Source organism: Oratosquilla oratoria, chromosome 16, assembly GCF_046742065.1.
Source record: "Oratosquilla oratoria isolate Oo_2021 chromosome 16, ASM4674206v1, whole genome shotgun sequence".
NCBI lineage: Eukaryota > Metazoa > Arthropoda > Malacostraca > Stomatopoda > Squillidae > Oratosquilla > Oratosquilla oratoria.
The window spans coordinates 36,818,028-36,890,116 of record NC_134792.1 but is presented as its reverse complement, the minus strand read 5'-3'; the positions used below and the strand labels follow the sequence as shown (position 1 = coordinate 36,890,116).

The 72,089-nt window shown below is 39.2% G+C and overlaps 4 protein-coding genes across 7 annotated transcripts in view; 2 read left to right on the top strand and 2 right to left on the bottom strand.

The window, feature by feature from the left end:
• The window catches only part of LOC143033910 (peroxisomal N(1)-acetyl-spermine/spermidine oxidase-like), a 21,054-nt gene extending 11,588 nt beyond the window's left edge, over nt 1–9,466 (top strand). Inside the window, exons 4-12 of the mRNA XM_076199548.1 lie at nt 318–434; nt 612–753; nt 1,586–1,655; nt 1,764–1,889; nt 2,288–2,542; nt 3,361–3,477; nt 4,760–4,947; nt 5,091–5,220; nt 8,664–9,466. Coding sequence (XP_076055663.1) covers nt 318–434; nt 612–753; nt 1,586–1,655; nt 1,764–1,889; nt 2,288–2,542; nt 3,361–3,477; nt 4,760–4,947; nt 5,091–5,220; nt 8,664–8,795 — 1,277 coding nt within the window. The 3' untranslated portion in view covers nt 8,796–9,466. The remainder of the gene's footprint in view (nt 1–317; nt 435–611; nt 754–1,585; nt 1,656–1,763; nt 1,890–2,287; nt 2,543–3,360; nt 3,478–4,759; nt 4,948–5,090; nt 5,221–8,663) is intronic.
• Nucleotides 9,467–9,597: 131 nt separating this feature from the next.
• On the bottom strand, nt 9,598–23,907 carry LOC143033909 (malate synthase-like). 2 transcript variants are annotated; one of them, XM_076199546.1, is made up of 11 exons: nt 23,752–23,907; nt 19,789–19,992; nt 19,282–19,359; nt 17,349–17,651; nt 17,051–17,237; nt 16,757–16,897; nt 14,421–14,574; nt 12,624–12,732; nt 12,318–12,408; nt 11,949–12,112; nt 9,598–10,426 (listed from the first exon to the last, which is right to left on the bottom strand). In XM_076199546.1, the coding sequence occupies exons 1-11, from the start codon at nt 23,848–23,850 to the stop codon at nt 10,175–10,177; spliced, it is 1,782 nt and encodes a 593-aa protein (XP_076055661.1). In that variant the 5' UTR covers nt 23,851–23,907; the 3' UTR covers nt 9,598–10,174. The 2 variants fall into 2 exon arrangements, with proteins under 2 accessions (XP_076055661.1, XP_076055662.1); XM_076199547.1 differs by having other exon boundaries at nt 23,778–23,899.
• Nucleotides 23,908–34,526: 10,619 nt separating this feature from the next.
• On the top strand, nt 34,527–39,909 carry LOC143033908 (uncharacterized). Its single transcript, XM_076199545.1, has 2 exons — nt 34,527–35,247; nt 35,750–39,909. The coding sequence occupies exon 1, from the start codon at nt 34,809–34,811 to the stop codon at nt 35,241–35,243; it is 435 nt and encodes a 144-aa protein (XP_076055660.1). The 5' UTR covers nt 34,527–34,808; the 3' UTR covers nt 35,244–35,247; nt 35,750–39,909.
• On the bottom strand, nt 39,891–66,958 carry RhoGDI (rho GDP-dissociation inhibitor). Of its 3 annotated transcripts, none has more exons than XM_076199543.1 (5): nt 66,836–66,958; nt 57,293–57,480; nt 54,961–55,085; nt 53,193–53,292; nt 39,891–44,179 (listed from the first exon to the last, which is right to left on the bottom strand). In XM_076199543.1, the coding sequence occupies exons 2-5, from the start codon at nt 57,474–57,476 to the stop codon at nt 43,983–43,985; spliced, it is 606 nt and encodes a 201-aa protein (XP_076055658.1). In that variant the 5' UTR covers nt 57,477–57,480; nt 66,836–66,958; the 3' UTR covers nt 39,891–43,982. The 3 variants fall into 3 exon arrangements, with proteins under 3 accessions (XP_076055658.1, XP_076055657.1, XP_076055659.1); XM_076199542.1 differs by lacking the exon at nt 66,836–66,958 and adding an exon at nt 66,533–66,591; XM_076199544.1 differs by lacking the exon at nt 66,836–66,958 and adding an exon at nt 66,386–66,495.
• Between the last annotated feature and the right edge of the window lie 5,131 nt (nt 66,959–72,089).

Genomic DNA, 72,089 nt, shown 5'->3' with positions numbered 1-72,089 from the left:
ATCTCCAACCTAGCTGATAGTAAACAATCAACATTAGCATATCCTATTCTAAGTTTCCTTGTAGTGCTTACTTTGCAATAGTGACTTGTTTTCTTGTGTGTGTGTATGTGTGTGGCACTACCCACAGACTGAGCTACATGAGCTATGGAGTTTTCATCCAGGAGAGAACTCTCGACCACGACACATAATCCAAGGTCATGGAACTTGGTCCCCAAAGCCTTTAAGATATTGACTGCATTAAACTTATGTAGTTCATGCTTAGGAAATAAGTATGTACAATTTGTGCATGATGTGATCTATAAGTCTGATCTCAATAGAGGGAGTAGTGGTCGAGGATGGTGCTGAATGGATTCATGGAGACAAGAGGAATCCTCTTTTCCGCCTAGCTTTGGATCTTGGATCAGTTGTGTCACCCATGTCATCTACCAAGTGGGGTAAGAATCTTTTAAGTGATATCACACTCATTGATACATTATAGTCTTTCTTGCCAATATTGTATTTACATGTCTTTGCTCACCTGTATCCAACAACTCCTTAAGGTACTCAAGGTTTTCAGCAATGTTCACTATCAGATGACAGGTGATAACTAAAGTAAAAATTGTGTTGTGCAGATGTTCGGTTCAGGAACATCACGGGGAAAAGGCTGGACATGAGTCGCTATGAAGACGTCTTCTCCCTTTGGTATGGCTTGGAGAACTTCAATGAACTTCTACCTTATTATGGAGATACCTATGGAAAATACTATCAGCATAGGTATGAAAAATCTTTTTATGAATGAATTTTGTTGATTTTACCATATACAAACATCCATATATGAAAAGGTCCTTTCCTCCATATAAGAGGGGTGACAAGGTCAAAGCATATACACACTCTTTACCCACACTCATCCAAAAAAAAATATTTGTTGTCCCTTCAATCTTAGCTCCTTGTGGATGGAGGGTCATCCCTATCACCCACCCACTGCTGAGGTCAGAGGCAATGCAGGAAGACACAGCACCTCCACAATAGGGCCCAATTCCTGAAGCTGGTTTACTCTCACTGCTTCATTGCATGATGACCCTCCTCCCTCATCTATTCAAGAATTTACAGAGAAGATAGAGAGAAATCACTTCAGGTCACTTCAGCTCCTCATCTATTCACAACCACTCACACATTCACCCCTGACTCCCCTGTGGGTGGATGGAATGTGGAAGAGAATGCTGCCTCTGTGATCCCATCCATGTCATAGAAGATGACTAAATGTGATGGAGTGAGGGGACTAGGGATCCTTGACTCTGTGTTTTTCTCCTACAAAAACTCCTGTTAATTCTACCATAGATTGCTTAATTATGTAAATATTCACAAGAATTTAGTTTGAACTGACACACTTTTGAAAACAGGCAAGTATTGTCTAAATGAAATGTGATGTAGTGAGGGAACTAGGGATCCTCAACTCTGTGTTTTTCTCCTACAAAAACTCCTGTCAATTCTACCATAGATTGCTTGATTATGTAAATATTCACAAGAATTTACTTTGAACTTACACACTTTTGAAAACAAGCAAGTATTATCTAAATGAAATGTACATTAATGGCAATTGATACAGTTTTCCAGCAGCTTGGGGTCCAGGTTACAACAGCACTGAGGCAAAATCATGGCTCCAAGCTCTGAAAAATGTAAGTCTGGAAATCTGATAATGTTCACCCGGCATTCCATATTGTCAGATATTAGACTTTTATATGAAATTATTATCAGCAATGGTTGATATCCCTTATATCTTGCAGCTCATCACAGTGGTGGAAGGAGTTCCCTGGACTGATGTTTCAGCCCGTGATGTTGATCAGTTCATAGATTTAGGCGAAGACTACCAGTGGTACAATGGCTTCGACACCTTGCTAACATACCTACAGGTGTGATTAATCAATGAGATAATGTGTTGGCATTCAAGCACCTGCAGACATGCTTAATTTAGTGTATGAAATGGACTTTCAGTTGTGTTAATTTCTCATTGTTTTTATTATCTACAAAGGATACTCATATGCCTGTAGGTTTGCTCAAATGATAACATAATTGGCTCTGTTTTATGCTATTGTGTCAATTTTAATTTTATATCATATCATGATGACCCAGACTCAAATCTACAAATACCAGTGATTACCTGCTCTGTTATTCTGAGCACATAGGAAAAAGATTATAGCTTTTGTCACACCTAAGCACTTCCTGGGATAGGCTCCTGTTTTTCCTTAACCCTTTCATATACTGTACATTCCTTTTAATGACAGACACAAAATGGATGCCATCTTTTCAGATGAATATCCCAAAAGATGCCATCCGCACTTCAACGCCTGTTTGCAAAATTTACTGGAATTTGATGCCGAATTCCAGTTCTACTGAAGAAGAGGAGGATGAAAACATTCCTGAGTCTACTCTTGTTGTCACAGCTGATGGGTCATCCTTCGTGACTAAAGTTGTTCTTGTAACCACTTCCATTGGGTACCTCAAGGAACATCACAATACACTCTTTCTACCACCGTTGCCCAAATGGAAACTGAACTCAATTGAAGTAATGCAACTAATATCAACCCTATAATCACTTTATAGATTCCATTCTGATAAAAACCATGTCATTTTATTCAAGTGAGCAGGGCCCTTAGGAATGGGACATATTGCTGTAGTATTTCAGTAATGCATTATATTTAACCTTTATCCTCAGATTCACATGAACCAAAGTAATGCTTTCTCTAACTTTTCCTTAGAGATTTATCACAAATTACTTCAAGTTTTGATACACACTTCATCACAAGATATTTTAGTTACCCAAATGCATATCTATCTATATACCAAGGGTTCCTTTCCCTTATAAGGAAAGTAGCCAATCAAGGCATGCACTCATTCCCACCCGTTCCACTCCCATCCACCACCCTTTGCCCTCTCATCTTAGCCCCTCATGGGTCATCCCTGCCTCCTGCCCACTGCCTGGGTCAGAAGCAATGCAGAAAGACACCCAAAAGTAGTAGTACTTAAACACTCAGTCATATATTTCCTAGGTGGACTTTCTGGTCCATGAGGTGGGGCAGTTCTCTATAGCAGCCAAGTCGGGCCACCTGTCATCTATACAAGCTAGCCCTACCACAGTTGTGTAAAACTATCACTCTATTTCTTTTTCAGAAAAATTATATTGGAATACTTTATAACAAGAGAAAGGGCACATTAGAATATCAAAATAGACCAGTGTAGTGTGGTTGAAATTTGTACTTTAAACATATCATACAATTTAATTTCTATGAAAAACTTCCTGTGGTGAAATTTGTACTTTAAACATATTATACAACTTTAATTTTATGAAAAACATAAATATTTTGTTTATAATTTCTAACCAAGGGCATGGGCTTAGGAGTGGCCAACAAGATTCATATCGGATGGACAAAACGATGGTGGGGACCAAAACCACTTGATGTCTACATTCTGTCGGCAAATGACACTCTACCCAAGGAAATGGTGAGTCATACATTGGTGCCATCTCACCTACACATTGAAGACAATGAAAGGTGTAAGGACCCTTTAATATTTTCACAGTATACAGTTGTCTCCTGGCCCATTGGGGTTCACCTTTCACTGTCCCGCCATATCGATTTTATTTTTTTATTTTTTATTTTTTTTACATTGAAATAAGCATTTTTTGTATCCTAATATATCAGTAAGAATACAATTTATTAATTACAAAACATATATGACGGGACGAGACGGGAAGAATATCCAGCTGCTTCAAAAATCTATTTTCAATGCCAATGGTCATCAAAAATATTAAATTTTTTGATAAGGTGGATATTCTGCCCATTTGATGAACATAGTAAGGTCTACTGTATTTCTATATAAGTTTCATGGGTGATCTGCACCATAGGCCTGTGTTGAGGGATGATGTATGTGCGAGAATGGTAGGATATATATGCAAGAGTGGTAGAATATCCTGGTGCTGTGGCTCTGCGAATGCTGCAGGGTAAGCTGTGCAACTCTGCCTTTCAGCACATCTGCTACCCAGTTTCCCCTCCTGCCACCTGTCATAGTTTATTATTTTGTTCAAAGCTCAAACTGTTGCTTCTGTTAATGTATCATGTACGTTCTCACCTTATTATTATGTGGATTTATGCTTGCTTTTACTTTTGCATAATCAGGAAAATGTCCTGCAGTGGCAATACAAGTGTTAGTCATAGTGAGCCCGTGGCTGGACCTTCAAGTGTTAGTACGACCAACAGAGAAAGTGATCAGCAAGCACTAACATTCAGTGGTGTTATTCCAGGTGATAGCAAGCCCAAGCCATACTGGGTTTAGATCTCAGAGTTGTTCCTGATGGACAGCACAAGAGGCCACGCACTGGGTTTTTGTGATTAAACATGTTTAGAATGTGTTTAAAAAGTGTGTTTAATTGGGCTTAAATTTGTGTAAAGAGTGTGGGAGGGTTATTTTAAGGTTTAAACTATGAAAAAAATAGTGGTCTCTCTATTGAGGATTATCACTTATTGGGGGGTGTTCTGGAACATAACCTTGCAATAAACAGAGGACGACTGTACTGTACTTTGAAACAATATAAAGGCTGATAAGTCATATGAAAAGGATGTGAAGTATTTGAACCATTTCACCCTTTAGACCACATCAGGACTTTCATATTCTGACTTTCATATTCTGACTTTCACAGACCAAAATATAGATTTCCTTTTCCTTGAAATAAGACTCTATAATCTAAGAACTCTGAAAATTTCTTTATTATACATTTTACCCTCAGAAATGGTTGTATGGTGTTACTAACTTCCAATCCATCCGTGGTAACAATGCAGTTCTGCAGTGTATAGTGGGAGGTGAAGATTCAGTGGAGATGGAGAAGCTTCCTGAAGACACTGTCAAGGAACATGTGATGTACCTTCTAGTTAAAATTATGCAGCAAAACATTTCTGAGCCCATTCTTTTCAGGAGGTAAACAGTTTTACATGTCTCTCATACATTACAAATTTATAACATCTCATTTGTTAAAAAGTTGTGGGTGAACCTTCTACAGTGCCATACTCGTAATAAGACCAAATTTTACCATAATGGTGTAAATTATAATTCTGTTACAGGACACAATGGTCAAAGAACATTTGGACCCGTGGGTCATATGGCTCCTATATCACAATAGAGGGAGATAAGAATGGTATCTGGGGGAGATATGACATAGGTGCTCCCCTGGCTGGCAACAGACATCAAATTGTAAGTTTTACATTGTAGGTAATTAGTAAGCTCCCAGTGCAGATCTGCTTTCCTCAATGTCTCTATCCATTGCTATCCATAAATTCCAGTAATTTGAACAGAGAGCTAAATATTTGCAGTTTTGTCTTTTCTCACTGGAAGTCAGCAACACACCAAGGCAAGAGAGGCAATGGAGTTTAGTAGCTGACTGTATACAGACTATGCATCACTAATGCATTATGCTTAGTGCACAATTATCCAAGTGACCTTTAGCCACTTCAGTGAAAAAATGGTGATGTTACTGATCACCTTTGTGGTATATCAATCAGGAAAAAACACAGAAGATAGGATTGAATAGAGGGAAATCATAAAGAAATGAAGGGATGACACAGCCTAAAGGGTGGCTTATCTCATGTTTTATGCACAAGTGGATGAGATGGGAGGTTACTGTGTATTGACAGAGTGGAGGTCAAACCAACTTCAGCTCTCAAGTCCTGCCATGGAACAGCTGTGCTTCCTGCATTACTCTTGATCCAAGTAGTGTGGGAGGGGATAGGGAGACCCTTCACCCGTGTGCTCAGATGGGTCAATTTGGCCCAAACTTGGCCTGGAGGGAGAAAGTCGTGCACTGTGAGGTACATGCAAGAAACCTGGACCAAAGGATGTCTACATGGGGCCCAGCCAAATTTCATGCTCTGGAAGAATTTTTACCTTTCCACCTCTGACACCTGCAACTTTGGCCTGAGGGGTGTCCAAGTGAAATCCATAGGAGCCCTCGTGGCCCTAGACCTGTAGGTGACATGGTGGTCAAATCTGAGCAAGTACTCAAAATTACTACAAAAATAAATAATTAGATTAAATAAAAAAACACTAGTCTCCATCACACTATGCATCAAATCATGGGGAACTCACCAGAGCAGTCCCCACAACACACTTAAATCGAAGCACACAGGGCACTTGACACATACCACCATCCTCCTAGCAGTGGTGGTTTAGTGATGTGCAACAGAAGACCCACCAAACTGCCTCACTCACTGGCATTGTGAGGATGGTATCCAACTAACAGAACTGTACAAAGGTAACATGTGCCTTTGGCAAGTGAGACAACACTTGTACAAAGGCAGAAATGCCAGGGATGAATTGAGTAGCACACGTCACTCACCCATAGCAATGGGTCACCATTTGAACATAGGGTAGTTCAAATTCACTCCCACACCAGACCACCATGACTTAAATGATACGTAGTGAGACGTGGCCTTTAGGAACTATGAATTTTGACCGAAATCTAAGGTCAGCCAATTTGGCCCAAATGTGCCCCAGAAACAGTTGTACACAGTGCACTGTGGGGTACATGTGAGGAACCTAGATCCAAAGGTGCAATAATGATAATGATAATTATTTAAATAATAATATGAAATAATATGAATCATAATAATCATAAACATAATAGTAACACTTATTATTATTATTATCATTATTATTATCATTATTACTATTATTATTACCATTATCATTATTATTATTATTATTATTATTATCATTGTCATTATTATTATTATACCCTGTCTGGGTTATTGGCTGCATGTTATTTTGGGGTTGAACGCTGCTCAGTAGCATGCAGCTGATACTTTAGGGTCTATATGGGGTGCCCCTATGGACCAGAGCTACACATCATTTTGTCTGTGGTAGAGGAAATCTCTATTCATAGAGAAATTATACTTTATAATAGTGCAACTGGTCCTCCATTATGCTGTCCCCCACTCTTGTAACTGTCTTGTGCCACTTCTCTGAATATTCATTTCTCACTTTGCTGAACCCTGTGGTGGGGGGAAAAGAATAATGCCACTAAGTATTTCCACTTGAGTCGTAAAAGGCGACAAAAACAGGATAAGGATAGGACTAGGCATCCTTCTCCCTGTAGCCCCAAAGGGGACATATCTAAAAAAAGTAAAGGCATAAGAAGGTCTGGGAGTTTTCCAACCAGAACCCTAAGGTTTGGGTCTTTTAATGTGTGGTTGTGGTTCGAGGTAAAGGTGGAACTTCGTCAAGGATGTGTTATGTCGCCCTGGCTGTTCAACTTATACATGGATGGGGTAGTGCGAGAGGTAAATGCAATGGTAGTGGGTCAGGGATTGGAGATGGTTAAAGAAAATGGAGAAAAGTGGGAGGTGAGCCAGCTGTTGTTTGCGGACGACACTGCACTTGTGGCAGGATCGGAGGAGGGATTGAGGAAGTTGGTGACAGAGTTTGGGAGAGTGTGTGATAGAAGAAAGCTGAAGATAAATGTGGGTAAAAGTAAGGTGATGAGATGTACAAGAGGTGAAAGTGGCAGTAGTCTGGAAGTGAGCATTAAGGGAGAGCATCTGGAGGAAGTGGATAGTTTTAGATACTTGGATGCAAATGTGGCAGGAAAGGTGGAGTGAAGGTGGAGGTAGAATGTAGATTGAGAGAAGCAAGTAAATGCCTTGGTGGATTAAAAAGTGTAATGAGGAATAGACATTTGGGAATGGATGCTAAGAGGAGACTATATGAAGGAGTGATTGTGCCAACAGCACTGTATGGGGCAGAAACATGGAACATAAGAGAGGAAGAGAGAAGGAGTTTGAATGTGTTTGAGATGAGGTGTCTGAGAAGTATGATGGGAGTTACTAGGCTGGATAGAGTGAGAAATGAGGAGGTGAGGAGGAGAACAGGGGTGGAAAGGGGGTTGGGAGATAGGGTTGATGAAAGAGTATTAGGATGGTTTGGACACATGGAAAGAATGAGTGAAGAAAGACTAGTAAAAGAGGTATGGAAGGCAGATGTGGAGGGAGTGAACATGAGGGGACGTCCTAGGATGAGGTGGATGGATGGGGTGAAGGGGGCTTTGGGGAAAAGGGGAATGTCTGTTGAGGAAGGACGGGAGAGGACAGAAGACAGGGGTGAATGGAGAATGGTTGTATATGGATGATGTTGTGATGCATGAGGTGGAATGGGTGGGTGGATGGGGGGTGAGGTAGTATGTGTGAGCAAATTTTGATGCAGCCCGAAGGGATTTCTCCCTGTCTTCTCCTTTTATGCATAGGGAGACGGAGAGGGGGGGTCGCCGATTTAATGAAGCAGCCTTGCTGTGGATGTGCTGTGTCTTGCGACACTGCTTCTGACCCAGGGCAGTGGACAAGGTGCAGGGATGACCCGTCATCCAGGAGGTGCTAAGATGTGAGGGAGGGTGGAGGGGTGTGGAGTGTATTCAGGGACGGAATGGGTGGGAATGATTTTATGCCTTTTCCTTTTTGGCTACCCCCCTTGTAAGGGTGAAAAAGCCTTGGTATATGTATGTATGTATGTATGGTTGTGGTACAGATGAGAGTAAAAGGGAAGAGATAGGCAGTATGTTTGTGAGAAGACAGATGTGTTTGCATTGAGTGAAACAAAGTTGAAAGGGAGGGGCAAGTTCTATATAACAGTTGCTTCTCATCTTACAGAATGTCCTGTTTGCGGGGGAGCACACACATCCCACACGCTTTGCCACCGTTGATGGTGCCATGGACTCAGGACTAAGAGGAGCAAATGATGCTATGATGGTACTATGTGGAGGACCATGTAATCATGTTTGAATGTACTTGGAGCTGACTTCAAGAAATTACAAGAAATTATAAATAGCTTGTTTTCTGTATCAATTTCTTATACTCTTATCCACCAACTGGTCATGTCCGAGCAATTTGCCCATTCTGAGGTACCGAAAACAAATGTTAAGCTGTACTACCCAAGTTACAAGAACTCTATAACATCTAAAAATTACAACAGCCTCTTCTCAAACCCACATATCTTTTTGGTCAAGCTTCCCTATCTTGTCCAGACAATAAGAAATAAAGACTAGAAGCTATAAACAAAATTGAGTTTTATTACAAGCATGATTGAGTGAACTTTTTCTATATATTCTACAAGTAATAACTCACTTAAATGTCTCTGGAAAATGGCATTTCTTATTCCTTTCATCACCCATGACCTGTGCAACAAAATGATGGCTGGTAAACTCCTCTCAAGGAGACACACATACAGGAAATATGCATCAGTCCCTTTCCACATCAAAGCTGAGACTCCATTATGGCCACCACACATAACTTTGTATATATCAATACAAGGTAGGCAACACACAATACCATGCATGCCAGGCTGGCATACATATATCACACACATCTTTACAGATTGCACCCCACTAACAAGACAAAGACATGAACACATTTCTATTTTAGAGGACCACTGGCAGGAGCCTGAAGTGATTAGTTTCCTTTGTAACTCTGGTGGTATAAGCCACAGATACCTGTCCCCTGCTGTGCTACTCAGATCACAGGCAAGGCAGCAGGTCTTGACATTGCTAGTTTACACCCACTGTCTAGGTTTTAATGATAATAAAAATATAATATGTTGATAACACTGTATTCATAAACCCAAATTTACACCATCAATATATAAGTATTATGTTCATAGTATTTCCTCTACCTCATCCATCCAATCAATGAATGATATAAAAAAAATTCATACATCTCATGAAGACTATTCTATATACTCTTAACAAAATAAACTCTCATATAAAAAATAATGTACATTGTAACAAATCTTCCCTTACAAACAAGACAACCAAAGGGAAAAGTACAAATGTAGGCACTTGATTTCTTGTGCAAGCCAATCAGCACACTACTACAAAAATAAAAAGATTAAATTCTAATCTATTTATTATTTCTTCATAACATTCGCCAGAATTCTATGAATTTACAACCAATCTCGCTCAGGGCAGTAGGCAAGATGCAGGTATGAGCCATCATCAAGGAGGAACCAAGAAATGAAGGAGGTAGGGAGGGGTGGTGAATGGGAACGGAGTGGGTGGGGATGAAATGGGTAGGAGTGGAATTATGCCTTTTGACTTTAGCTACCTCCCCTGTATGGGGGGAAAAGCCCTTGGTATATGTACAACCAATATAGAATGTAAAGCCTATCAAACTAATTCCCATTGCTTCTGATATATACGGAAAGCATTATCTTGATTTAAGTATGTGGTAATAAACTCTGGAAAGTCTCTTTTAGTAACTATTTTTTCCAACATGTCAGCTGCAACCCTGAGCTGTTCCTTCTTTGTTTCACTCTGGAAATGAGCAGAATTGGCCTTCATGAACTCCACTTCAAATTCCTCTATGAGACTTTGTATAAGTTTTCTTGTGATTGTTTGTCCATTTTCTTCAAGAGTTGCCTGTTGCAAAAAGAAAATTCAAATGCGTTAAACTTTGTTTTAATATGTTGTTGACAAGTATATAAATGTATATGTACAACAAAGGCCCTTTCCCTTTTGTAAGAAGGGTGGTCAAGTTTAACCACTTCACTACGGGCCAAAATCTCACGGGCAGCATTAGCTGCCAGACATACGATGTTTCATCATAATACTCGCATCATAAAAAATAGTCACCGCTTATATCGATCGTTCTCTCTTTCACCCGTGAATTTTGATAACCATAGAAAATGTGATGAAGACAGTTTAGAGAGTATGTCATTATGCAGGGGCAACTACAATAAATATAATCAAGACGCCAACATGGCAGCCTCACGTATCCACTTGCTCCTCATGCCGCCTACGTAGGCGGCACCATATGGAAGGGTTTAAATACTAATGTACACAAAAACCCAGCCAACCCTCTCATTTTAGCACCTCAGGAATGACAGGTTGTCCTGTCCCCCATCACACTGCTTGGGTCAAAAGCAATGAAGTGAGGCCAACACCAGGGACCAACAAATGATGTTGATTAGCTCCCACTGATTCACCACATGATGAGCTCCCCTCAAGTTATGAGGCACGTAAGAAGTACACCCCTTCAAGCATCTGTCATCCCATCATTCATTCACAATCTCACCTCCATTCACATGCACCACCCTAATCCATAGACACATTTCCCTCCCTTGGGCAAACATTCAATATCACCAGCCACTCCACCTCAACCTTTATACCCTTGGTCAAACCCTCAACACAACCATCCAACCCAGGAGCCCCTCCAACTTCCATCTCTCTTAATGCTACTTTAATCCCCTGCCCTACTATAACCCCACTCCCTCCCCTCCCACTCAAGTTACCCTCCTGACATCACCCTCTTGGCGTCACAAACCACCACGATCAAAGTCCCATATCTCCCAACACATTCAGCAACAGCTTCAATCACTCATTTCATCTTACTCTCATAGCCCTCACCCATATTTTCCAATCCAATTTCATCTTACAAACCTCCCTGTCTTTTCTTTTTCTGCATGAGGGGATGGAGAGGGGAGGTCACTAATTTAATGAAGCGGCCTTGCTGTGGATGTGCTGTGTCTTGTGACACTGCTTCTAACCCAGGGCAGTGGGAGAGATGCAGAGATGACCCATCATCCAGGAGGTGCCAAGATAAGAGGGAGGAGGGGAGGTGAATGGGAGTGGAGTATGTGGGGATGGAATGGGTGGGAGTGGATTTTATGCTGTGTAAGGGGGAAATAGCCTTTGGTATATGTACGTAATTTAATTTTCAATTATATGAAAAGGGTGATGGATGGGATTGGAGTGGGTGGGAGTGGGTGCATACCCTGACTAGCTACCTCCCTTATAAGAGGGATGACGCCTTTGGTATATATAGATATGAAAAGGATATACATATACTTTGTCCTTTACTTACAATTAAGATTTCATTTCAAAAGCAGTTAAAACTGGGCTAAAAATAATCAGCCATCTTGTTCCATAACTAAAGCCTTACCCTATGATGAATCCACTGCCAAAGTTGAGATCTTGAGATTTCTGCTGTGGCTGAGTCTTCCACCGACCCCTTGTAATTGAAGTGCCCTTTCCCCTCCAGCCAGGAATAAATGAACAGAGTCCCAACAGCGATGTTGTGTCTTAAACCATTCAAAGTAACACCTCCTGTAGCAGAAAAACATTGTATAAACTAATCTTGGACTCGTCAAAATACACATTCACAGTCTGCAGTTCTTGTCAATGATGATAGGAAAATTAGTTTCAATATCTAAATTACACTAAAACCATTTCTGAAAATTATGTATTATACAAATGCTACACACTTAAATCTGAACCTTAATTTTCTGTAAAATGTACAAAAACTATTTACCTGATGGCATTTCAAGAAGGTCAAAGGGACCCACTTTGACATCGTTTCGGAGACACGTTAACTGATTTGAAGTTGAAGACTTTCCTCCAACCTTTTGAATAGATAAAGCAACAAGTTTAACATCTTTGGTGAGAAAGTCATGATATCAAAACCTGTATCAACATTAGGAATACAAATTTGAAAAAATATTCAGGTGTAATTATTCTATATGATCTATGATCAATGGAGTACACTTGACAGCTCTTTTCTGCAGGTTTAAATTTGGCTCTTTTGTTCACACATTTTGAATAAACCTTATGAACTAACCTTAAGAAACACTGGGACAAGTCGTACATCATACACCATGAACCCATCAACACCCGCCTGCATCTCTGTTACCTTTCCCTGGACAATCTTAGTTGTTAGTTCTGGATCTCTGTAAAGATGACCAGACTAGCTGTTGTTATTTGAAAAAACTGATGGAGTTGTAATTAACCTCTTCAATACGAGTCAAATTCTCATGTGCAGCATCGGATCCCTGATGTTCAATGATACATCACAATACCTACATTATAAAATATAAAGTCACTGCATATTTACTTATTCTCTTTCACTCTGAGTAATAATAAACACAGAAAATGCAATTAAGCCAGTTCACAGAATTCATGAGTCACTCAGGTACAACTACAAAATAAATATAACCTGGACGCCAACACCAGCATCCTCATATACCCACTCATGCCTCATGACACTTATGTAGGCATCATCACATGGAAGCGATTAATCACTGATATGATCAATATATATACATATCAAAGGACTTTTGTTCTTCATAAGGGGGATGGTCAAGTCAATGCACACACACACATCATGCACAACTGTAACACATTTGGCACCTCCCACCTTAGCACCTGTCCCCTGCCACACTGCTAAATGAGACATAACACTTCCTGCATTGTTGCATTAACCTCATCCAATACCTGCATTATTCCTGATTCAGGCAGTGGACAGGAGGCACTAAGATGAAGGGAAAACAGTGGATGGTAGATGGGAGTGAGAGAGTGCCTTGGCTGGCTATCCCCCTTATAAGGGGAAAGAGGCCCTTGGTATATAGACAGACGGACTACCTAACAACTATATTCATCATTTCATTATGTCACTAATGCTCAAGCACCTATGCTCTTTCAAAATTTCTCCCTCTAGGTGAGGCTTGTTGCCTTGAATCTCAATGACTGGAAACCTGTCCTTGGGTCCTCTCACAGATCTTTGGGAAGAAACTTTGGACTGTTTATGTTGTATTAGTGTGGGACTGTTTCTTTAACCAGCTGAAAGTAGTAGAAGGGAAACAGTCACTGGTTTCCAGCTTTCCATATGTGAAAAAGTAAAGGAAATACAGTTGAAACCATACCTCCTGATGCAGATGAGGGGAGGGGGGCTTTGCAAATGGGCAGCTTCACTGTCCATCTCGCAGAACCACCACAAGCAGGTATCCATCATTGGTCCTGTAGCTTACAATGGCAATATTTACCATGTCATAACAAAACAAGTCAACGCAATATCTAGATACCATTGCATCATCAAGCATTCCACCATAAGCAACCAACTTATGTGAATGTTGTTACTCCCAGTGACTTCTCTCTACATCCAAGTCCGAGACATAAAATAAGCACCACACCATTATAACGTGAACAACAGTCACATAGTTGCAATGGTATCTAGATATTGTGTTGACTTATTTTGTTATGGTAAATATTGCCATTGTAAGCTACAGGACCCATGATGGATACCTGCTTGTGGTGGTTCTGTGAGATGGACAGTGAAGCTGCCCATTTGTACCAAAGGCTTCTTCCCCTTATAGTGGGCCCCCCACAGATCAATCTATTTGTTGGCCCTGGTCTCGCTTGCAGAAAACCCCTGAGCTCCAAGAAACTTGCAACAGCTTCCAGTTGGGATCATTAATCACTTACAGAAGTGATACTACATTGTTGTTTGTGTATTGTGTGTTGGGAATAGAAATAATGTTATGTCTCTCTACACCTAAGTCACAAAGCATTCTTTATATAAAGGAATGCTGATCCACAATAGTGGTTTAAAGGAATGAAAGGTTCATGAATTGGTACTTACTTAGATGACAGTAGTGTTGCTGCCATTCCACCAGTAGCATGTGCACCACGTTTATGGCAAGTGTGAACCACCAAGTCCATGTACGACTTCAAGAAGTGGCGCTTCATGTTGACATATTTGTTGCGGTCAGGAAGCACAAAGTCGGGTCGGTGACCTTCAGAATGAGGAAAATGTGGAAAGTCGTGTAATAAAAGTTTCTTCACACAAAACTTCATCCACTTCCAAATATCTAGATTGTGATCCCTACTTCTGCTGGAAACCAATAGTTTCTATACCTTGGTCTGTTAGTACGCACCATAATTTTGCATAAAATGCAAGACTGATGTTAATTTTTTGTTACTTTAAGCCAATCCCCAATTTTCAAACTAGACGACTTATTCTTGATATAGTTTCACCTAAAGAATGCAATAAAAAAAAAATTACCTATTCTTAGATAATTTACACTATTTTTCAATGCATAAAAATTACTACTGCTACACAGTATTTCACAGTGAAGGTGGATAAGAAGTAATGCACGCACGCACGCACACACACATATATATATATATATACCACAAGGCCCTTTTCCCCTTGTAAGGAAGAGGTAGCAGAGTCAAAACATATACCAACCCTTCACCCATCCCAGTGGTTGATGCTACTTAGAAGCCATGGGTCTTCTCAAGAGATCTGAAGCAACAGATGGATTGATTCATTCATCCCAACCAAAACTCATTTGTTATCCCTTCAATCTTGGCTCTCCCTATAACAACTTTTCTTCTTAACTCTTTATAGCATACAGTACCAAATCTAATACATTTAAATGATTGAATTATTTTTGTTATTCTACTGATAAATAAAGTGCTCTGACATATTCATGCTATGAGACCTCCTGGCTTAGATTGTTCAAGGTTACATGGTGGGGAGTTCATAGCAAGGGCATATTACATTTAATTCCCTGCTTCAAAATTCCTTTTGTAAGGAAACACCCTCCTAGCCTTCTCTGAGAGGGGTAGTTTCTGATATAGTACACCAAACTGAATCAAATGACATAACTATGACCTTGTGTGTGGAAAACAGATACAGGTGGCGTATACTTTAGAGCAGTGGTTCTTAACCTTTTCCAGTGCCCGTACCCCTTGATATCTCAGAAAATTTCCTCGTACCCCCATCCAATACAAATACAATGCAAATATATGAAAAGGATGAGTGATACAAACCTTATTTGCTTTCTCATTGTAAATATACAGTACCATTGCACTGGCTATCATGTCTCGTACCCCCAGGTTTAAGGTTTCGTACCCCTTGGGGGTACAGGTACCCCAGGTTAAGAACCACTGCCTTAGAAGAAGACCAAGAGTGAGGTGAATGGGGCTTTGAATGCATGTGGGAATCCTTTCGAGCAGGGAAGACAGTGAAAAATATAGGAGTGAATGGAAGGAGACTGAATGAACAAAGGGATGACAATGCCTGAAAATATGTTGTTCTCATTTGCTTCATAGGTTATTTTGACTGGATGAGAGGAAAGAAGGGGGTGTAACCATATAGTAATGCAATAGGGGCAAACTAGCTCTGACAGTCAGGCCCTACTGTAGAAGACCTGTACCTTGCTGCATTGCCTTTGACTCAAGCAGTGTGATGGGGGATAGACAATGCTTTATCCCAGAAGTACTAAGATATGGTGTGTAGTAAAATGGGCTCCAAGTATGATGTGGGGTCAACCAGCTTTAACTGTTGAGCCCTGCTGTGGAAGTGCTGTCTGACTCCATCGTTTTCAATCCAATCAGTGTGGCAAGGGACAAGGATGACATTATCTGAATGGTGCTGAGATGGGAGGTGCACAAAATGGGTTTTAATCAGAATGTAGTGGGTGTGTGCTTTGATTTGGCCACACCCCTTGCAGAGAGGAAAGGGCCTTTCATGTGTATAACAATGATTCTCCCTCCTAACAAACTCCCTTACTATTCAGATCCCCCACATATGAATTAACTAACATTCACATTCGCAATGTCTTTCACTGTAAAACTGTCTTTCCTTAGAAGGGCAATGAACAATTTTTTGATGAACGTAGGGTGGATGCTAGCTTTGACTCTGCAACCTCCACTTTTTAAAGGTCTTTTAGTATGTATGTACGTATAATTTAATTCTTCTTTGACTTGTGACAACCTATTCTACTGCCAAATATGACAATTTATTAAATGACTGATATAAAATACCTTTATATTACAGACATGCAATCTTTCCTCCCCTCAAAGCACCCCATATACCAAAAAATATAAAGTAGAATAAACCTGAATAATGTAGAGATAGTTAAAGAAAAAAATCCCTAACTTTAGTAAAATATCAAACATTTAACCTACCAAATTTGTTGACAAAAGATGCAGAATAATCCCAAATACCACAGTTCAGACCAAGAGAATGGTCTCTCAGCGCATAAAGAATTTCCTCCAATTCAAAAGATGCCAGAACATTTTCAATCAAGACACACGCTTTGATAGTTCCTGAAGAATTTGAACCATGAAATACAGAAGATTAACATATCTACTCTTTACAGCAAATATAAAAATTTATTATAATTAAATTATTTCTTGAATTTTTCCATCCAAAATTTTTCATTTACTATTGTGGCATTAAACAAATTTAGCAGTCATTACCATGTGGAATACCAAGTTCATTTTGTGCCCATACAAATATGTTATTCCACAGCTGGGCTTCACTGGAGCCTTCTAGCTTTGAAAGATAAAAGAATGGTCCACTTTCTGCTGCAATCAGCTTCTTTGAACAATGGAACATTAGCATTCCAAAGTCAAAAAGTGGCCCAGGAACCTTTTTACCTGCTACCTGATGGCAAGCAAATACACGATTTGGAATCAAAGGTTGCAAAAGTTGTCCATAAATTACACAGGAGCCAATATGAATATAAACAAGTGTACTCAACATAAGCTAATTTACTATCATATTATGCTCAATCATATTCCAAGCTCTTGGTCGCAGCATTAAAACAGGAGCTTTCTCAATGGCCGGAACTCCTTCCAAATGTCCGTGTACAGCTGCAAAAACATTATACAACCCTCTCAGCTGCGTTCTCCAAGTGGGACAATGACCATCATCAAAATCAGTTTGTATGCCATTCACTGGACAATTCAAAGCCGTCATAAAATGGTCTGTATTGGCTGGCGACACATCTCCCAGGTCAAGATATCGACTATAAAGTCTTCTTGGGACTGGAGCCACCTTCCATGAGGTTTCTCTCACCTAAAAGATTTGCAAAGTTATTAAGTTCACTTTAACATCTGAAATACACCCAATTTCTATAAAACAGCAATTGTTTATTTCATCTTATTTTTAACACCAACTTACATAATCATTCATTTTTGTCTATATAAACACATGGAGTATACATATATTGGGAATTGCACCTATTCACATACATGCATACACACACACACAATTATATATATATATATATATATATATATATATATATATATATATATATACATATATATATATTTATATGTATATATATATATATATATATACATACACACACACACACACGCACACATACATACATATACCAAAGGCTTTTTCCCCCTTGCATGGGGGGTAGCCAAAAAGAAAAAGGCATAGAAACCACTCCTACCCTCCTCTCTTTCTCTTATATATATATATATATATATATATATAGATATATAGATATATATATATATATATATATATATATACACATACACACTGAATGGTTCCTAGTGATCAATTAATATCTTTTTCAACTTGATAGCATATTGGTTTACGTCACTGTAACTTTGTTACAGGTTAGCTGGGTTCGAATCCTCGGCTCGTCCACATTTCAATTCCCAATGGATGCCTCCTTCGAGCGACTCTCAGTCTCGATTGCGATGGCATAGAATTAAAAGAGATTTGTGGTTGAAATATATATATATATATATATATATATATATATATATATATATACATATATATATATATATATACACACACACATACATACATATACCAAGGCTTTTTCCCCCTTACAAGGGAGGTAGCCAAAAAGGAAAAGGCATAAAACCATTGCCACCCATTCCATCCCTGAATACCCTCCACCCTCCCTCTTATCTTAGCACCTCCTGGATGATGGATGTGACCTTTTCCCCTTATGAGGTGGAGAGGTGGACAGTCAAGGCATGCACCCACCCCTCATCCATCCATCCATCCAACATTTGTTTTCCCTTTTATCTTAGCTCCTTCAAGATGAAGGTCTATCCCTCTTCCCCACTTACTACTCAGGTTAGAAGCAATGCAGCAAGACACAGCACCTTCACAGCAGGGAAAGACAGCCAATGCTGGTTTGCCCTCACCACTTCTATATATGGCAACCCTACATCTTTGTCCATTTATGAAAATACAGAATAGACATGAAGAAATCCCTTCAGGCCACATTAATTCATTACCCATTCACAACCACCCTATACTCACACCTATCTCTTGCCCTCTCCTTTCCCTGCTCGGCAGACATTCCCTTTGTACCCAGGGCCCCTCTGTGATAATCTACTCTTAAAATTGTATACATACTTTACATAATCTGAAGGCCCCTTCCCCCTTAAATGGGGATGGAAATCTGAGCACATACCTACTTCACACACATACATACATATACCAAAGGCTTTTTCCCCCTACACGGGGGGTAGCCAAAAGAAAAAGGCATAGAAACCACTCCCACCCATTCCATTTCCTATATATTCCACTCCCCTCCACCTTCCTATCTTCACACACAAAGCTCATTTTCATCTCAGCACCTCAACAATGAAGGATCATCCCTGTCCCCTCACAACACTGCCCATGTCAAATGCAAGCCTAACCAAAAACTAATTCATCTTACCTCTGGATTAACTGGAAAGTCTGGCAAAGCACCAGTTAGGTCAAGTTCCACTTTACATTGCAATCTTCTCCTCATCATCTGTAAGTGCACAAGAATTTGCAAGTTACAGTGTCAACACAAAAGGAATGCTCTAACTGCGAAGTATATGATTAGCATGTTGTCTTTAAGAACAGTAGTACAAAAAAAATAAAATGAAATACATACATACATACACCAAAGGCTTTTCCCCCCTACATGGGGGGTAGCCACAAAGAAAAAGGCATAGAAACCACTCCCACCCATTCCATTTCCTATATATTCCACTCCCCTCCACCCTCCTCCCTCCCTCTTATCTTGGCACCTCCTGGATGACGGGTCATCTCTGCATCCTGTCCACTGCCCTGGGTCAGAGGACAGGATGAAATAAAATAAAATAAAATAATAATAAAATAAAAAATAGAACAAATATAAAAAAAAAAGAGAATCCCAGGTTATAACTTACAGTGAAACAAATAAACCTAGTCATACCTCATCCACATCATCATTGAAATGTCTCACAAGGTTTGCAACAAATTGCAATGCCTCAGGAGTAAGCAAACTTTTATATGCAGTTTCCAGTCCATTTGGAGGAGGTTCAATCTCAACATCATTTATTCCTAAATCATTTAGATTAGTTTCAATAGTGCTTCTGATGTCCTCGTCAGAAGACGAACAGGTATCAAACCCCAGTTCCTGAAATTAAAGTAATTAATGAGTTTCACATGGAACATGTAAAACTCTTGCCTGTCAATCATTATATACAGTCATTATCATGATCAACAAGGATTTCCATCAGTGAAATTAAATGGTCAAACCCTACCATTGAAAAAGAACCCAAAACTTCTATGACTCACTTTTAATGTTCACATGACCTTCAGACTACATGTCAAGGATCTGACAGTAAAAACAATTATTGTACTAGAGCACCCTGTGCTTGTATGGTCACACCTTCATTATTTCCTTCTCCAGAACAATTTTATTTAGCAAATGCGAATTTACAAATGTTATGATGGTCATCGATGAATGTGGTACTTTAAAGATCTTCCACATGTTATCGAGGCACATCTCTAAAATTCCCTCTTCTGGTAGGTCATATACATCTTCATTAAAGATCCCTCCCTTAGCATAACTAAAAGTATAATGAGGCTCTATTTTTTTAATTATGTCCTCTTTGTCCTTTATATTTAATAGCATTATTCCCTATCCATCAGATTTTGTGTGGACATGAAAACTATTTCGTCCAAAATGTCTCATGTCTGGTCTTTTTATATGACCAAGCTTTTGGTTTATGTATTTCTTCAGTCTGAAGAAATTTCCACAATCACTGAGTTGTTATGATTTGCCAACTAGATGGATCAGGTGATCTTGATAGATTGGTATTTTCTTGGGGGTCTTCACTTTGGTCAAGAGCTTTGTATATGTCCAGATACATAGGATGAGCCTACCAGGGAGCACTGCATTTCCATATTTCTGCGTGTAAATTCTTTGAAAACTTTCATAGCATTTTTGGCATCTGAAAAGGTTGTTTCAAAGTGCCTATTTTTCTCTCCAAATCTATTTCTAACCTCTTTTATTGCTCCAAACTTAACAAATTCTCCATAAACAGTATCAAAGATAAAAAATGGAACCTTCTTTCCCGACAAAATAGATTTAGAATTTTCATTAAAATCAGCTGTGTATGTTTCCAGAGTTATTACAAATTCTAAAACATTTCCCAAGTCCTTTTCCTTTCCAAGGTCATCTACAAGAGACAGGGTTTTAGGAGTCCCTGCTCCATCAAGAGAAGTTGTAGTAGCAGCAAGCCTAAAATAGTGTACCCCTTTAGGAGGATTGCAGTCCTCCTATCCTGTGAGATTCAGCACAGGAAATGGATTTGAAAAAAGCCTTAGGACCCAACAGATTCTCAAACTAGATATTTAAAGAATGCAGGGAACAACTAGCAGTCAAGATCCACAGTCTTATTATATATTTACTGAAAGAAGACATTGTGCCAATTGACTGGCAAAGGGCAAACATGGTGCCAATTCACAAAAGTGGAAACACCACTAAATTATAGTCCAATATCACTAACCAACACAATAGTGAAATTATAAGAAAGGATTGTGAAAGATCGATGGACTAAATATCTTGAAAAGATGAAAATTCTGACAGAAGCTGGAAGGTCATGTATGTTAAACCTTTTAAGTTTTCCCTCGAGAGTGATGTGCTGCAGGAGAGGGGTGGGTGGACATGTTCTTAGACCTTGAAGGCATTTGATAAAGTACCTCACAGTTGACTTGTGTGGAAATTGAAGCATGTTGGAGGACTGAGAGGCAAACTACTAGAATCGATTAAAGACTTTTTGAAGGAAAGATATACGAAATGATCCAAAAATAATGAGAAGAGTAAAAAATGAGAAGGACGGTAGAATACTGAAAAAGATCTAGACTATTTTTGCATGGAACAAATAATGGGAAATGAAGTTCAATACCAAAAAATGCAAAGTACTGGAAATGGGTAATAGCAGCAAAAGGCCACCCTTAAACTATTTCTTGGGAAGTGAACACATTACAAAAGTGAAAGAGGAGAAAGACTTGGGAATGTTAATAAAAGACAACCTGTCACCTGACTGACATATTAGGAGGATTGTGGGACAGACATAATATGGACTACTGCAGAAGATTAAAGTGGCATTCTATTATACAGATGAAGAGATGATGAATAACTTATCGAAACCCTGATACATCCAAGACTGGAATATGTGTCAGTGGTATGGTCCCCACACAGAGTGAAGGATATTAGCAAGATTGAGAGAATACAAAGGGCAGCAACCAAACTGGTCCACAGTCTGGTAGATAAACCATATGAGGAAAGACTAAAGGTACTGCTTCTGCCAACTTTGAAAGATCAAAGAGAAAGTGGTGACATGATTACAATGTTCAGGTCATTAAAGGGAATAGATTGCACTGATAGGAGAGATATCCTGATTAAAGATGGGAGGGTTTTAAGAGGTCATGGAAGTAAATTAAGAAAGACCACGTGTTGAAAGGATGTAAAGAAATACAGTTTTCTATATGGATGTATACATGGAAAAGCTTAGAAGGTGATATAGCCCATGCTCAAACAATACAAGTTCAAATCTAAATATGATAACTGGAAATCAAAGATATAGATTAAGTTGGAACTGTACATGAATTTGTGTCTTGGCTTGTTAGAAAATTAGAGAACAGGACACAGGATCCAACAGGCACTGCTCCTTTCCTGTATACAGTACTACAATCGAGTAAATACATCTATGCACAAACACATTCACATCTTAATCAGGGAAAAAGGCAGGCCACCAAATCCCATGCTCTATCAGCAACAAATCATCCATATTCCACAATCCCAGATCCTTTTCACCTTTTCATTTGTTTCATTTCCCACTTTATAACCTCATGATAGCCTTCTTGCTCCTGCCCATTCCTAAACTTTTATATTTTCTTGCATTAAATTCCACCTTCCGTTCCTGGCTCTATTCATGAACCTCATCTAGATCTTCCCTTTCTATTTTCTCATGATCCTGGCATCGTCAGTAAATAGGTTAATATAAGTGGTCCATACAGCCATCATGTCATGGATATATATTAACATTACAGGTACCAGCACCAAGCCCTGCGGTACCCCACTAGTCTCTTTTCTCTAATCCAATATCTTTATTATAGTTGATAAAAGTATCTTTCAGTATATCCTTCATACATTTGAAGACACTCCCTATCTTCCAACATTTTCCAATTTCCATGTTGGTCTTCTTCAGGCACCCTATCGAAGGCCTGTCTTTGGATGAACTGTGTTGTGGGATATTAGTGATAGGGCATCAATGATTGGAGAGTATACCACTGGGATTTTCTTATTGCATTCTGTGGGCTATGCTTATGTCATGCAAGGAGTGAGTGGGTTCAAGGATTCCTGCATAAAATGGTGCTTACCATTCTCTAATATTGTTCTGCAAGTACTAGTTTGGTTTCTCAATGTAGATATTCTACTGGAGCTGTTTTACCAAATTCTATCATTATTCTTAAAGCATTGCTTTATCATGCCTTTTGATTTCTTAGTTTTCTTGATAGGTTAGTTACATGCTGTGGAAGTGTAGTAAGTGGTTATATAAAAAAAAAAAGTGTCTCCCCACACTAAGCTAAGACTTACTATGTGGTTTTCTGGTTTACTTAGGACTTAGGTCTTAGCCTTCATGTTCTACATAATTACGTGTATTTCTTTAATCAAGGACTTTTAGTTTTCATTTCCAATACATTTTGTGTTAGGTGTATACTTCATCAAGTTTGTAGTCCTGCTGGTAGTATGATTGTCAAGTTCACGTGAATCGAGAATAGGATATAACACGATAAAACTCTACATATTTTCCTTGCCATAACATTAAAAAACATATATAAATATATATCTCAAGAATCCAAAAGAAAACTGTCGAAGGATTACTTTGCCATTCAAACTGCCGCCCTTACATCTTCGTGAACTCCATCCAGAGAGATGATTTCTTAAAATACGCAAACGCTCTGCTGCCGTCGACGTTTCCATGTTTCTACTGTCGCCCCTGCCCAGCGGTCAGACTGTACAGACCCAGCTGATTTCCCGTACATTTGTTTACTACTCGTTCAGTTGATTCATTGATAGACATATTTTTGGTCATATAATACCCATATAGTCTGATTCGTAACAGACTTAAAACTACATTCATGGAGACTGTTTCAACTTCTACATAAACCATATTATGAAAAAATAATCTGAGAAACAAAACTTCGCAGTCACCATCTTTTCGCCATGGTAGTAGTACATGCCAGATACCACCATATCATTTTTTTATGCTTACAAAACACTCTATGGGTGAATGGGTGTCCAATGTGTCAGGTGTTTCGTATGAACTATGATTAAATGTCTATCCTTGTGTATAATCTCGCACCTCCGTCAAATATTATATTAAAAACCATGTTTTGATCTGGATAATCGAGTGTTTACTGTTTAGAAGTTCTCCCCTGTAGGAGTTCGTTTACTTTAGAGATAATAGCGCTAGTGTTTTGTAGGGCAGCAAGGATGACGATAAACCATATGTCGAAAGGATATGAAGAAATGCACTTTTTCCATATATTTTTTCATATATATGCATATGTGGAATAGCTTAGAAGGTAATTTAGCCCAAGCTCAAACAATACACGAGTTCAAATATAAATTGATAATTCACTGATAAACAAATTTTAAAAGGTTGCGGATATCTTGGTATCCAACACTTGTTCTAAGACTAGTGAAATATGCTGATTCAGGATATGAAAACCATTTCTCTATATCACACACCGTTCATTTGGTATACGCCTTCAACCATTTATATTTCACTTGACCACTTTATTGTTACATGAGTAATAATGAACATTTCATTAGCTAAGAAAATAGTGAAATGGTACATGGCACATATAATGTATAGTAATATCTACATACATATACCAAGGCTTTTCCCCCCTTACAAGGGAGGTAGCCAAAAAGGAAAAGGCATAAAATCACTCTCACCCATTCCATCCCTGAATACACTCCACACCCCTACACCCTCCCTCTTAGCACCTCCTGGATGACGGGTCATCCCTGCACCTTGTCCACTGCCCTGGGTCAGAAGCAGTGTCGCCAGATACAGCACATCCACAGCAACATATAACACACACATGAAATCCATACACATTGAAAATTCTTCCTTCATGTAAGGTGTGTTTGGTTTGAATTTCTTGGCCGTAGACTTGCACTTGTGCTGAGCATTTGGTGTTTCACGCTGAAGTGTCCAGCAGTAGTAAGCCAACATTGCTGCACTCCATCGACCTTGATACCGTGACTCCATCACCGAGATGTCCTGGTGAAAATGTTCACCGTGTTCGTCACTGACTGAACCTAGATGTTCGGGGAAGAAGTCAAGATGTGAGTCGAGGAGATGAATTTTGAGGGACATGTTGGCATCAGTGCGTACAAACAGTTGGGTGCCAATGGCACCCAACTGTTTGTACGCACTGATGCAGTTCTTCACAACATTAACGTGGTCAGCAGATTTATATTTGCCAAGGAAAGTGGCTCCAGTTGATTTGAATACCACCCTGCATTTCATTCAGTAAGTCTTGAAAGTGTGTGTCGGCAATTACCTTTCTTATTTATGGACCTACGAACACACCTTTCACTTTCGCATAACTCAACTCTGGAAACTTGTTGCACAGGTACCGAAAAGCATCTGAGTCGTTGTCTAGTGCCTTCACGAAGTTCTTCAAGAGTCCCAGCTTGATGTAAAGCAGTGGCGTGAGAACTTTATCACGGCCAATCAACAGCACACGAAGGACATTTTTATTTCCTGGTTGCATTCAGTTTCTAATTGGCCCATTTTTTTATGTAGTGTTGCTTCCTATCTACTGCCCCACTCGCAGATTAAACAATTACTTGGTATACCCTGTCTGCTTTCCCATGAGAATGGTGATAACTTTTAAATCACCACATTTATATTCGTGAAAGCGTATTTTTTCAAGAAGGAGATAGAATATCCAACAGGGACCGGTGCATATTGGTTTCCATTGTATGATAATACTGCTATCAAACTTGTTTTAGATGAGTCGGTGAACAATCGCCATTCTTCAATGTTGTGTTCCACCCCGATGCTTGATATGAGACCTGCAACGTCCGAACATTAGCAAATAGTGCCACTCATTACAAAGAATTTCACGAGTTCCGTGTGTCTGTGGCGAAAATGTGAAGTAGTTGTACCCGGTGCAAGCAAATTAAATTCTCTAAGGCGTGAATCGAGCAATTCACTTGACCTTTGGTTAGGGCCAGGTCCCGTAAGAGGTCAGAAAGGTCATCATTGGTCATTAAATGAATACCTTCGGATTGGTAGTTAGGGTTAGATACATTGCTGGAAGATGAAGGAGAATTTTCTTCTTGAGTTTCTTCATCAACTATATATTTTGTAGGTGGTATTAGGCAACTTGCGGGATCATGTGGAATTGGTTTAGAAACTGAGAGAACGTCTGGATATTTTACAGATGCATGAGTTTTGTAAGAAAAGCCGGTGACATTTGCCAAACAAAAAGAACAGTCTGTGGTGTGGTTACTTGACTCAAGCCATATCATAGGAACTCTGAATGCCATATTGTTGTTCTTCTACGCCTTCCCTTATCCATCCGCGCAAGTTCCATGCACTTGTCAAACAGATGAACTGTGGTGCCCAGGATTTACCAGTATCCACCTTTGAATCATAGTTTAGTTCATACGTTTTCTTAAGAAATGGTGTAAAAGTCTTCCGATGAGATTTGTCTGTTAGGTAGCCGCACACATAGCAAAACAGATCTGGTGAATTTATGCAACCTCTGGACTCCATAATTTTCTTCTAAAGTCAATACGGAAAAATAGTAATACTCCCAAATGGATGACGGACAGATTGAAACATGAGATCGGAATGAAAAGAGGACTTTACGTAAAAATGAAAAACGGGAAATCACACCTTAGATCAAGATATAACGAAATGGCAAAGCTGGTTAAAAGGAATACACGTTCAGCGAAACGTAATTATGAAATCAAGGTTGCCAGTCAAGCAAAATCCAACCCAAAGGGTTTCTTTCACCTCTATAGAACAAAAAATAAAGAAAGAATAGGACCAATTAAAAACAATGAAAATGTCATGATTGAATCGGAAGAAAAAATGAGTGAGGAGTTTAACAATTATTTTCTATCGGTATTTACTGATGAGAGGTTAGATAAAGTACCTGAATGCGATCCGATTTTCAGAGGGGATGAAGAAAGTAGTCTAACTAATATCAGCATTAGTAAAGAGGAAGTAGTCAAGCAGATTGACAGACTTAAAGCTACAAAATCTGCGGGTCCAGACGAAATTTTTCCAAGAATGCTTAAGGAGTGTAAATTTGAAATCTGCGACCAGTTAACTGAAATATTCAATAAATCGGTAGACACTGGTTCTGTTCCAACTGCTTGGAGGCAGGCAAACGTTGTTCCTGTTTTTAAGAAGGGAGATAGATCGTCTATATGCAACTACAGGCCAATCAGTTTGACATCGGTTATAGGAAAAATGCTTGAATCAATAATAGTAAATAGACTCAGAGAACACATTGAAGGGCATAATTTAATTCGTGTTTCACAGCATGGTTTCTCCAAGGGTAAGTCATGTGTGACTAATCTTCTATCCTTTTACACTAAGGTATATAAGGCGGCAGACAACAATGAAAATTACGATGTTATTTACCTTGACTTTAGCAAAGCGTTCGACAAAGTGCCACACCAGAGACTACTAAATAAAATCAAAGCCCATGGCATAGGAGGAAAAGTGTTAGAATGGATTAGAGCTTGGATTAGTAACAGAAAGCAACGGGTCACCATAAATGGAATAAAATCTAGGTGGGGCAATGTTACTAGCGGGGTTCCCCAGGGCTCGGTTTTGGGTCCCTTGTTGTTCATTATGTATATAAACGACTTAGACGAAGGGTTAAATAGTGATGTTAGTAAGTTTGCGGACGACACTAAAATAGGACGCCTAATTAGGTCAGGAGACGACGCCCAGATTCTGCAGGATGACCTTAATAAGCTGTTAACATGGTCGGTGAAGTGGCAAATGAACTTCATTATCTCTAAGTGTAGCGTGTTAAACGTAGGGCTACACAACCCCGAAAATAGATACAACTTAGATAACACGTTTTTAGACAAATCTGAGTGCGAGAGGGACTTGGGAGTTCTGGTGAGTCCGGACCTTAAAACCAGGAAGCAGTGTATTAGCGCCAGAAATAAAGCTAACAAAGCATTAGGCTTCATTGCTAGGACGGTAACGAATAGAAGTGCAGAGGTAATTATTAAACTCTACCTAGCGATAGTTAGACCCATCCTTGACTATGCGGTACAGTTTTGGTCTCCGTCCTACAGAATGGACGTAAATTCATTAGAATCAGTACAGAGAAGAATGACCAAAATGATACAAGGACTCGGAAATTTGCCTTACGAAGAGAGGCTTAGGCACCTAAACTTACACTCTCTGGAAAGACGCAGAGTGCGGGGTGATCTAATAGAAGTGTTCAAGTGGATCAAAGGCTATAACAAGGGTGATGCAAACAAGGTCATCATAATAAAACAACAGGGCAGGACTCGCAGTAATGGGTACAAACTGGACAAATTTAGATTTAAGAAGGAAATAGGCAAGAATTGGTTTACTAATAGGGTGGTCGATGAATGGAATAAACTTAGTAACCATGTAATAAGCGCTGAAACTATCAGTTGTTTTAAAAAACGATTAGACAACTTTATGGATGGGGATGACAGGTGGTGATGGATACGGAGCTGCCTAGTGTAGGCCTTATGGTCTTTTGCAGTCTCCTTTATTTCTTATGTTCTTATGTTCTTAACCTGAGAATAAAAAAAAAGAAACAAATGAACGATTAGTAATGCTATACCTTAAATGTTTTGACACATTACCTTAAATATAACTATTTTCACAGACGACGATAATATCGTATGGTGTTGCATGAAAAATTACTAAAACGTGGGGAAATGTGATGAACGGTGTTTCTTGAAAAATATTTTTGTCAATATTTTCAAAACCTGAAGTGATAGAGCAAAACGGTTTCCAGATTTGAAATTAACATAAAAAACTACTTTTCAAATAGTCAACATCATGCAAAATGTCTATAACTTGTTTATCAGTTTAATTGGAAATAAGGTATTAAGTTGGAACCATACATAAATTTGAGTTTTGGTATATTAGAAAATTCAAGAATAGGAGACAGAACGTTTCGAGCGTTGCTCCTTTCTTGTATATTACAATTAGGTAAACACACACACACACACACACACGGCAGTCCGGGTTCGAATCCCGCCCAGGGTTTAAATAACTTCAGTATCGCTGCGCTGCAGGTCGTTACTCCAACTCTCGTTGGGAGTGTGTGTGCGTGTAAGGTTATAGATATTACCCATAGATTGGTCATATATGAGCTCTGAACGCTCTTCCGGGAGGGAAATAGCTGTCGATCACGAGTCCAACATGGGATCCAAGACCATGGTGAATCACACACACTTTGGAACAAAGAAGAGAAAGAGGCGACTTGCTGACCATTTACAGAATTATGAAAGGAACGGAAGTCCATGATAGAGAGGACTTACGAAATTGGGATGAGAGAAACACAAAGGGACATGAAAAGAAACTCAAAAGGGATAGTTATAGAAGAGACCAGAAAAAAGTTTTCCACGCAAAGTGGTGGATATATGGAACAAACTGAATAAAGCAATAGTGTGTGCAGAACTATACACGAATTTAAGACCAAACTAGACACTGTGAGATACAAAGACGGGACACCACGAGCATCGCTCCATTTCCACTAGGTATATACGATTAGGTAAACGCACACACACACACACACGCACACATACACACACACACACACACACACACACACACATATATATAAATAGATATACACATACACACACACACACACACACACACACACAACACACACATATATAAATAAATATATATATATATATATATGTGTGTGTGTGTGTGTGTGTGTGTGTGTGTGTGTGTGTGGGTGTGTGTGTGTGTGTGTGTATATGTATGGTGTCGCGGTGAGACGTATCCCCTTATCCACGTTATTCCCCGCTTATTCGTCGATCCCGATGACGAAGACTCTTCTAGCTATTTTATCTTTCACTCGAATCGCCTATCAATCCTACCTTAGCTAATTATTCTCTATATTTTTCTTCCACTGCGCTTTTCGCTCTCGCTCTCTATCCCTTGTTCACGCCACATACACACTCCCCATAAGCACCGGCCAACACCCGTCCACCCCCTTTTACACGGTGACTTTTGACCACGTGCCAGGGGTGCCAACTGCACGCCTATACTCACACCAAATTCATACCACCTCAAAGTGAACTCCAAAACGAAACCCGTGAAAAGTCTAGGATAAACTTACTACGGTAAATATAACAAAAGAAAAAAATTAAAAGGTGTATAGAGAAACTCAAAGTTAATAAAACACCAGGGCCTGATGGTTGGCATCCAAGAATCTTAAAGGATATGAAAAATGAGATTGTTGTTCCATTAGAAATTATTTTCAAGAAATCCATCATATCTGGAGATGTCCCAAGAGAATGGAAGCTAGCTTACGTTACTCCCATATTCAAAAAGGGTGACAAAAAGAATCCAAATAACTACAGGCCTATAAGTTTGACTTCAATCGTAGGAAAAATTATGGAAACTATCATCAGAGATGCTATCGAACATCATTTAGAAAGTAACTCTTTGATAAATGATAGCCAGCATGGTTTCAGACGGAAACGTTCTTGCGTGACTATCTTATTCGAATTCTACTACACAGTTATCTCGAATTATGACAAAATAAACAACATACATTTATATATCTAGACTTTGCAAAAGCTTTTGATGCCGCCCCCCACAAAAGACTACTTACTAAATTAGCTTCACACGGAATAAATGGTAGCTTATTAAGTTGGACTAGTAATTGGTTGAATGATCGAAAACAGAGAGTTTTAAATGGAAAACTTCTGGATGGAAAAATGTTACGAGTGGAGTTCCTCAGGATTCCGTTCTTGGGCCACTTCTATTCATAGTATATATAAATTATATATACCACGGACTAAAATCTACTGTTTCCAATTTTGCTAATGATACAAAACTGTGCGGAATGGCAAATGATCACTTAAACCAATTAGATATTCAAGAAGATAAATTACAGCAATGGTCTGAAAAGTGGTTAATGAAATTTAACATAAGTAACTGCAAGGTAATGCACATCGGTAAAAATAACAGTAAGTACGATTACAAGTTATTTGGAAATTCGTTAACAAAAGTGGATAGAGAAAAGGATCTCGGGGTAATTATCAGTAACGATCTCAAATCATCTAAGCAGTGTATTTCAGCCTCTGAGAAAGCAAATAAGATTCTAGGACTGATTACGCAATCTTTTGACTTCAAAAGTCCATCTCTCATTAACAAGCTATATAAATCGTTAGTTCGTCCACATTTGGAATATGTTGTTTCCGTATGGTCACCGAATATCATTAAAGACATTGACAGATTGGAAAAAGTACAAGGCGAGCCACAAAACTGATTCCAAATATAAAAAATAAATCATACGAAAATCGACTAAAACGTATGAATCTGTTTTCCTTTAAGATTCTAAAGGGAATTGTCAACATCAAAAGTGACACAATTTTCATACTGAATGAGAATCAGACAAGAAAGTCTCAAACTGTCTGGAATTAGATTTAATTTGGAAGTGGGTAGAAACAACTTCGCCAACCGTGTAGTTAATGAATGGAATAAACTTCCTGCAGAGGCAGTGCAATGTAGTTCAGCTCGAAGCTTTAAGAATCATTTAGATAAACACCAAAGCAAGATGCTGTAATGACTATCATTTATTTTATATTATTTGTTTGTTTTGTTATCATTTGTCTGTTTGCTTAATTCTTATGTTACTAGTTATATGTCAATTTATTATTATTTACTGTTTACCTGTTTGTTTATTATTCAACTATACCTATGCATTTATTTATGTATTCTATTTATTATTTACATTATTATAATTTTTATTCATTAATTTATTAATGAATATTATGATTTTTTCGCATCCGACCTAGATATGGACCGAAAGGTCTCCTGTCGGCATGCTCTGCCTTTGTAATCCTTTATATATATATATATATATATATATATATATATACATATGTATATATATATGTATATATATATATATATATATATATATATATGTGTGTGTGTGTGTGTTTGTGTGTGTGTGTGTGTGTGTGTGTGTGTGTGTGTGTGTGTGTGTGTGTGTGTGTGTGTGTATTCACTTCGGATCTGCTGCAGTCTCTGTCGAGACAGCCAGACACCACCCTACGGCAGTGAGCTCAGAGCTCCTTATTAGCCGATCTCTGGGTAGGTCTGAGACCACTCACACACCACACACCGGGACAGCAAGGTCACAAATCCTTGACTAACGTCCCGTACCTACTCGCTGCTAGGTGAACAGGGGCTACACGTGAAAGGAGACAAACCCAACTTATCTCCGCCCGACCGGGGAATCGAACCCCGGTTCTCTGGCTTGTGAGGCCAGTGCTTTACCAATCCGCCACCGAGCCGTGTGTGTGTGTGTGTGTGTGTGTGTGTGTGTGTGTGTGTGTGTGTGTGTGTGTGTGTGTGTGTGTGTGTGTGTGTGTGTGTGTGTGTGTGTGTGTGTGTGTGTTTACCTAATTGTAGTGTACAGGAAAAGAGCAACGCTAGTTAGATCCTGTCTCCTTTTCTCAATTTCTATTATATCTAGCCTCAAATTCATGTACAGTTCTGATTTAATCTATATTCTTGATTTCCAATTATCATATGTTTATATGTGGGGAACTGTATTTCTTTACATCCTTTAGATATGTGGTCTTCCTTAATTTGTTCCCATATCTTTTGTATTCTATCCACTGGTGGGATTAAGAAAATAAAAATCTTCACTAATCGCATGCCAGGTTGACCGCCCAGTGTAGGCTGTATAAACCAAAATTTAATAACTGCCTCGCGGAGCTCACGAAATTCCAAGAACAGGTTCTTACAAACCGGTAAGAACCCAATAAATTTAGACCCTTTAGTAATCTGAATGGTGTAATTATATCACCTCTTTCTCTTCGATCTTTCAAAATTGGCAGGACCAGTGTTCTTAATCTTTCCCTATATGGTTTATTTGCCAGGTTGGGAACAATTTTGGTTGCTGCCATTTGTAGTCTCGATCTTGTTTATATCCTTCGCTCTATGCAAGATCTAAGAATATAAGGTCTAACCACTTCCGACCGAATTTCGAGGGAGTTGGCGCAGCGGGACCGTGAACGTCACCTGGCTGTTCAAGGTGGGGTTAGCGGGTCCTATAGCTGTCAGTTGAAGCTGGTCCGTCGTTGAAAAATGACGTTGCCTCCGCTCGCACCGCTCCACGCAATTAGTTATATTCTGACAAATATTACATAAAATATATATATAAATATATATAAAATATTATAGTTCCTGTCTATATATGAATATATAATATATATGATATATAATATATAAGATATTATAGTTCCTGTCTTCCTTGGCGTTTCACAGTTTTCTGCAGTGTATCACAAAGAGAAAATGGACTCAGCCAAATGACGTCAGAAGCTGCGCAGAAGATTTCAAACGGTCTGACCTGTATATTTAGACCTTGGTTCTATGTAAGGACCATACTACTGACGCATATTCCAGTCTTGGGCGGATCGGGCTTCGATTCTTTTTATACCATCTCTTCATACATATAGTTAAACGCCACTTTAATATTCTACAGTACTCCATACGTCTCTCCTACAGACCTGCTGATATGACTGTCAGGTGACAGGTTGTCTTTTATCAACACTCAAATCTTTCTCATATTTTTTTAACGAGTTCACTTCCTAAGGAACATTTTAAAGGTCCTCTTCTGCCACTATTGCCCATTTCCAGTACTTTGCATTTCTTAGTATTAAACTTCATTTCCCATTTTTGGCTACATGCAAAAACAGTGTTTATATCTTCTTGTAATAGTCTACCGCCATCCTCGTTTGTCACTCTTCTCATGATTCTTGCGTCATCTACAAACATGTTTGTCATTGTTAATACCTTTGTTCTTTGTTTCTGTATATTGGTAATTCATATGTTACAGATTTTCCTGATGATGTCTCCTTGAAGACGAAACGTTGAAAATATATGAATAATTTTTTTGGCAATCTGGTTTATGCCCACCCCCCACATGGCCGAGTCCTTGTTAGAAAGCTTGAAAATACTGATAAGAAGAATAACAACCTCCTCAATGCTGTCGAACTTAACAATGCATATATATATATACATATATATATATATATATATATATATGTATATGTATATATATGTGTGTGTGTGTGTGTGTGTGTGTGTAATGAATCTTGACCCATTTAGATACAGACGAGTAGAGATTTTTTTACATAGTATAATTGTCACAGTATAATGTATTAAACAACATTCAGAACAACACGTTCGATCCAGAGCTTCCCGGAAAGTAGACCCGATAATCAGGTCTTCTGTTTCGTTCTATCACCTCGAAAAACAATGAACAAAGAGTCTACAGGGCGGGTTGTGCCTGACTTTGCTTCCATTGTCCATGGTCATGTCCTCAACGTGGTCTTTTGTCAAATATTCAAATAAAGCATCTACAGCTGACAGCGTTCAGTTGGAAGAACAGAGTCACTCACAACAGAGGAGTTCACGTACAGAGGAGTTCACGTTGTTTGTCGCGTTTTCTGAATTTAAGAGTGCATTTCCAAAAGGAAGAAATAAGAGCACAGAAGAGTTTAGTAGTTTCGTTTAAAGAAGGGTAAAAACGGTAATAAAGAAGGAAGAATTCTGCCTTGAATTCGCCAGGAAGGACTTCAAAGAAAATATTGAGAAGAAGACGCCTTTCTCTTTCTCGTAGGCCTTCAGGTGAGACAAGATGCACACGAAGAGTCTGAAACCGCTCCAGTTGGGTTCATCAGTTCCTCTCCTTTTCCTCATCTTGGCAGTAACCAGAGGGTACCAGATGACTCCCAATCAGGAAGCCGATGTCATCATCGACCAAGGCTCTCACACAACCCTGCAGGTGAACAAACCAGGTCTGCTGTACTGCTATGCCCAGGCCCAAGAATCTTACCCGCTGTATAACCTTCACGTGTCATGGATCGACAGCAAGGGCCAGGAAGTGCCCATCCTGAAATCGACTTCGACGGATCTCCCTGCGCTCTACACCGTTGGGGAGGAGTATCGCATCCCTCACTCCTACCTCGTTTTCTCCCACTTCGATAAGACCTTGATCGGGACTTACGAGTGTCTTCTGAAGTGCGACGGCATTCAGATTGCCAATCAGACTATAAAGGTTGATAGTGAATGAAAGGGTAAGTATATAAGCTTTCAAATTGTGTCTTCAGACCCCTCCTTTTGTGATCAAATGAACGGGCACACACACACACGCACACGCACACGTTGTGTAAAGTCACAGCATAACCCATAGATTAGGCAATATATGAGCTCTGAACTCTCATCCGAAAGGGTAATGATTGTCGATCACGGGACGAGCACGTGATCTAAGACCCTGGTGAATCGCATACACACGATTTGGGTGTGGAAAAATATATACCAAGAATGAGCGGGAGATAATATCGAGCAAAGGTTTGGTTTAACAAAAGGTGTGAGACAGCAAGAAAAAAAAAGAGAGATAAGCCACGGGATAGGTGGAGAAAGCAAAGGACTGCTAGAAAGAAATACAAGAGATCATGTGGTGAAAAGGGAGTGGGAGGTTGTCTTCAATGTTTACTTCATGAAATATATAAATACTAAAAATTTACGAATCCCTGACCTAATAACCTTCCTCATACTTTTTCTCGTATATTCTTCCAGGATCCAGTCAAGAGATGACGGCATGGATCACAACGACCTTCTTGTCGAGAAGAGGAGGAAGCAGGGGTTGTAGAAGCCTAGCTCCATCTTCTGTGTGTTTATGGCGCCGTCGATGCAACATCACAAGAACGCTAATGTGACTTTCATCAAGACTTTCGACCTTTCCGGCGTGTATTTTGTCTCCTGGTTGTAAATCATGACGTTGATCCCTTGATTACCAAGAAATACATATTCCACTGCGTCAGAGTCCCTATGGTTTGTGTAGTGAGACCACAATTGGAGGTCTAACAGATGAAGCGATATGACGTCATTTTGCCAGAATTCTAAGTCGTGTGGTGATCGACGCACGCTAGACGTCAGGATTTATAATGATTTTTATTGGATTCATGTTATTATTGTAAATTAAAACAAAACCATGTAACATGTTACTTCATATACATGAATTGTTCGGTTTGCAGTATTTGTGGAAGTTGAGAAAGTACTCTGTCACTTGGTTTGTGGGATTGTGAGTTACCAGCGAGTTATTTTTGGAGTATAAAATTGCACCAGCTTATATAAATATCAATCTGTTGCCCATTTACGAATTTGTAAAGCAAATTAAAGCATCTTCCAATCTACTCCCACGAGTCGTATAATTGCACTAACCTCGGTCATGTCACTCCTGCAAACTTTTCTCTCATATATTCATATTCTGCTTGGTTTTCCTATTCCATGCGTACCATCTCGCTGCGTCCAGTCAGTAACATACTTGCTCTATCTCCCGTATTCATTTCCGGCTGCCTTCCCTAATCAATTCCATTTTCTCTCTTTTAACATCTCAACGATATCTTGCACTCTTATCTGCTCTCTTAATCAACTTGCTTTCTGTCTTTCATTATTAATCCCGACGTTGATGTTTTCACTACTTTCTGTGTTGGGATTTTTCAGTGATAAAATTTGGGTGTCATACATAGAATTTCTTGTGATGTCCCCATATCTTCCAAACATTTCATAACCAATCGCAGTGAGTCTTCTTTAATTTTATTTATATTATTATTTTCACCATTTGTGTAGATTGCCGCCAGGCGATTTCATTCACCCAAGGGAAAACTCGTTGGTTTTAGTTTCGTAAAATTTGTTTTCTAATTGCCGCCAGTAAAGTATGTGCTTTCTACTTAACTACAATACAATTCTAATTTGGCTTATATCAGTCATTTCAAACCAGTTCAGGATACAGGATTATGTCTATTTTAACTAACTTTAATTGCAGTGACGTAGTTTACAAGTAGTTATTCTAGTGTGTTTATTCAGGAGAGGGGACGTTACTGGACTTACCAATGAAGACAATATGAAGCCATTCGAAGGAGAAATAAGGCATCACTCGTGTGATCTAATCATAGTTTACCTCACGGCACATCTTATCAGTTTACAAGATAAGACATCACATGATACAGGATCTTTATTACCATCTTCATCCAACACACATTTAGTGTACATTATAGTACTTCCTCCTTGAAATTCATTCTTGTTCCCATTTTCTCTTTCATCTATTTACTGTTTACACAACTTTAGTAACATTTCTCCTTTTTCTTCCTTAAACTTGCATCTAACCTCCATCTCCTTTTTACCAGCTTGTGAAAAAATATTCCACCCCACTCCTCTGAACACAATCACAACGAAATTATTCAGTACTCTGAATTACCCTTTTTGACACTAGTAGAATGGCTCCTCAACTACCCTACCATCAATAAATCAACCTTCCTGGTTCTTGTATAATTGTATCATAAATTCCTTTCGATTACTCTAAGTTGTATGTGCCACGGTTCCAGTATCTTTTATTATAAACACATGAAAAGCTTTATATGGTTATTCAAATATATGATATACAATTTATACATGTAGGCGCAGGAATTTTAGACTCGACAGCCATATTCCATTTCTAAACTTAATGATCAGATAAGTTGTTGACAAAATAACGCATGACTTTCTTGTTGCCATGTTCATTATCTGGCACATTAGTTCATATGTAAGGTATATATTGTACTATGAATTCATCGTCCTTAACGTCATACCACCTAGTCTCCTTTCTCACAAATTTATTTTTCATAGACATTACGAGTTGGTTGTCTTTCAGTTAAAGTTAAAGAAACACAGATTCACAGGTATGTTTTTCTTATTCAGTATTCTTGACAAATTATCAATTATTTCAATGAAGTTGTGCTTAGAAAAAATGATTTATGAAAAAAATGCTCTTCGGTGGTGACGGTAAAAAACATGACTAGGTTATACAATGGACTAACTGACACCTTTGAAGTGAAGACTGGATTAAGACAAGATTGTCCACTGCTTTGCACTATTCTCCAATTGTTGCTTGAGTGGATGCCTAGCCTTTTTAATGCATGGGGAAAATAGGCATTACAAGTACAAGGACCCAATGCTAATTATTATACGTTTTCTCAACAAATATACACTACCAAACTATGTATCTATTATTAAAACCCATACAGAAACGAACAGCATTAATATCAATTAAAAGCTTGGGCGTACAAGTGAATACGTTCAATCTTATAAACCATGTTAAGTTTTCATTCTTTTGAATGGTTAAATCGGGAGGGCACCCCCATGCACCGCTTTGCTTTGCCCGGAGGCCTAGACATTACTGGGGCCGCATACTCAAAACGAGCCTTTCATGAAGGCTGCATACTCGAAACGAGCCTTCCATTGATGAATTGCACATTTACGAAAGGAGTTTTACATGTAACTTTAATTACAATACATATTTCTGGGGCAATTTTGGTGCACCTTAGAACGGGGGTCACATGTATACCTATACCCTTAAGATCAGTGTTCACTCCTAGACATTTTTTTTTAGTAGTAGATCAATAAATTCACAATATTATGTTATGTTTTTTTCAACATTTGTTTCTTAATATTGTTTAACAAGAGATGTTCACTTGTGCTTTAAGCATTATATCTATTTCATCTTCCAGGTTACAGTAAGGTTCAATAAAACATGTTATAACCAAAATGGAAAATGCTGTATTCACCCCATCCAATGGTCGATGGTTACAAAACTGAAAATAACCAAGTAACAGGACCATTATCCATCATCCTCCCCACTTGTTATGGGGGGGAGATAAGCCTGCTCTGTTCAAGAACCCCCTCCACATCTCCAATACAACCCTGTGCAATTAATGCCAACACAAACCATTCTTCTCCATCTTTGTCCTTTCTAAAGTAGCAATGTATACCAAATGCATAGATTATAACACTTCAAAGTATTCCCTACATTTTTCCTGCCTCTATCCCAGGCCTTCCATAATGGCCAACCAAGAGACCACTTGTGAGGAATGGGAAATCAAATTTCGTACCTTTTGATACAAGACCTGGCATGAGTTTACACATTTCAGTGCATAAAATGTAGTGCTCAGTAAAATACACAAAAAATATATACAAAGAATTATAAATAAATAAAGTGCCTCTCTCCAACCGTTTTTCTATGTATATTTACCACAGGGTTACTGGTATTTAGCATGTAGCAGTTTTTTCTTAACAACCCATAGATTTATGATTAGCTCTGCATTCAGGAGACAAAAACCATATTACACTGTTCCAGTCTTCATACCTCAAAGATGAGAGTGGACTGCATAAGAGTACATGGTTCATTTGTTTGTGACCTATGGAGCACAAAAACTCGTCAAATCACAAAACAAGTGTCATGCTAACAATCTTCAAGCTTCTTACACAATCAATATTTACTGCAAATATCCAAATATTGACTCCTAAACTGTAACACAACCTGAATTGTGAAGCAAGTAGACTGACATAAGATCTGAGCCAGATGACAATGATAAAATCATGTCTCAATAATTATTCCCAGTTGATGACAGCTGGAAGAGTGAAGAGAGAAAAGAAGGAGAAGAGAGAATCCATTGAACATTATGTCACCATAGTGATTTTATAATTATCCTTCCTGAAACCTGACACCTCAACAATCTGCTGAAAAGCTAGCATTGCCCTCAATGTTGCTGCACTTCCTGTAACCTAGCCTCATAGACACAAGAATAATGTATGTAAATGTATTTGTTTTCACTGTTTGGTGATGTGCACATTTATAATTTCACAGAACATAAATCTGAACAGTCTGTTGTTGTTGTTGTTGTTGTTTTTTGTTTTTTTTTTTGCAAACAACAGCAATATATAACAATTGCAGAATTTGCAGGTTAACTAGTGATACTGACTGAGGCTGACTTTACTTGCAAGATGATTTGGCATTAATAATAACAACAATAAATAAACAAAAATAATAATATTAATGATAACTGGATTCATGACATTAGATAATGACTGTGTAAGAGCTGCTTCAGCAAAGGGAGTAATTCTTCCGTCACCCAGATATACACTACTCCCACAAGCAGTTTACTCGACTTGAAGCCTGAATGAGAATGGACTGCCAACTCTGTCAGCACACTTGAACACACATACTGTACTAACTAAACACATGCTTCACAAAATTTGCACTAGGCATCCTTTATAATTCATGTATCACAGAAAATGGAATATATATTTCTTTTTGTGAGCTGTAGATGTCCAATTATTGTCGTTTACATAATCACAGCAACTCAGGATACATTTATCAAATGGATATGATTTCCGCATGGCTCTTGCTTCTCCAGTACATACAAATGCTTTTGATCAAACAAGTTACTACAGCAAAGCAGGACCAGGTGGGTAAAAGCATGATACATGCATGTACACGTGCACACACACGCACACATACAAATGGAATGGAGCAGTCTAGGGATGAAGGTGAATACTACATACCAAATCCAGACAATGGGATTGAGCACCATTAACTACCTACCAAGGGAACAAAGCTAACAACAAGACAGGTCTAGTTTGTGCACTGGACTGTTCATGTGCACTACTGACAACTATTCTTTTCTGCCACACACCAAACATTAATTCTTTCAGCATGGTGACATACTTCAGACTTATCTATGAAACAATATGATTGTACTCACAAAGGAGTCTTTTGATAAGCTTTGGGCACCAGAGCTAATTACCATAATTCACTTGTAACAAAGGCACTCAAATTAATATACTGGAATGTTTGTGCCCCCCTCCCCACTGTCTTTTGGTATATCTTATTCATATGCAAGAAAAAATTTGATTTGTAAAATTTGTAATAGAATACTTTTCATATTTGATCCTAGTCATAAAATTACCTCATGCACACTCCTCAATTGGTCCATCCTACAATATGAAAATGAGCCTATGTCCTGTAGCCACTTGCATTTTCATTCTAGCTTAAACTCGATTGTTTCATTCAACTGAAGAATGCCCTTCAGACTGTATGGGATGACTTTCACAATACAATTACTTCATTCAGTCCTGGATCTTAAAATAAAAGTGGTGCCAAGCACAATAAACCTTGCACAGCAGCCATAATTTTAGTGCAGGTTAATACTGAATTGCTCTACCAAGATAAAGGTCATATGGTGCCTTATGCAATTTCCTATATGTTGATAAAAATCTACATCTGCTGATATTCAAGTTATATCTTATAAAAAAAAATAATAATAATAAATAAAAATCTAACAGAGTTGGACCTTTCAGGGTCACTCCCGGTCAGTTTTTGACATGTGAAAGCCCACACAATGATAATAGTAAACAACTATCTGCAATAGTTCGAGTTAGGCCCTCTGCGATCTCAAGTTTGTGACTTTTAAAGAAAAGCACTAATCTTCAAAATTGTGTATTTCACTACTGTGATAAACTGTATCATAATGAAGAAATTTAAAGACCATTTTGGTCTTGGTTTGAAGCAAACCAGACAAAATTTGAAAGTTACAACTAAAAATAATTTAATTTTTCAGTGACCTTGACAACCCAATTACTCAATTCTATAAGGTCATGCCAGCAACAGGCACCTGCAATCAGTGGTCCAACAAAAAGAAAGTCGAGAGAACCACATCCATGCTTCCATTTTTAAAACCTGTCCACTTCACCTCCCTTTGAAGGTGCAGTCCCAAAGGACAGCATCTCCTATTTACCCAATACTTCCATGAACCTGACATTTCTTCCACCTTTTCACATAAGAGAGCTGAAAACTGGTAACAACTACTTTAAGCTGGTGACAAAAAATTAGTCCCACACTAATACAACACAGACATCAGTCCATTTCTTCCAAGAGATCTTTGGGTGGGCCTGGAGACTTGTGTTTTCAGTCAGTGAAACTCCTAACAATTATCACTATTTAAGGGACATAATGGGACCATTCTCCACCATTAACAAGTTTTATGTAAACTGATCAAGCCATTTTCCCACAATATTGCTAAAATATCAAAGAAAAACTGAAAATACCTCAATCAAGGACTGCGTCCAGATGTGGTAACAAGCCTGATACTCACTATAACAAGATATGGCCACTTGATATTAATAAATTGATTAATACATGAAGATAAGCTTGCTTAACTGTGAATTGAAGTCAACTTAATGAGGCACTTAGAGGTTGAAAAGATGAGTGCTGCCAACACCCAATTTATTTCTAGATGATGAAACATAACCACCATTACTGAATACAAGCATCATAGTTTGGAGGTACACATATTCTAAACCCATATGTCTAATTAAATTTTTACACCTAAGGAGACTCCTAAAACTACATATTGGAGACAATTGCATACTACTAAAGACCAGAGGAGACTGGTTTGAGCCCCTACCCGTCATTATAGCAGACTTTGCAATTCCCTAGAAGGCATGTACCACAGCATTTACACCATCTGTCCAGTACCTTAATAATCCATTCTCTTCAGCTTCTGCTAAAATTGTTACTTCATGCTATCAGCTTCCCATCTAAGGAACACTACATACAGGTCAAGGATCTGAGGGTACCTACACGTGGTCAGGTATTTCTATATGGCTGGATCAAAGAATAAGGTAATATATGAAACTCCCCCCACCCCAACTGAATGATAATGATAAAAAAGTAAAAGTAAAAGAAAGTAAAAATACAACTTTTTCTGACAACTAATTTCATCAAGGCTAGGGAAAACCCTGGCTCACTCATTCTTCCCAAAGTATGTGAGAGGTGAAAAGGAACAAGAAGGAGAAAGGTGCAAAGTGGCTAGGATGTTGTGAGCATTGACATTTCCGAGTAGCACCAATCCCCACAGAAACACGCATACATGTATGCTTGCGCACGCACACACACACACGAGAGAGAGCACACACTCACTCACACATACCCAATTATAAGAACTGGACACTAAAGGCATGAGCAGAACTGTATTCTGAGACTGGGCACCCCAAGAATAACCTGTTCTGTAATGCACAATTAGACACACACACATGCAATCCTGTGTATATCCCAACTACATCACTGTGTTTCAAGTCTCCAAATCCCTGGCAACACAGTATTTTAAGGCATAAAGGGACTAATCAACTGACCATTTTTTTTTTTTTGCACAAGTACAGAGAGAAGATGAGGTAAGCAAGCTCTATCTTCACACACCATTGTGTCAAGCTAGTTCCTCTCATGTCTTTATCAATCTGGTATACCATATCATTACAAACAAACCAGACCCACACACACACATATGCAAACTTCAAATGAACCTATGGACCATGGTGATCATTTGGACTTGCAAGCTGTTCTACTGCAACATAGGAACAATGTTGGAAGGCTTCTTACTTAACAATATGCTTATGGCTTAAATGTTGGTTACAATTTTTTTTTCTGTAATAAGAACATTTCCTTTATGATACAAACAAGTCTCGAGACTTTTTAAGCACATCAGGCCTCCTAGTTCCTCTGCACATTCCCATGACCAGCTGATCTCGATTAAAAATGAAGCTTGTTGATTTTGTCAAGAAACCAAATTAATCTTTACCATCAACTGAACTGGTTGGATACAAAGTAAAAACCACACCAGCACAGCGTCAAAGCTTCAATTCCGAATGATTTCAGATGTTCTGGGCATATGCATGTCATGCATCATTACACTGGGGTACAACTTATCACTACAATGTTAGATAATAACACATCTGATTGCCCCTTCCCCCAACTCCTAGGCTCTCCTGTCACGGAAACTCAATATATTAGCAGGAGCATCTCTCTCTAAATCTCATTCTACCTATGCACACACACGCACACAAAAGACACAAGCTCCCTGTTCAACCTGTCTCCTGATCGACTCAGGAGGTGAAACACATGACACCTCCCCCCAGAAAGTGCCATCGAGTCACTTCTTCAGTTCCAGTCCTTCTTGATATCAAATGACCACTCCCACTTCAGATGTTCATTGCCATCATCATCTGTGAACAGGGACTTGACCGTGTAGTGCCCACGAGCCATGAGGCCAGAGGGGGCATCTTCCATTGGAGTCGTGTAGGACTGGATTTCTTCCTTGGGTGCATAGGATCCAACCATGTGAGTCATCTTGTCAACTGTCGCAAAAGGTTAAAAACAAGTTAGGGCAAGATACCCAAGGTACTACTATATTGTTGCTGTAAGATAGAAACAAACAAGCATACCCACACATGCACACAAGAGAAGATGATACTCTCACAAGATTAGATTTGTTACTAACCAAAGAGCCAGACATCATTAGCTCATTGAACTACCTTTGCCCAGTAGGAAATAGTGACCATGTTACAACTGAATTTCAGTTGGAGGATGAGGAAATAGCGCCAAGGAATGAACAACACAGACAAGGGAGACTCAATTTTAGGAAAGCTGATTACTTAGGGTTGAGAAAATTATTTGTAGAAACAAACTGGGAGGAATTCATGAATACCACAGGAATAAGGAGGAAATGGGAAATCTTCTCGACGTTTACAATCTAGGAGTGAAAAAACACATGCCAAAGACTAGAGAAAGGAAGAAGCAAAAACAGGATTGGTGTAACAAAAAAATGTGAGATTGCAAAAAAGACCAGGGATGCGGCTTGGGGGAAAATGGAGAAAGAAAAGAAGCTTACAAACATGCTAGAAATGACTATACAAGAATTTGCAGTGAGGAAGAAAATTTAAAAAGAGGTGTAGTAGAAAAAAACAAAGTTGAACCAAAACTGTTTTACAGGTTCATTAATGTTAAATTGACACACAGGGAAGAAATCACAAAGTTAATAATAGAATGTGAAGTCTTTGAAGAGGCCTCAGCTCAAGTAGAAATAATGAAAGAAAGTTTCCAATCTGTCTTCACAAAAGAGCACAACTCTTTCAAGAAAAGTGAGGGAAACAAAAAACCAGGTTTAGAAGATATAAATGTGGAAGTGAAGGAAGTGCTCAATCTCGTGGGATCATAGACTGGATACTACAGAATGTAAGGAACAACTAGTGGATAATTTCCAGTCTTACCTCATGTTCAATGAAAGAAGGCATTGTGCCACTTGATTGGAAAAGCACATGATACCAATTCACAAAGGTGGAAACAAGGAAACAGTTAAATTATAGTCCATTATCATTAACCAGCACAACAGTGAAATTATGTGAAAGAATTTAAAAGATTGATGCACCAAATATCTTGAAAAGATGAACATTCTGACAGACAGTCACTTTGGTTTCAGATCTCAAAGGTCATGTGTGTTGAACCTTTCAAGCTTTTACTCAAGTGATTGATGTGCTGCAAGAGAGAGAGAGGGTTGGGTGGACTGTGTGTACCTGGACCTAGAAGAGCCATTTGATAAAGTACCTCACAGATGACTTGTGTGAAAATTGGAGCATGTTGGAGGAGTGAGATGCAAACTATTAGAATAAATTAAAGACTTTTTGAAGAAAAAATACATGACAAGCTGGAGAGCAGTAATGAGTGGAGTTCCACAAGGTTCAGTGTTTGCACCAATAAAGTTTGTCTATGTTAATGACATGATGTAAGGAACAACAAACTATGCCAACATGTTTGCAGATGATTCAAAAATCATGAGAAGAGTGAAACATGAAGAGGGTTTTAGAATATTGCAAAAAGATCTATATACTATTTTTGCATGGAGTCAAGAATGGGAAATGATGTTCAATACCAAAAAATGTAAAGTACTGGAAATGGGTATTAGCAGCAAAAGGACATCCTTAAACTATTCTCTGGGAAGCAAGAGCATTACAAAAGTGAAAAAGGAGAAAGACTTGGGAGTGTTGATAAAAGATAACCTGTGATGTGACAGACATATCATTGTAGGAGAGATTTATGGACTATTGCAGAAGATTAAAGTGGTGTTCCTTTATATGGACAAAGAGACGAACAAACTCATTGAAACCCAGATACATCCAAGACTGGAACACATGTCAGTAGTATGATCACCACACAGAGTGAAGTATATAATCATGATTAAGAGAATACAAAGGGCAGCAACCAAACTGGTCCCCAGCCCAGCAGATAAACCATGCAAGGAAAGACTGAAAGTACTGGATCTACCAACTTTGAAAGACTGAAGAGAAAGGTGACATGATTACAGTGTTCAGGTCACTAAAGGGAATAGATTGCATTGATAGAAGAGATCTCCTGATTGAAGATGGTCGGGCTTTATGAGGTCATGGAAGTAAATAAGACCACATGTCAAAAGGACGTGAAGAAATACAGTTTTCCATAGATACATAAATATATGGAATAGCTTAGAAGGTGATATAACACAATCTCAAACAAATGAAGAGTTCAAATCTAAAGATAATTGGAAATTGAAGATATAGATTAAGTTAGAGAACCATACATGAATTTGAGTCTTGGTATGCTAGAAAATTAGAGAATAGGAGACAGGACCCAACAACCATTGCTCGTTTCCTTTACACTAAAATTAGGTAAATGCATCATGAAAACACCAAACCTGGTCATTTTGGGTTAATAATCCTTGTATAGCAATGGGTTTTCCCCCCTTTCAAGGGAGGTAGCAAAAAATAAAGGCGTAAAATCCACTTGACCCATTCCATTCCTACATACTCCACTCCCATTCACACCCCTCCCTCCCTCTTATCTTGGCTCCTCCTGGATGACGGGTCATCCCAACATCTCGCCCACTACCCTGGGTCAGAAGCAATGTAGCAACACAGCAAACCAAAGCAAGGCTGCTTCATTCAATTGGCAACTCCCTCTCCGTCCCTTCATGCAGAAAAAGAGAAAATGGGAAGAAATCCCTTTAGGTTGCATCAAAATATCATTCACAAATTCCCTCACACCTACATCCTCCACCTATTCCCATGCATAACAGCATCATTCATACACAACCATTCTCCATTCACCCTTATCTTTTGTCTTCTCCCTCCCTCAAAAGACATTCCCTTCCATCCTTGGTTGTCCCCTCAAGTTCACTTGTACTTCTGCTTTCCACACCTTTTTTACTAATCTTTCTTCACTCATTTTTTCCATGCATCCAACCCATCCCAATAATCTCTTTCATCAACCATATCTCCAAACTCCCTTTCCACCCCCACTCTCCTCATCTACTCATCTCTCACTCTATCCAGCCTAGTAACCCCTACCATACTTTAGGCATTTCATCTCAAACACATTTAAACTCTTCCTCTCTTATGTTCCATATTTCTGCCCCATACAGTGCTGTCGACACAATTACTCCTTCATACTATCTCCTCTTAGCATCCATTCCCAAATGTCCATTTCACTTTTTAATTCCCCCGAAGACATTTACTTCTCTCAATCTACATTCTACCTCCACCTCCACTCCTCCCTTTTCTGCCACATTTGGACCCAAGTATCTAAAACTATCCACTTCCTCCAGTCTCCCTTAATACTCACATCCAATTTGCTACTACATGCTCCCCCTGTACATCATCACCTTACTTTTACCCACAATTATCTTCAACTTCCTTCTTTCACACACCTTCCCAAACTGACACTAACCTCCTTAATCCCTCGCCTGATACTGTCACAAGCGCAGTGTTATCAGCAAACAACAACTGGCTTATCTCCCTTTTTTCTTCATTTTCTTTAACCATTTCCAATCCCCTGCCCATGACCTTTGCATTTACCTCTTGCACCACCCCATCCACGTACACATTGAACAGCCATGGCAATATGACATCCCTAGCGAAGTCTCACCCTCATCTGAAACCACTCGCACTCTCCATTTCTAATTCTAACAGACTCTACTACTATAGTAAAAACTATACTGCTCTCAACAGCTTTCCTTCTATATCTGCAAAACCTCCCACAGTGCCTTTCTACCCTGTCACAAGCTTTTTGCAAATCTATAAAGGCCCAAAAACCATCCTTACTCTTTGCAAAAGCTTTCTCATATAAATATGTCTTAACATAAAAATCTGATCTACACAACCTCTACCTTTACTAAACCTACTCTGTTCCTCACCAATTACTCCCTCTGTTCCTCTCCTAATCCTCTCAATCAAAACCCTCCCAAGCCTTCCAAACTACACTTGACAAACTGATCCCCTTGAAACTATCACACTCACATTTGTCCCTTTTTCCATTGTAAAGCAGAACTATACAGACACTCTTCCATCACTCTACCCTCTTTTATACAAATTTTAACAACTTCACTAGCCAGTCCACTATCACTGCACCTCCCTTTTCTTAGTCACTCCGCATGACACCCATCTAACCCAGGTGCCTTACTTGCTCTAATCATTTTAATAATTGCTTTCACCTCATCTTCTCTCATTTTTCTCCAACTTTCCTCATTATATCTGTCATTACTGTCATTTTCTTAGTGCCTCCCACTGCAACCACCTTTCCTTCCCTATCCTAATCCACATTTAGCAACTCCCTAAAATACTCTGCCCATCTTCCTCTTACCACCACCTCTTCCATTATGTCTACATCTGCACCATTTACCTATTCTTTACTTGATTTGCCTCCCCTTCCTCTCTTAATTTCCCTCCAAAACATTTTTCTATCACTTTTAGAAACTAAATAGTGGGATACCAAATATGAGGTCAAAAGTTAAATTGCAAGATATAGCATGAAAAATCTTGGTAGAGTATAACTCTTGGGTTGACAAGGGATTGCAAGAAACAAAAGTGAATTGTCCAAACTCACTTTTGAGCTCCCTCAGAAAGTGAAGGAACAAATGATGGGTATTTGCTCATTGTAGTCATGCAGTATGGACAGTGGAGCTGCCTATTTTCAAAATCTATCAACCTTCTCACCTATATGCACCCTTACAAGGCTGATACTTAATTGCAGACTGGGCCTAAGATCCCTATCAATTTCAATTACATTCCTTGCACCATTTCATCACATGAAAAGCTGACAAGCAGCAACTGCTCCCATCCCCTATTATTTCAAGCTGGTGAAACAGAAACCACACCAATACAATGCAAACAAATGTTCAACTTTCCTCCCCAGAGTGATCCACTGAAGGGAAAGAACCAATGCCAGTTGCTGGTGCTGCTGCAAGTTTTCCACTTTGTGAAACTCAAGGCAACAAATATTACTGGGGATGGAAACCATACAAGGTTCACCCTATGTAAAAGAAAAGAAGAAAAAGAAGAAAATCATACATGAGGAAAATCAAACAGAAAAGTAGTGGTAGGAAGAATCAGGCAAACAAGAAATCAAGAGTTCTTCCCGTTACATCAGTTGGGCTGTAATCTTAGTGTCAAGATATTAATATTCAACTCAAGAATCTAAAAGGAAAGACTTAAAATACATAATAGGATGGAGAGAGAGATGGAGTTATGGAAAGAGATATGGATAGAGACATAGGCAGCACAAGTATCAACTATGAAACAAGGCATTCAATGCTTACCAGGTCCTGCATGATGAAAAGAAAGACCAAAAGTAAATGCAACACGTGTGAATCAATATCAATATATATATATATATACACACACACACACACACAGACATATACATATGCACATTTTTCCATGAGCAGCATTTCTAAGGCAATAAAATGTCAAAAGATATGTGATGGTTGGAAGAACTCAATTTTTTATTATAGATTAATTAGTTGGTAGGACCTCGGGAGTGAAGAGAGGAAAAGGAAGAGAAGGGGTGGCTATACTAGTAAGTGAAGATATAGGTAAGCATGTGGTGGAGTGGAAGGTGGTTTCTTCGAGGTTCATGTGAATGAAAGTGAAACTGAGAATGGAGATGTGGGTTCATGTGAATGAAAGTGAAACTGAGAAGGGAGATGTGGGTTTTTGTAAGTGAGTATGGGCCTGGTAGTGAGAAGAGTGTAGAGGAAAGGAAGGCTTTTTGGATAGATTTAAATGAGTTCATAGAGAGTTTAGGGAGAAATGTCAATGTCATGGTATTGGGAGACATTAATGCTAGGGTAGGAAATGAAGTGTGGAGTTCCAGGAAAAAATTGTTGTGGAAAGTTGACGGTGGAAATGTGTCTAGAAAGAGAACTGATATTAGCAAACAGAGTTTAGGAAGAAAGTCAAGCATAAGTACACATGGGAGAGGGTGGTGGATGGAAGGGTGGTACAGCGTTAATGGACTATATTGTGGTAACCACGAAAACTATAATGGACTATATTGTGGTAACCAGGAAAATAGTCAGAGTATGTACATGTTCTAATGGGAGAGAGTGGTAGAATATCAATTTTTTTTGGTGGAAAGTAAATTGAGAGTGGAAAATTGATGGAGAAATGGAGAAAGAGGAAAAGGACAGAAGGTAGGGAAGTGCTTAAATTTGAAAAAAGTACATGAAAAAGCTGAGAGGAGTGGGAGGGAGTGAAGGATAGAGTAGAAATAGGAGTGGAGGAGGAATGGAGATGGTTCAAGGTGAGAGTCACAAGGTGAGCAAAGACGGTGTATGGAACAAGGACGATGGGAGGAAATAGAAGGATAGGTAGTGAATGGTAGAATGAGGGAGTAAAGGTTGTAGAAGAGAAGTGAGCATTCACAGATTGGTTATAAAATAGGACAAAAGAATCATATGAGAGGTACAATGGAAAGAAGTACAGCATAAGATAAAGGAGGCAAACTGGAGAGCAGATGTGAAATGGGTTAAGAGTACGATATAAAATCTTTAAAAGCAATAAAAAGATGTTTTGAAAAGAAATTAAGAGAGGAAGTTGAAGCGAATCAAGTAGAAAAAAGGTAAAAGGTGCAGATGAAGAGAGGATAATGGAAGAGATGACAGTAAGAGAAAGATGGGCATTGTATTTTTGGGATTTGCTAATTGTGGAGGAGGATAGGGAGGGAAAGGTAGTTGCAGTGGGAAGCACCAAGAAAATGAATAATGAGGAAAATGGAGGAGAAATAAGGAAAGATGAGGTGAAAGCAGTTGTTAAAATTATAAGAGCAGGTGAGGCACCTGGGTTCTTGGGTGTCATGATGAGCGTCTAATAAAGGGAGGTACAGTGATGGTGGACTGGCTGGTGAGGTTGCTTAACATTTGTCTAAAAGAGGGTATAGTGCTGGAGGACTGGAGGAGTGCCTGTATAGTTCCATTTTACAAGAGAAAAGGGGACAAGTGTGTGTGTAGTAGTTTCTGAGGGATCAGTTTGTTAATTGTAGTTGGGAAGGCTTAACCCCTTCCATCCGTTGCCGCAAACGATGGCTTCATGGGAGCGAGTGTATTCGCGAGGCTGCCATATCGGCGTCTTGATTATATTTATTGTAGTCGCCCCTCCATAATGACATTCTTTCTAATTCTTTTGTAATCGCATTTTCTATGGTTATCAAAATTCACGGGTGAAGAGAGAACGATCGATATAAGCGGTGACTATATTTTATGATGCGAGTATTATTACGACACGTCGTACGGCTGGCATTGGTTGCTGCCACCGAGATCTAAGTCCATGACGCCTACGTGTGCGGCACCGTATGGAAGGGGTTAAGGGAGGGTTTTAATTGAGATGATTAGAAGAGGAACAGAGGAAGTAATTGGTGAGGAACAGTGGGTAGGAAAGGTAGAGGTTGTGTGGATCAGATTTTTGTGGTAAGACAGATGTGTGAGAAAGATTTAGGAAAAGGTAAGGATATTTTTTGGACCTTTATGGATTTGGGAAAGGCTTATGACAGGGCAGACAGGAACGCACTGTGGAAGGTATTGCAGATATATGGGATAGAAAGAAAGCTGTTAAGAGCAATCAAGTTTTTATAAGAGTAGTAGAGCTTGTGTTAGAATTAGAAATGGAGAGTGAGTGATTTGAGGTGGGGTGGGACTTCGTTAGGGATGTGTTATGTTGCCTTGGCTATTCAATTTATACATGGATGGGGTGGTGCAAGAGATAAATGTAAGGGTAATGGGCAGGGGATTGGAGATGGTTAAAAAAAATGGAGAAAAGTGGGAGATAAGCCAGTTGTTGTTTGCTGACAACACTGCGCTTGTAGCAAGATCAGACGAAGGATTAAGGAAGTTAGTGACAGTTTGGGAAGGTGTGCAAAAGAAGTTGAAGATAAATGTGGGTAAAAGTAAGGTGATGAGATGTAGAAGGGGAGAATGTGCCAGCAAACTGGAAGCGAGTTTTAAGAGAGAGAGACTGAAGTAAGCTTAAGATACTTGGGTGTGAATGTGGTGGGAAAGGGAGTACTGAAGTTGGAGGGTGAATGTAGATTGAGAGAAGTAAATGCCTTGGGAGATTAAAAAGTGTAATGAGAAATAGACATTTGGGAATGGAGGATAAGAGGAGACTGTATGAAGGAGTGATTTTGCCAACAACACTGTATGGTGCAGAAACATGTAAAATAAGAAAGAAGTTTGAATGTGTTTGAGATGAGGTGCCTAGAAGTATCATAGGGTTTACTAGGCTGAATAGAGTGAGAAATGAAGATGTGAGGAGGAAAGCAGGGCTGGAAAGGGAGTTTGGGGATAGGGTGGATATAAGAGTATTGGGATGGTTTGGACACATAGAAAGAAGGAGTGAAGAAAGGTTAGTAAAAGGTGTGGAAGGGAGAGGTGGAAGGAATGAACATGAGGAGGCAACCAAGGATGAGATGGATGGATGGGGTAAAAGGGGCATTGGGAAAGAGGGGAATGTCTGCTGAGGAAGGGAGAAGACAGAAGATAGGGGTGAGTGGAGAATGGTTGTGTATGGATGATGCTGTGATGCATGGAAGGGAGTGGGTGGGGGGTGGGGGTGAGGGAGTATGTGTGAATTACACTTTGGTGCAACCCTATCTTCTCTTTTTCTGCATAAGGGGATGTCACCAATTAAATGAAGTGGCTTTGCTGTGGATGCTGTCTTGCTACACTGCTTCTGACCCTGGGCAATGGGCGAAATGCAGGGATGACCTGCCATCCAGCAGGACCCAATATAATAGGGAAGGATGGGGGAGTGTGAGTTAACTATGTGAAAGTGGAATGGATGGGAGTGGATTTTGTGCCTTTGTTTTCTGGCTACCTCCCTTGTTTGGGGGGAATGGCCATTGGTATATGTATGTACAACTAACAGGTACCTGTCATTGGTCCTTGAAACCAAAATATCCATCACTATTGAATATACTGGAATAAAATGACAGGGCAAATCAACAAAAGACTAAAGGGGTCAGTTTATTGTGTAGTAGACAGGTATTAAACTCCTCCAGTAACCTTACCTGGGATGCCAGACCGAAAAGTACGCTGAACATATTTCAAGCCAGTCACAATTTCTCGCTGTACATGGAAGTCTATGCGGATTTTGTAGCTGATGCCTTCCTGCATAGATAAAATATAAAAATAAACAATAATAGAATTATATGTACACAAAACATACCATATTTATACATTGGGTTTATTCACCCTTACAAGGGAGGTAGCCAAAATCAAAAGGCATAATTCCACTCCCATCCATTTCATCCCCACCCACTCCACTCCCATTTACCCTCCCTTTTTTCTTGGCTCCTCCTGGATTATGGGTCATCCCTGCATCCCACCCACTACCCTGGGTCATAAGCAATGCAGCAAGACACAGCACATACACAGCAAGGCCACTTCATTTAATCATTGCCCCCGTCTCCATTCCCTCATGCAGAAAATGAGATGGAGAGAAATCCCTCACAGCTGCATCAAAATATCACTCACACATAACCACTCCCTAACCATCCCCATCTCCCAACCCACTCCACTCCATGCATCACAGCATTAACTATACACAACCATTCTCCACTCACCATTGTTTTCTCCCTTCCTTCCTCAACAGACATCCACCTTTCTTAATGCCCCTTTTACCCAATACATCCCTCTCATCCTCGGTTGCCCCCTCATGTTCACTCCATCCACCTCTGCCTTCCACACTTCTTTTACCAATCTTTTGTCACTCATTTTTTCCATATGTCCAACCCATCCCAATACTCTTTCATCAACCATATCTCCCATCTCATTTTCCACCCCAACTCTCCTACTCAGCTCCTCATTTCTCTCTATCCTACCTAGTAAACCCTACCATATTTCTCAGACCCACCTCAAACCATTCACTCTCTCCATTTCTAATTCTAACAGGCTCTACTATTCTCATAAAAACTCAGCTGCTCTTTAAAGCTTTCCTCCTATCCCATATATCTGCAGTATCTTCTGCTACAAAACCCTCTGTGAGGGGCACCATCCTAGCCTCCCAATAGGGGGGTGTGTGACGTTAAACCATATCAATCAATAAATCTTCTGCAGTGCCTTCCTTTCTACCCTGCCATAAGCCTTTTCCAAATCCATAAAGGCCCAAAAAACATCCTTACTCTTTGCTAAAGCTTTCTAACATATGTCTTACCAAAATTTTTATCCACACAACACCTATCTTTCCTAAACCCACTCTGCTCCTCACCAATTACTCTCTCTGTTCTTCTCCTAATCCTCTCAATCAAAACCCTCCCATAAGTCTTCCTAACTACATTAAAACAACTGATCCCTCTGAAACTACTACACACATTTATCCCCTTTTCCCTTGTAAAGCAAACTATACAGGCAGTCCACCAGCAGTCTAACCTCTTTTAGACATTGCAAAATACATACACATAATACAACACTAAAAAGGCAGTCAAGCTGTGTCAGGCACATGTGATTTTCATCTCTTTATTATTGCTTTCAATGTAAATAATTTGTGTACTATAAACTTCCCTCTTATATGGTGGAAGAGGCATTTGGTATGTAGAAATCTTTCAGGAAATACATGTGGATGGGTCAAACCAATTACTAACAACACAAGAGTTTTAACTAAACATTAAACTTAATTGAGAAAAGCAGTTATAATAAATATTGTACTAACACCCATTCCCACACTAAAGACAGAATCTGGGACATATCTAACAAGGGAGGGAGGGAGGGAGGGAGGGGGGGGGAAAGGGAGATGTGGCGTGTATATAAACCTTCAACATGAAGTCCAACGATCCTTACCTTGATTGTGAAGGACTGCTCCTTAAGTTTGCTGATATCCCCAGTCAAGTCTAGGGCATTGTCAGCCTTACCATCAACCACCAGCACCAGTTTACGAACCAATACACGTTTCTCCGAGCTTGGATCTTGCAATAGAAAATGCCAACAAATAAATATTCTATTACAAAAGAAGCGTGTACTAACATCAAAATGTGTTTACTAACATTGCAGTTATCTGTGATGTGTTGGGCATTTTGCAAAATGCATAAATAATACAAATCTACTTCACATAGGGGACCAAGAGTCAAAATACACACCCATTTCATACACATTGAAACCCATTTAGTGCTCCACCCATCTCACATAAGAAGGGTTATCCCCGTCCCCTGCCACAGTGTTCAGGTCAAAAGCAATGCAGCAAGCATCCAGAGTTTATGTACCCCCATTGCTGTATTTGACGATCACCCCCACCGTCCTCAGAAATCTTACAGATCATACAAGTACAGCCTACTAAGAACCATCATCCTTTCACTTACTCACTCTCTACCTTGTTCCAAAGACAATTCTCATGCATCCAAGGACCCCTTTACATAACGTATCCACCTCCTTGGTCTTCCTTTTAATTCACTCCATCCACTTTTGCTTTTCACACTTTTTCATATTCACCTTACTCATTTTTTCCCATCTGCTCAAACTTAGCACTTTGATCTACACTTTATGACAGGCATTTCCATCCCTGTTCTCAGCCTAACCTCCACATCCTTCTTTACAGGAATTTACCATATTCCTCAAGCACTTCCAAAACGTTTTCACTCCATTTCTTTTACACATACAAATTCCAATCAATTGCCCCATTTCTCTTGCAGGAGATTCACAGCTCCAAGTAACCAGAAATAGCCACTGGATTGGCTTACAAGTCACTCAAAGAAGAAGTTGTTGGTGTCTTGGTGTGGCTAGGGTGGGGCACAATGAAGTATGGTGACCAGTCTTGTATGGCTTGTTTTGTGATAAGAATGTTAATGTGTTTTTGTGTGGATCTATTGTGTGGTACAAGTTATAGGTTGTTGAAAGTTACTGAAGTATGCAGTTGGTGTTGTTTTATGTTGTTTAGATGGTCATGCACGTGTGATGCAACAAGACGGGTGAGCAGGGTTGAGAGCACTTCCATAAAACTATGCACTGATCACTATCATGTGGTGTTCTGTTGACAGGATTTTAGTTTGTGTGCAGGTGCTCTATAAGGGTGGTTTTGATGTATCCTATTATTAGTCTCAGGTCAGATGCACTGCAGCAAGACAGCACCTCCACAAAATGCCTCAATTGAAGCTTGTTTACCTACATCATTTTTATTACATGGTGACCATCCCGTCACCCATTAGAACTCTCTTCCCATACAGGGTGAGCAGAGCAGATCCTGAATAGGGCTGCTCAGTTATGTAGGTTGGTGCTGAGCTGTGTTGCTCTAATCCCACCACAGGGAAAGCACTGAGCCTACGTCACCTGCAATGTGGGTTGTGACTAAGGGCTTCCCATAGATCCTACCCTCCCCATCACACACTACCACTACCACCACCACCATACACCATCACCACCACAGGACTTAGTAGTGTTAAGTGAAAGAATGAACTTAATGTTAGAAGTGTGACAATGCCTATATAACATCAAGTTTCAGCTGCTGCCTCATTCTCTATATCAATTCTCAGATAGGAGTTGAAACCAAGAGCACCATGAGGTGGTGGCAAGGCAGCAGTCTATTTTCCTTCCGCTTACTCCTAAATCCTGCCCCCTAGATCTTGCCACCTCCTTCTAGGGCAGGAGAATGGCAGAGACAGCTGCAAGACCCCAAAATAAATTCACAAGAGGTAAGAAAACCTCACCTTCCCCCTAGGTAAGGGTGAGGAGGACTATATTCAAAGCACCTTTCCTAGCCTCTTCTTCATGTGGGGCAAGCACAAGGTTTCTTAAAAAAGGGCAGCTCAGTTGTGTGAGCTAAGGCTGAGTTGTACTTTCCCCTTAACACTGATACAGTGATCCTTGGGCCTCCACTGCCTACTATATAGAATGCTACTTTCCTAGCCTCTTCTTCATGTGGGGCAAGCACAAGGTTTCTTAAAAAAGGGCAGCTCAGTTGTGTGAGCTAAGGCTGAGTTGTACTTTCCCCTTAATACTGATACAGTGATCCTTGGGCCTCCACTGCCTACTATGGAGAATGCTACTACAGACTTATTAGTCTGCCCCCACCCTTCCACTATACAAATTTGTATAAAATCTCAGGTATACCTTAACGATGAAAGGACTTAAACTAAATTCATCACTTTCAGAATTCGACAACTCTACCATACCAGTTACTCACCTACAATGATACTTGCTGTAGTGGCAGCACCTAGCAATGTTTCCTTGTACTTTTGCAGAGAATGATCATCTAAATCCTGCTGCAGCATTTCTTGTAAGGTCTTTTCTGGTGGAGGCTTGTAGTTGGTCTCCTCTTCCTCCTCCTCATGGGTAGTTTCAATGTGCACATTTTCCTCTTCGGCCATTATTCTGTAAGTAGTAAAGAATCTATGAACAAGCATTCAAAACAATGAGAGGTAAGGAGAGGGAATGAGGGATGGAAGGAAAGGGGAAGAAATGGAGAAAGCAGGGAGAAGGAAGAAAGGGGAAAAGGGGAGAGGCAGTTCTATTTACGACAACAAGAGAATGCCAGATTGGTGAAGTCATACATGTGGTAAAGGAGATTTAAGGAGAACAGCACATTGAAGATAAGTTAAAAGTGATCAGCATCTCTCTCTGAGAGGAAATTTGTCTCCTATCATAAAAGACTGTTACACCAACCCATCTGTAGGGAAGTCGCTACTGCAATATCCTTGGAGTATTTACCACGTAATACTCATCTACTTAACAACTCACATGAGAAGAATAAAAGGTGTGGCTGCACTGTTAACCCCTTCCATACGGTGCCGCACACGTAGGCGTCATGGGGAGCGAGTGTATTCGCGAGGCTGCCATATCGGCGTCCTGATTATATTTATTGTAGTCGCCCCTCCATAATGACATTCTTTCTAATTCTTTTGTAATCGCATTTTCTATGGTTATCAAAATTCACGGGTGAAGAGAGAACGATCGATATAAGCGGTGACTATATTTTATGATGCGAGTATTATTATGACACGTCGTACGGCTGGCATTGGCTGCTGCCACCGAGATCTAAGTCCATGACGCCTACGTGTGCGGCACCGTATGGAAGGGGTTAAACTGGGCTGTAGTCCCAAGTTGGTAAAAATGCACACACTGCAATGAAATCTACCACATATGCCGGTATATTCATTACTTACTGTTCACCTGTGGTCATCAGCCAATCTCAATGGCCAACTCAAGGCTGTAACTCAAGTAAACTTAGGAACTTTGACTATATTGTTTTGGAAAAATAAAATAGATAAATAAAAAAAATACATGTGTATGTATATATTATATACAGGTAAACGTCGACTTACGATGGCATTAGGTTTCGATAGAGCCATCGTAAGACGATTTCATCGTAAGTCGATCCCCAATTTGTGTATCACTGTTCCGTGGTCACTGTACCTAGCCTACCTGTATATTAACCACCAGAGATACTGAATATAGCCTATTAAACATGTACAGTAGTTTATTTAATTATTTTTATACTTTTTACCATATTCAAACACTATAATATGTATTTTCAGTACGGAACTTAAATCTCGCGGGCAGCAGCCAATGTCAGCAGTTCGACGTGACGTAATAATACTCTCATCATAAAATATAGTCACCGCTTATATCGATCGTTCTCTCTTTCACCCGCGAATTTTGAAAACCACAGAGAATGGGATTCAAGGCACATTTGAGAGAATGTAAAAACACAGGGGCGACTACAATAAATATAATCAAGACGCCGATATGGCAGTGTCGCGAATCCACTTGCTCCTCAGGACGCCTACGTGTGCGGCACCGTATGGAAGGGGTTAAATTATCATATCGTCGTCGTCGTCGTCGTCATCGTAAAGTCGAACAATCGTAAGTCGCGGCCATCGTAAGTCGACGTTTACCTGTATATATATATATATATAGAGTGAGTCCTCGTTATACGGTACATATGCATTCCTGAAGACCTTGCCGCAAATCTAAATTACCGTATACCAAACCCAAGTTCCGACTTTGGCAGCTGTACCTTCTCCCTGCTCTTTCCTCCTCAAAATATCTAATTTCACCTCCAAAACATGGGCGGCTACCATATCTGTGATTTTTTTTTTACCGTAAATAGAATCGATGGTAGTAATTACCAAATACCCTAACTGTGAATTTACAGGATAAAGAATTACCATATAAGGAGGACTCACTGTATATATATATATATATATATATATGTGTGTGTGTGTGTGTGTATTTACTGAACTGTAGTATACAGGAAAGGAACAACAATTGTTGGATGCAGTCTCCTATTCTATAATTCTTTATCACACCTAGCCTCAAATTCATGTACAGTTCCAACTTTACATCCTCCATTTCCAATTATCAAATTTAGGTTTGAATTCTTGCATTGTTTGAGGTTGGTCCATATCACTTCCAAAGTTTTTCCAAGTATTTATGCGTCTACATGGAAAATTGTATTTCTTCACATCTTTTAGACATGTAGTCTCTTAATTTGTTTCCATGACCATTTTAAAGCCCTCCCATCTTTAATCAGGAGATCTTTTCTTTCATTGTAATATGTCCCCTTTAGTGACCTGAATACTGTCATATCACCTTTCTCTTCAACTTTTCAAAATTGATAGACTCCGTGCTATTAGTTTTTCCTCATATGGTTTATCCTTCACTCTGTGTGAGGACCATACTAATGATGCATATTAGTCTTGGGCAGATCAAGGTTTCAACAAGTATTTTAATCATCTCTTCAGCCATATAGTGAAATGCCACTTTGATCTTCAACAGTAGTCCTCTCTCCCACAGTTTTACGGATATAATCTGTCTGGTGACAGGTTGGCTTTTATCAAGACTCCCAAGTCTCCTCTTCTTTTGCTATTGTAATGTTCTCACTTCCCAAGGAATAGTTTAAAGATGGTCTTTTGTCACTATTGCCCATTTTTAGTACTTTGCATTTTTTGGTATAGAATTTCTTTTCCCATTCTTGACTCCATGCAAAACTAGTGTAGAGGCCTTTTTTAAAATATTCTATCGCCCTCCTCATTTTTCGCTACTCATTATTTTTGTGTTGTCTCCAAAAATGTTGGCATAGCCTGTTGTTCCTTCCATCATGCCATTAACATAAACAAAAAATATCATTGGTTCAAACACTGAACCTAGTGGCACTCTACTTATTACTGCTTTTCATCTTGTCCTTTATTACTGTCCTCGTGTATAATTCATTAAAAAAAATCTTTCATCCATTCCAAGTAGTTTGCCTCTCAGTCCTCCAACATGCCCCATTTCCACATAAGTTGACTGTGTGGTACTTTATCAAATGCCTTCTCTAGGTCAAGGAACACACAACCCACCCAACCCTCTCTCTCTTGCAGCACATCAATCACTCTCGAGTAAAAGCTTAAAGGTTAGACACTCACGACCTTCCATATCTGAAGCCAAACTGTCTGTCTGTCAGACTGTTCATCTTTTCCAGATATTTGGTCTATCAATCTTTCACAATCCTTTCACATCATTTTATTATTGTGCTGGTCAGTAATACTGGCATATAATTTTGTGGTGTTCCTTTATTTCCACCTTTGTGAATTGGCACCACATTTGCCCTTTTCCAATCGAGTGGCACAATGCCTTCTTTCAATGAACATGTAATTAAGACTGAATCTTGTCTGCTAGTTGTTCCCTACATTTTTTAAGTATTCAGTCTGAGATCCCATCAGGTCCTGAAGCTTGTCACATACAACAAACCCAAGAGATTGTCCACTTCCCTTACGTCTAAGTGCTCTTTTGTGAAGACCAATTGGAAATTTTCATTATTACTGTCCAAAATGAGGCTTCTTCAAGGATCTTAACACTCAATATTAACTTGGTAATTACTTCTGTCTCAATTTACCATTTATAAATCTGTAAAACCATTACAGTTCATCTTTGCATATATTTACTACACCTCTTTCAATATTGCTTTCTTCTCCGAATTCTTGTATAGTCATTCCTTGTTTGTAAGCCTCTTTTGATTTACTGCTTGTCTTTCTCCATTTCCCCCAAGCCTTTTTTGCAATATCAATCCTGTTTCTGCTTCTTCCCTCCACTAGTCTTCGGCACATGTTTGTTCATTCCCCAGTTGTAAATGTCAAGAAAGATTTCCCATTTCCTCCCTACTCCTGTGATATTCATGAATTCCTCCCAGTCTGTTTCTTCAAAGAATTTTTTCAACCCTAAGTAATCTGTTTTCCTAAAATTGAGTCTCTCTTGCCTGTGTTATTCATTCCTTGGCTCTATTTCCTCATCCTCTAGCTGAAATTCAACTGTTACATGGTCACTTTTTCCAAGGAGCTGTTGATGTTTGGCTCTGGTTTGTAACAGATCTAATCTTGTGGGAATGTCATCTCTCACCCGGGTCACTTCCTTTACCCATTGGGTTATTGTATTCTCCAGTGCTGTAATTAACTGTGTATTTCCCAAGAAATCTACATTGCCACATGCTTCCCATTCCTCCCAGTTGACCTCAATGCAATTAAAATTTCCAAGGACTATATTGTAACTTTGTTCAATATTTTTCTTTAGAAAAAGAGCTGTATCCAATAAAATTTCTTATGAACACGTGTGTGTATGTGTATGTGTGTGTTTGCCTATCTATAGTATACAGGAAAGTAGTAACACTTGTGTGGTCCCATCTCCTACTCTACAATTTATCATATCTAACTTTACAGTTACATATGGTTCCATTCTGGGCTTTATCCTTAATTTCCAATTATCATACACTTGAATTCATGTATTGTTCCGGCTTGGGCTATATCACCAAAACTATTCTTGATATTTATGCATTTATATGGAAAACTGCATTTCTTTACATCCTTTTGACATTTAGTTTTTCTCAATCTGTTCTCAACCTCTAAAAGCCTCCCTATCTCTGACTAAGCTCTCTCTCTGTCAATGTAGTCTTTCCCTTTTGGTGACATGAATATTCTAATCACTTCACCTCTTCTCTTCAATCTTTCAATGCTGGCAGATCCAATGTTTTTTTTTCTCCCTGTGTGACTTACCTGCCAGACTAGAAACCATTTTGGTTGTTGCCTTTTGTATTCTCTCTCTTACTCATATCCTTCACTTTGTGTGGGAACCATACTAGAAGCATATTCTAAGACAGATCAGGGTTTATATTGCAAGCATGTAAATATTCTTATCAAGCAAATGTACCAAATGTACCAGTGGGTTAGATGAGTGCATGTATTGAGCAGTACCACTGTACTAGGGGAAGTGGGACTAGTATGACAATAGTAGTGTTTGAGGGATCAGTCTGTTACGAGTAGCCGGTAATGTATGGAAAGATGCTAAGAGGATTAGGAGGGAGACAGAGCATGATTTGGGAAGAACACTGTATTTAGTTAAAGAAAGAGGGTGTATGCATTACATTTGTACTAAGATTAAATAATTCAGACTGTCGTCCCCTGGATTCGAACCAGGCTCGTGAATTCTCACTGCCATCGCCTTACCGACTGAGCTACTGACCCAATTATTTGATTGACATCACCATCACTAGTGATTCTATTTTTGTACTAAGATATTTGCAAGAAATCTTTGGCACAGGGTAATAATGTCTTTCAGGCTTTCATGGATTTAGAGAGTCCATACAACAAGGGTAAATGAGAGATATGGTGAAGTATGTTTCTGACATATGGGAGAGAATGAATTCTATCAATGGCAGTCCAAATTTTTAACATGAATAGTAGAGCATGTATGTAGGTCAAGAATGGAGGGGCTGTGTCCAAGTTATGTGATGTAACCATAGTTATTCAATGTGGATATGGATGTGGTGGTAATGATGACAAAAAAGATAAAGTGATAATGCTAGGCAGGGGTTTGGAGTTGGTGAATTGTGGGAAGTGGGTGGTGAGCCAGTTGTGGATACAGCTGTGCTTGATGGTGATTCATAGTGAAACAGTTGGTGACATTTTGAAGGAATGTGTACATTAACACAGATCTCTGAGGATGAAGGGGTTACATCCCCCACCCCCCAATTTTAGTCATGGAGACCCCCCCCCCAATAAAAAAAAAAAAAAAAAAAAAATTGCACAGGTAATCAATCTCCTCATTCAAAATCCTGGGATTATATCCCTTACATCTCCACCCTCAAGATATATGACCACAGGGGTGTGAGAGAAGTTGAGTAAATGTGGGCAGAAGTAAGGTGACAAAATGTCGAGTGATGAGTGGTGGGTCAGATGCAAATTTGAAGTGTGATAGACTGAATGATGTGAAATACTTGGGGTTACATGTGGAAGTGAATGGAGAAGTGGTGAATCATGGTTAAGGTGGCAACTAAATTCCCTGACTCAGATCTCTCTTGCAGGTGACACAGATTGGCCCATAAATCACCCAAGGAATAAATATGTTGTAGTCTTGTTATAGCAAGGGTGAGGCAATGAAAAAGGAGATGATTAGTGTCTTCTGTTCTTTGTGTCATGCCTATTCTGTGTTGGTGCCATATCAGGGCTGGATACTGACCTGAACTGCCATGTGCACCACAAAACATCCACACAAAAAAACACTTTCACACTCGCATCACAGAAGAAGCATTCCCAGACTGATCACTTAATACTCTACTCCACATTACCCCCCGTGAAAAATTCCCCCAAAGAGAAGCAAAAACTACAACTGCACCACCATCCAGCACTAAGACAATACAATCACACAATACACCTGGCAACATAAACTAAATGCCTCAGATGCAACCATCACAGACACTGAACTTCTTATCTTCCACTGCCCCACCCGAGCCAAACACAAGCTACACTATTTTTGTATAGTGAAGAAATCTTATGGAAAAAAAATTCTAAAAGCAAAAGATTACACACTTGCATACTAAGGTAATTTTTCCTACATTTCATTAACTTGTGGTTCTGTATTTACAGTGCTTGAATGTCTTCCATGCATGAATATAAATTGTTACTAAACAATCTGATATACTATGATTACTTGCTTTCCATGCATTAAAGTAAAAATTTATTAGGAAATCTCATGACAAACTATGATTACTCAATGATAAAACTATCCCCTACATTAACAAGTCAATAAATCTGTTGCCCTAGATCTTTTGCAGAAGACCCATAGTTCCCAGCTGATCCTAGATTGGCCCATAAACCACTCCAGAGGAGATGTGTTGTTGTAAAGGTGAGGCCAATGTGGTCAATGTAGGATAAGATGTTCAGAGTTTTCTGGACAGTAATTGCATCCATGACAATTTGCTTTTATGGCCAAGCCTATTGCATGATAGTATTAATGAAATCCCAATAGTAACAAACACACTTGTGCTAGTATAATTCTTATTTGATGTGGGTGGGATTTCTTTGTAGGGGAGATTTCTGGACAAATTTGGTGGAGATGGGAATTTGGTGATCACTAAGTGCTTGATTTGTGATCCAAGCATGTACTGTACATGTTTTTGTGTAGATATATTTTGTGGTGCCAGTGGTAGGTTGTTCTTGATTTCTGAGTAAGGTTTCTTTTGTTGCATTCAGTTGGCTAATTATGTAATGGATAGATAAGATTGTGAGCTCTTGCACAGAACTGTAACTTATAATATCCATGTGTTGTTAAATGGAAGGATTTTTGGCCGAGTATATGTTCTACTGGAGTGGTACAATGACACCTACATAGGCATAATGAGGCATGATTGAGTACATGAGGATGCCAGCATCAGCTTCTTTATATTTTTTTGTAGTTTTACACAAGTTACCGCCAGATTTTATTAACTGGTTTGATCAGGTTTTCTGAATTTATTATTACTCGGAGTAAAAGAACAATACAACAGTGACTTTATATCTTGTACTGCCAGTAGTGTGATGTATCATACATATGGCAGTCAATGCTGCATGCAAGAATTTGACTCATACTGAAGTGGTTACTGCTTTGTTGTTTATATGGCATCTATGTTTACGATCTAACAAACAAGCAACAACCAGAATAAGGTTGACAGCAACAGTAGACAATACTGATGTATTTGATATCACCATTAGCATGGTCATAATCTAACTCTGTTATTACCTGATATGGACTAACCCATCTTGACCAAAGTTCAGAAAATGGCAGCATATTTGGCAATTGTGTAATCTTAATTGACCTAACTTGGGTAGGTCAGAAAAGAGTAGAGTACTCTCCAGTACACATACAGGAATTTTGACACTTTTTTGTATTTGTTCCCCTGGCTCTAGGCTGACAAAAAAAAAAATTAGGAGAGCACACCTATGTGGTATAGCAGAAAATTAAATATTAATTTTATGAATTATAATACACAAATTAACATTTTTCTTGGGTGAAATCAACATCAGAAAATATTGCTAAAACCTATACAGAAACAAGTAAAGTTGCTTTGACTCCTTTAGATGCCATCTATGTTTCGATAGATTCACAGGTCGCAGACAACAACCCTGATGACCTCTAAAATCACAGGTACTGCATTACTGAATGCTGGTTAGATTAGGTTAGGCAGGTTAGGTTAGAATAGAAGAATTTATCATACTTTAATTTCTTTAGCCTCCACCTCTACCAAAACAAAGATGGCATCTCAAGCAACCGAAGTGGCTAAGTTTGTTTATGACTTTCAGGAACCTTTTCCATTATTAATTTCTGCTAAGAATAACATATATTACATTGGTGCATTATAATTTACAAATTACTGTTTAATTTTCTATTGCTATATCACAGGTGTGCACTTCCAAAAATTAAAAAAATAAATAAATAAATAAAATAAAGTGACAATTTCTAAGAAATTTATCCTCAACACTTCACACTAATAAAAATACTTCAAATCTTCCTGGCAAACTATGAACAGTTTGATATGAAGGGAGGTAGAGGTGGTCCATTGTTGCCACAAATGAGACTAGAAACATCACAACACCAAAGTGAACTTGTCAAGAATATAGTTGCCCTATAACACAGCATCCTTCAAAATATGGGTTCACTAATGTGGCTTACTAATAATATACCATACCTAGATACCTTGCAATGAGAAATAAAAATTCAATCAAGCTGCTGCTACTATAGAGGTACCTAATATTTTTATGCTTCATAGAATTTGCAGTATATATTTCTACATACTGGCAAACACTTAGTCTTGTCATGTATAGTCTGTTGGCTATGCTCACTTTTAATCTTTCATCCAACAATAAACTTTAAAGGAAAAACTCAATATGATAAAAATCCCCACCCCCTCTTCTGAAGTCATTATGAAACAAATAAATGCCAGAGGCTTACAGTTATAACAATTATTTTGAAATGGGTATTGGCAATTTACCATTAAGGAGCTTCGGTTTCTCCCACATGAAGCAGATACACCTGATATCACGATACTCCGCAGTACGTGGCACCCGACAATGCGTATTGCCACAATTAATTGACACAAAGTGGTCAAGTACCCTCCCCACGCCCTCCCACTACCCACCTATGCACAAGAACTCCTGCAAGCTTAGTCAGCTTAACACTCATACACTAATTCTCATAAGTATTGACAGCCTGTCATAATTATTGCTATGTTATATGGAAAGCGAGGTTGGCACTGTACACGTAGGTATTATAATTGTATCGGTGCCATGCCCCTAGTGTCTGTTGAGATAACTAATCAGACGACTCGCTGGGTGGGGCCAATAGAAATATGGTAAAATTCCCACCTGTCCTCGTCCTACTTACCTAAACTACCAGGACTGCCGATATATATAATATTCACCAACATATAACGGTAACTTACGTTTTCTTAAAAGGTCTACTTCGTATATAATTACAATCCTTATGACGGCCGACCCGTCTGACGTTCGCTGAGCGACGCTCTCTAGTGACAACCGGGAAAACCAGTTAGGTTCAAGGGATCCTGAATACAAGACGAATTCTGTATTTCCAATGAAACTATCTATGCTTCCAGGAAAATGAAGAATAATTATGTAATCATCAAACCATTCTTAAAAACAGTGAGCATGTATATTATGACAAAATTACAGGAAAACAATTGTAGATGATAGAAGCTACATATGTATAAAAACTGAAATCAAGGCTGAGAAGGACGTTGGTGTGGTCATGGATGACAAATTCTAGTTCTCTGATCACTTGGCAAGGTTATCAAAGCGAATGGGATAGCTGGATTAATTAAACGAACTTTCGTATACCTCAAGCCTACAATCTCCATAAACTTGTACACGGTTTAGAGACCGCATCTTGAGTATGAGAATCAAATCTAGTGCCCTAAACCTGCAACAAAATATAAAATTATGTATGATAAAAAGTATTTACAACTACAAATTATCACTTTTATATAACTAAGTCTAGCGAGTGAAAAGAACATGAATGAGAAAATCAAACATTGAAACTCTGAGATGGGGAGTAAAACTGGAACACGCATAAAATATCAAAATCTAGGTAGTTTGTTGGGTGTAGCTTATTTCCCGACTTTTTTTCAAAAATTGATAAGTGAACCAAAGAGCAATATATCAGTCTGATGCAGGCAGTGCAGTAGAAACGTTGAAAAGGATCGATGGTGCATCACGAGTTGCCTTGTCGCCCCGTTCGTTGCTGGGGACGCCAATATGATAGGGCATACAGCTAAAAGGGAAACCAAGGTCTAAATATAATCTTAGATCTTGAGGGAAACATGGAGAATCCACGAGTGGTTTTTTTTTATCATTATTGATGAGTGATTGGGATAGGAAGGGAAAAGTACTTCCAAGGCACGTTTTGAGTCTGAGTTGATTATATATTTGTAGATTCCTTGTGGGCCTTTAATCAGTTATGTTAAATCTCAAAGTTATATTGGTAAAAAGAAAAAAACCTAGACAACTGACACGCCGGCACATTTAATGTCATTACGTATATTTGATTGATACTATGAAAAAATAACCTAGGGAATGTGTCTGTTATGCTAAATTACAAATTATTTACTTCCGAGCTGGAAGTGCGGCAGGGTGGTAGTTATTCGTAATACTCGAAAAACCTTGATCCCAAGTGTTCAGTAAGCAAGGACTTGAAGCGTTGCAATGTACCGATCTCAACTATGTTTTGTAGGAACTTGTTCCATTCTCTCACAATCCTAACACTGAAAAATCTACGGCGACATTCTATGGAGTAAGGAAACCATTGAATCACCAGGACATGGATAACGACAACAATTGCAGAGAAGAGCAACAAATATATTATATATATATATATATATATATATGAATAAAGAATGGCCTGGCGACATTAGAAATGTGGGGCCAGACATATTAAGGGTGGTACGTACTTAGAGCAGGGGTTGACTCATGCACCCCTTTCACCATTTGCCAGAATGTCATTCCCCCCCCCTCCTTTCCAAGATTGCCTGTTTCAAAAGGTGCATTCTAAATAATATGCTGGTATTATCGCACAGCGTAACATTTTTCTAATCCTAAGATTAACCTGGGTCAGCACAGGTATAATTCCAGCCCAGGTGACAGGCCAGAGCCTGTACTTGCTTTCCTCACTCCGTAAACTTTGCGTGGTCACAATGCACCCCCAGAAAACCCAAATTTCCCCCTGGGGGTGAATTTCACCCCTAATGAGAACCACTGACTTAGAGTATATAGGAATGCTTGTCTTTTCCTTGTTTGGGGATGAGTATGAAGGCATCTCTCCTAACGATCAGCCGGATGCCTTCTGTCCATATTCTATTGAAGAGGTTTAACGTATAGGATCTTGCGGTTGGATGTAGGGGTCATACCATGTCATAGTGTAAGTTACCTGGCTCTGGAACAGTTGGAGAAGGAGGTGTTGTATTTCGTCTCAGTGAATGCACGGTTGTCATATTGGGGTGTAGTGTAGTCCGGTTGTGACTGATTCAAGGTTAGTCTCTTAGTATATGAAATTTGTTTGTAGTTTGTGTGGTTCGATTATTAATTTGGAGAACAGGGCATGATGTTTTAATGGATACTTTTAGAGCTTTTGAGGGATGTTTCTTAAACTGGTGGAAGGATATCTCTACAGTCTGTGGCACAGCCTGGATTTCACCAGAGAATGGAGTATTATGATGCAAGCGGTCAGACTTTTGGGAATGATAATTGCTGCGGAAAGTATGTGGTCTGTGAAACAAGCCAGTGCTGTGTCTATTGTTAAGCCCCGTCCACACTGTGCCTCATCCAGATCTAAATTTAGTATGTGGCGGTGTTGAATGCTGAGCTAAGTGTCCACATTGAGTGGGCATGAGGAAAGAAGGCGACTATAAGAGAAAGCGCATCTGTTACCTCTGAGTATCGGCATGGAAGGGATATATGCCGACGAGTTTCTTGAAACGGAACCCCTACTGTGGAGTATTGTAGCTCTGTGCTATGAAAAATAAACTAGCAAGAAGCATATGGTGCAGATAGTGGTGTTCTCCGAGACCTGTTAAGGACGACAGTAACTGTTTTAGCACGCACATTGATTCATAAGATAGACAATCGTTAAAATTCAAAATATCGTACTTCTAAATTGAAACTGAGGAAAAGTCAGAAATCATACGCATCCTTGTTTTATCAATTGTATTTACACAAAACCAGGAAATAAACAAGTACTTTATCTTTTTTATGTAGTGTCCTTCATTTTCGATGCACTTGGTCCAGTGGTTCCATAAGCTTGCATATTATTCCCTCTTATAAGGTTTTCGGTTGGTCGTGCAACTATTTATGTACCGCTTTCACATTTTCATCCGTAGGAAATCGACGGCTTCGTAAGCCATTTTTGAGACCCCCACAGATATGGAAGTCGAAAGGGGCAAGATATGGGCAGTAGGCAGGGTCTTCCAGCACTTCAAAAACCAATTGGTCAATAGTTTCTACAGTTTGTGCGGCGTGCATTGCCATGCAGCAACAAAACTTTCTTCGACAACAGGCTTCGGCGATTGGCGCGAATTGTTGGCTTCAGTTTGTTGGCCAGTAAAGCACTCTTGGTCGTAAACCACTTTTCCAGGTAGCCTTCCAATATAGGCGCTTTTGAGTCCCCTAAGTCATTAATTTACTCGTCTTTTGGATTCTGCCTCATAATGATGGACCCACGTTTCACCTCCTGCGACTATTCTGCTAAAAAAAAAAATCCTGGTCATCATTGTTGTGGCGATCGAGTAAATGTTGACAATAAGATCCCTCGGCACAGATCTCGTACAGACTTTATGGAAGCCGAGCTCATCGTGGATGCTTTAATATGCAGATGATAACTCGCCGGTTCGCTATTATCATCTCTCGAGCTATTGTTGAATCTTCTGGTCAGTAGCGCATGTTGACGGGCAACCTGTTCCCTTTTCGTGCGTTACGTCCATTCATACCCACTTTCTGATCAGAGAAATTGGGTCACTGCTTTTTGTTCTTCTTTGGTAGATAGTGCAAGTGGAGTGGCCATGTTTACACCGTAGATAGAAAGCAAAATTGTGCGATTAGGCTCTAACTTCGATCACGTGACCACAACGGCTTAAACTATAAGCATGCATGCCCAGAACATAGTGTAACGACAATAAAGATATTTTATGGCGAAAGTGCGGATAATGTTTTACTCTCCCTCGTACACAGAAAACAATTCCATTACCAGTACTTATTTAAATGGATTGGCTACCCCCCGTGTAAGGGAGGAAAAGGCTTTGTTATATATATGTATTATAAAAGGAATAGGATCTGCTCATGAACAAAAGCAAATAAGAATTTAATCGTAACTCGCAGCGTATTATTGACAACACTATTAGTTTTCTTTTTTTATATGTCTGTAGTGTTTCAAAGGTTTTCTCTCCTGATTTTAGGCATACCATTGAAAATTGCATTGTATCAATATTTCAAGATAATTTTTGTTTACAAAACAAACTATACTGAACTACGATAATACACTATATGTACCATATTCAGTCTATAAATAGTAGCTGATATCATGTGATATAGTTATAAGAGCCTGCTAAAAGTGCATTGATCATTATTTTCTGTGAGCTCCTTGATCTTTACACACCAGTGACTATATATAGTCTCCCATCTTCCTTGATATCTTTTCTCCATTGCAGCAATGTCCTGATGGAATCTCTCACCATGCTTTTCACTCCCTCCTCCCAATTATTCACGAATAAAATCCAAATGTGAATGCATAGTGCACCCTCAATGATATTCTACATCCTAAGTTCCTACAACTTTCCTAAAGTTTTGCTGCTTGTAGTTTGGGTCTTTATTATTACCAAGGAATCCATTAACCATGCCTCTCTTTTGACATCACTCCTTGTATTCTCAAGTTGCATCGACTTCAACATTTTCCTCACTTGTGGACCAGTAAATATACCACTCTTAACTTTGGCCTCTGGTAGTTTTGGAAAAAACAGACAAATCTCTTGAAATGCCTTCCCACCATGATCTAATGCTTTCACAAACTGACCAAACCAAGCTTTATATGAAGTGGAGGTAGCAACACTGGCAGGCTCTACAAGATGCTGTCTAATAACTTTGAGTTTTCCTGGGTGCAAGTCATTTTGAGGGGGCCACATGAATACTTGGTGTACACACCCTGTAATCCAAGTTAGTAGGCAACCACTTTAAAATCACCACAAACATCTCATTTGAACTCGTCATAGTTTACCTTCTTGAAAAGCCTTTTTACATTGTCATATTCTTTCTTCATCTGTAGCAAGTATGCTATAGGCAGAGATGGATGCTGATTCCCATTATGTAGTAAGACAGCTTTAATGATTTCTGTAGAACTGAACAGCTGCCATTGTTCAGGGTTATGATCAATTCCAATAGCTGTAAATAAGCCATTAATAGCTTTGCAGTAGCAGAGATCCTCACTTATAACAAAGTATACATCAAATTCCTCATGGTGTATCCTGTATACTGTTGATCTAGTCCTCCTCTGATCATAAAACAGATTAGACTGACCATCAATTCCCTACCTAATCACCGCCACCCCCACCCCTGTAAAAAGGAAGACCCACACTAGCATTAATCTATTTACCAAGAGCTAAGTCAGAGGCACATACCCATTTCACTCTCTTCCAATCT

What these genes read in the sequence shown, in the direction of transcription:
- LOC143033909 (XM_076199546.1), bottom strand. Translation starts at nt 23,850, where the DNA reads ATGGAAACGTCGACGGCAGCAGAGCGTTTGCGTATTTTAAGAAATCAT. An exon ending in ATCTTTTGTCAACAAATTTG is followed by an intron (nt 14,575 to 16,756) that starts GTAGGTTAAATG and finishes CTCATTCTGAAG; the next exon opens with GTCACCGACCCGACTTTGTG. An exon ending in CCTTCTTGAAATGCCATCAG is followed by an intron (nt 12,113 to 12,317) that starts GTAAATAGTTTT and finishes TTTCTGCTACAG; the next exon opens with GAGGTGTTACTTTGAATGGT.
- LOC143033908 (XM_076199545.1), top strand. Translation starts at nt 34,809, where the DNA reads ATGCACACGAAGAGTCTGAAACCGCTCCAGTTGGGTTCATCAGTTCCT.
- RhoGDI (XM_076199542.1), bottom strand. Translation starts at nt 66,576, where the DNA reads ATGAGTGTTAAGCTGACTAAGCTTGCAGGAGTTCTTGTGCATAG. An exon ending in GCAGGAGTTCTTGTGCATAG is followed by an intron (nt 57,481 to 66,532) that starts GTGGGTAGTGGG and finishes TACTACTTACAG; the next exon opens with AATAATGGCCGAAGAGGAAA. An exon ending in TACAGCAAGTATCATTGTAG is followed by an intron (nt 55,086 to 57,292) that starts GTGAGTAACTGG and finishes TTCTATTGCAAG; the next exon opens with ATCCAAGCTCGGAGAAACGT.